At 33.8% G+C, this 72,089-nt stretch overlaps 3 protein-coding genes, 1 long non-coding RNA gene and 1 pseudogene across 8 annotated transcripts; 4 read left to right on the forward strand and 1 right to left on the reverse strand.

The window, feature by feature from the left end:
* Window positions 1–11,814: 11,814 nt before the first annotated feature.
* LOC110645041 (uncharacterized) lies at window positions 11,815–23,677 on the forward strand (annotated as a pseudogene).
* A 1,101-nt stretch (window positions 23,678–24,778) lies between these two features.
* Window positions 24,779–26,619, forward strand: LOC110645032 (probable carbohydrate esterase At4g34215). Its single transcript, XM_021798031.2, has 2 exons — window positions 24,779–25,409; window positions 26,176–26,619. Exons 1-2 carry the CDS (start codon window positions 24,867–24,869, stop codon window positions 26,374–26,376), a joined length of 744 nt encoding a protein of 247 aa, XP_021653723.2. The 5' UTR covers window positions 24,779–24,866; the 3' UTR covers window positions 26,377–26,619.
* Window positions 26,620–37,437: 10,818 nt separating this feature from the next.
* Window positions 37,438–40,239, forward strand: LOC110650319 (D-3-phosphoglycerate dehydrogenase 1, chloroplastic-like). The gene is made up of 4 exons (XM_058134560.1): window positions 37,438–38,025; window positions 38,554–39,041; window positions 39,124–39,219; window positions 39,342–40,239. Exons 1-4 carry the CDS (start codon window positions 37,491–37,493, stop codon window positions 40,011–40,013), a joined length of 1,791 nt encoding a protein of 596 aa, XP_057990543.1. The 5' UTR covers window positions 37,438–37,490; the 3' UTR covers window positions 40,014–40,239.
* A 223-nt stretch (window positions 40,240–40,462) lies between these two features.
* LOC110650318 (uncharacterized) lies at window positions 40,463–42,929 on the reverse strand. Its single transcript, XR_009143248.1, has 3 exons — window positions 42,284–42,929; window positions 41,873–42,213; window positions 40,463–41,176 (listed from the first exon to the last, which is right to left on the reverse strand). It is a non-coding gene; the product is annotated as an uncharacterized LOC110650318 (long non-coding RNA).
* A 2,502-nt stretch (window positions 42,930–45,431) lies between these two features.
* Window positions 45,432–50,932, forward strand: LOC110650320 (ADP-ribosylation factor 2). 5 transcript variants are annotated; one of them, XM_058135185.1, is made up of 9 exons: window positions 45,432–45,718; window positions 45,819–45,996; window positions 46,087–46,194; window positions 47,162–47,444; window positions 47,719–48,864; window positions 49,301–49,371; window positions 49,545–49,664; window positions 49,910–50,028; window positions 50,501–50,932. In XM_058135185.1, the coding sequence occupies exons 5-9, from the start codon at window positions 48,717–48,719 to the stop codon at window positions 50,589–50,591; spliced, it is 549 nt and encodes a 182-aa protein (XP_057991168.1). In that variant the 5' UTR covers window positions 45,432–45,718; window positions 45,819–45,996; window positions 46,087–46,194; window positions 47,162–47,444; window positions 47,719–48,716; the 3' UTR covers window positions 50,592–50,932. The 5 variants fall into 5 exon arrangements, with proteins under 5 accessions (XP_057991168.1, XP_057991166.1, XP_057991167.1 ...); XM_058135183.1 differs by having other exon boundaries at window positions 45,833–45,996; XM_058135184.1 differs by having other exon boundaries at window positions 45,432–45,996; window positions 46,103–46,194.
* The last annotated feature ends 21,157 nt before the right edge of the window (window positions 50,933–72,089 follow it).

Here is a 72,089-nt window from a genome sequence, read left to right on the forward strand (position 1 = left end):
TCCCTGCATCCCCACATACGGAGGGTTAGAGCAAAGGGGCAAGCTTACACAAACTCAGTGAGTAAATTAACCAAACATGCCAAAATTATCTTTCTCATTTCATATATATACATTGCATCATCTAAATGAATTTTCACATCATAAACATTTCACATATGATGAACTTGTTACCAGTGGTCTCCTAGGTCCAATGTGCTCAGCTCATACAGAGGCTCCTCAGGACTTCTGCTTAAATAAGTAATCTATCCAATGCGCTTGGCTCATACAGAGGCTCCTCAGGACTTTCGCTTAAACATAGTGCACCCGGGGCTTATTAGGCCTCACCTGGTCTAACCACCACATATTATGCATGATCATATCATAAACATAATATATACATAACATGGGGAAGGTCAGTGGGTCATCCAAGGTCCATTGAGCATCAATAACAATTATGCAGAAAATCCAACACATTCGTGATTTAGATACATACACCCTAATAAATAATAAAATGATGCATGTGAATGATTATGAGCTCAATTTATATAAATTAAATTTATTAATATTAGAATTACTTACCTTTAACTCAAATAGAAGTTATCCTCGAATCCTTAATTTCGAGTCCCTCAAGCTTGATCCTAAACATTGGACCTTAAAAAAGTTATACAAGGTTCTAAAACTCTATGCACATATTAAATATCTTATTCTAGGCTCTTAGAAACTATAAAATTATGTTTTGGAACCTTAAAAGCTAAGGGAGAATAGGCCTTAGAACCCACTTCAGCTGCCAAAGTCTCAGGCTTTGGCTGGCCTTTTAGTCCAGTGGCTAGTACAATTATGGAAGTCTAGACTTTGGCTACCGAACGTGGAAATTTTTCAGATTTTCTTGAGAAATTGCATGCTTTGGCTATCGAAATAATGGTTTTTGATAGCTGAACCTGAGAATTTCTAGAATTTCTAAGTTGAAAACCTACAAAATCTCACTCCCAAAAGCACCAAACTCAACCTCAAGGTTTCAAAATATGATCCAACCATAAAACACCTTTCTAACACACATTAGAACTTGAAAACAAGTCCTAGAGGTTAAATACATCATCAAGAATTGTGAATCAAGCTTCTTTCTAACGTAATTTCAGAAAAACATTTGAGATCACTGACCAATCTTAACTTAACTAGCATAAAATACAAGATCCATCAAAGAAACTACTAGATCGGGCCTATAAACACCTAAAACTTTGAAAAAACATAACAAGACATACATTTATAATAATATTCATCAAAACCTAACTCTCCCAAATTCTCAAACTATTCATGAACTTAGAATTACACAACCTAACTCTTACAATCATGCTTATAACCCTTTAAAAGAAGGAAAAGAAGGAAAGAATTACCTCTTTTCCCTTTGAACTTGAATGTGAGAGAAAACATAAATAAAACTTCAATTCCACTCTTACTCTTGAAATCACACAAAGGAAATCCAAGCTTTAAAATAACAACCCTCAGCAAGAACCCTTTCTCACCCTTGCATGGACAAAAATTTAGAGAGAAAGAGAGAGATTAACTTGGTTTATGTGAAAAAAAAAAACAAAGTGAGCTATATATATACCCTCATGGTTGAAGGGACTTTTGGCTATCAAAAGTCATACTTTCGGCTGCCGAAAGCCATTCTGTAACGAAAGGAGAATATAAGTTCTCACACTTACCCAAACTGTAACACCCTAGGCAAATCCCACATCGACAAAACACGGGAGAGATGCTGGGTTCATAAGTTGATAGTTCGTAACCCCTATTGACGCGTTTTAAAACCGTGAGGGCTTTGGCCCAGAGCGGACAATATCACTAGTGGTAGGGCCATTACATTTGTGGTATCGAAGCGACTCGCGTGCAACCTTGAAAGATGGTGGGGCAAACCTCGGCGAGGCCGAGTCCCATAAGAGGTGGATTGTAACACCTAGGCAAATCCACATCGACAAAACACGGAGATATCTTTGGATTTATAAGATGGAGGTTCTAACCATAGTGGCGTTTTAAAACCGTGAGGGCTTGGCCCGAGCGGACAATATCACTAGTGGGCGGGCCATTACATTTGAATCAAATGTAATGGCCCTACCTAGTGATATTGTCCGCCTGGCCAGCCCTCACGTTTTAAAACGTCAATAGGGTTACGAACTATCAACATATGAACCCGGCATCTCTCCCGTGTTTTGTCGATGTGGAATTTACTAGGTGTTACAATCCACCCCTTATGGGACTCGGCGTCCTCGAGGTTTGGCCCACCATCGTTCAAGGTTGCACGCAGCGCATCGATACCACAAATGTAATGGCCCTACCACTAGTGATATTGTCCTCGGGCTGATCAAGCCTCACGTCACTGCAACGCCACTAGTTAGGAACCTCCAACTTATAAATCCAGCATCTCTCCCGTGTTTTGTCGATGTGGGATTTGCCTAGGGTGTTACACAAACACGTAAACTTGGACTCCTAAACTTCACATGCATACCCTCACATACATATATGTATTTATAAATCTCTCTCTATATATATAATATATGTATACATCACACCACCATTCCTTTGTCTATGAAATTTTTAGATTTCACAAGAATATTCCATCAATGATAGAAATTCCGACATTGAAAAATGGTGGGTTTTAGGTGTTACATTTGTTATGAGATTACAAAAGTTTCTAGCATGTCTGGAAACTAAATTTAAAGAATGTGGTAAAATGAAAGAAAAATAAAGTTGGTCAAAAGTTACATAGGATGTAGCATGGGTCATGTTGCATGGGGCATGCTGCACCAAGGCAAAAGTTGCATAGGGCATGTTGCTACCCAATGTTAGTCAACATGGGGCATATGCCAAATCAAGGAAAAAGTTGCATGGGCCATATTGCTACCAAATGTCATGCAGCATAGGGCATGTGCCAAATCAAGGCAAAAGTTGCATGGGGCGTGTTGCTACCAACTGTCGTTCAGCATGACACATGCAAAACTAAGACAAAAGTTGCATGGGGCTTGTTATTAAAAGAAAGGTGTGAGTGGATTTTTATTGTCTCTTGACATGTGATGACATGCAATGACATGAAGTGATGTAAGTAGGAGACAAAGAATGAACTTGTATGACAAGTGTCACCTTTGTCTCTTGTAACACCCCTAATTGTATAGCCTGGTATATTTCACTGTTCCGGTAACCGGTGTCGGTCCGGACAATTAAGGGGATTAGAACCATACTTAAGACAACTAGAGAATCCATAAACACAAATAATTAGTAATGTTCAATTAGTTAACTATAAATAAGAAAAATAGAACATAAGAGGTTAAACGAGCCGAGAGTCACAGCGATGGGTGACCTCCTCAGGAACAACTGCGAAGTCATTTTAAACTCAAATTTCGAACAGTAAAATGTGACGCTGCAGTCTTTAGGACCATTATAAACACAGTGGAAAAGAGATAATCATGAAAAAGAACTGTTAAGCCAGTCAAATAATTAGGTCAGGGAGCCAGAAGAAATATTGGATTATTTACAAACCGGGATGAACCGGCGAGGGGCAATTTGGTCAATTGACTCCGAGAGCTGACTCCTGACCTAACTGTCAAATAAAATCGGAGAAAAGAAAATTTCGGAATCGAGAATTAAATTAAAGAACTAATAGAAAAAAAAAAAAGAGAAAAAGAAAAAGGTGTAGGGAGATGACATCATGCATGACATCATGCATGATGCCATAAGTATTTTAATTAAAATTTTATTTAATTGGAATTTATGGTCTTCCATAAGCTTAAATAGATAAAAGAAAAGAAAAGAAAAAAAAATCTAGAGTCATCTTCCTACTCCCATTGCCGCCTCACTCTCTCCCTAATTCCTACATGAAATTTCTCCATTTAAGCTTACACTTAAGCTTAATTTTCTTTACTCAACCTTAATAACTATCATAAAAACCTCACTAGAGCTTATTATCTCAACTCAAGAAGAAGATTGAAAGAAAAAAGAAGAACAAAAGATAGAGATTTGGAGTCCTAAGAAAGGTTAGTATGCTAATTTTTAATTTTCTGCTTTAAGTGCATGTTTAGTTACTTAAATGAATTTAGAAACTAATGTAATGAAATAAAAATATGTGGGGAGGACCAAACTGAAATTTCGGTCAGCTTGAAGGGGAGTATGATTTACATGGTTTGATGGATTTGAATGAGCTTATGGACCTCCAATAGTTGAATGATTATGGTTGAGAGCTTTGAAATTAGCTAAATGCAATTAATTAGTGTGGTTAGGGTTTGAGACCTAGGGTTTTGAGGCAAAAAATTGGAGAAATGAGTAAATGATATGTTTGACCTATTGTGAAGTGAAAAATGGTCATTTGTGACCAAATGAGTTGTGTTGGAATGGTTGGAATTAAAGCTAAATTCGGAGGGAGTGTGGTCATGCTGCTGGCAGCATGACCAAGTCAACTTTGAAGGACCAAAAATGAAATTTTACAAGTCCAATTGATATGGGACCAATTGGGGATGAAAATAGACACTAAATGACACAATTTTCATTTAGGAACCATGCCTAAAAAGTGACCAAAACCTAGTGAACAAATTGACTCAATTCGGAAAATCTCAGTCTGTCCCTGTACAACTGACCAAATAAATAGTGTTTGTTCATTTGGCCATAACTTGAGTTAGGCAGGTCCAAATGACCTGAAATTTTACCAGTGGTTAGATGAGATATAGACCTAAAACTTTCATGAAGAACACAAACCTAAATTCTGCCAGCAACCAAGTCATTTGGCCACCCCAAGTTGGTGACCCAAAACTGCCAGCACCAAAATTGCCCAGAAAATCTGGGTTGTGTCCAATCCGGCAGCCATGGTTCAAATGGCCATAACTTGAGCTACAAAACTCCAATTGGGGTGATCCAAAAATGAGAATAAACTTAAGATAATAAGGAACATTTTTTATGAAGAAAGTTTTGCCAAATTCCAACAGTAGAATGACCAATGGAACAGTGCAATTAGGGACACCAAAACTGAAAATTTGACAATTTTGCCTAAAGGACTTAGGCTTTGAGAAAATGACCAAAACCAACAAATTTAATGACCAAAATGTGGTATGTGGGTGAAGTTGGAGTTCCCATACCTATTAAGCCTTAAAAAGTCAATAATTTGACTTGAATAGTGTAGTGAATAGTAAACCGAAACACAAAAACTTCGAGAACGTCGAATTTAGCACAATAGAGCTAGTTAAAAGTGAAGTTAAATTTATTTTTGGTTTTATGCTAAGTTATGGTACTGAAACACTATGAAACTGTGTGTTTCAGCTGAAAAAGACTTGGAAGCTCTGAGAGACTGAGTCAAGGCCTAGAGGCGACTCACGTAAGGTCTGTGCACTGTAATTTTTGTTTAAATATATGATTCTTGAAAATTTGATTTTTTTTTGAGTTAATTATGAATTGTGTTGCCATTTATGATTGTAAATATGACTTTGAAAAATTACCAGATTTTCAATAAATTATTTGAATAAATTGTTTTGAATTGACTTGGTGTTCACACTTAGCCTGACAGTATCACATTATTCCTCCTCCATTTATGGGGTTGAGATCGTTTATTTTCCTCCCTCTCTGGCTTGCCAGTTGAGGTTGAGATCGGATGAGTACTCATTAGCTAGCTAGCCACCTCCCTCATTGATTTCGATTAATGGGGTTGTAGATTGCTTTATCGTGGTGTACAACACGGCATTGATCGGAAATTTTGTGTCATGGCTTAAGCTGTGTATGATTTTGGCAACACTGTGTTTATGAAATTATTTGACTAAATTGTGTTATTATGAGCTTTGATAATTTGAGAAATATTTAAATTGTGTTTCATCAATAAATGATTTATGTATTGCATTTCAAATTTTTATTGTGCACCACTGAGTATTTTTATACTCAGCGATAGCTTATTTTGCTGTCGCAGATAAAAGCAAGGAGAAAATAGCAGAGTGAGCTGCCATTGAATTGAGGCCTCCACTGATCTTTTTGTACGGGTATTATTTTATACCCTTGTAGTTAATTTTGATGTAAATATAGAAATGTTGTATGTATCAATATAAAGTTGAGCAGTTACACAATAAATTGTAATAATATTATTTTTGGATTTCCTTCTGTAAATTAATATTTATACTTGTGAATTTCATACTTTATGCCTTGTGAATGGAGTTATTAAATATTTTGAGATGATAAATTTTGATTTGGATTGTGGAATTATTTTGAAGTGAAATGAATTGAGTTGATTTGTGATTTATTGGAGGTTGGGAGTTGAGAAAATTATTGGAAGTGTATTTTTTCAGGTATTTGAAGAACTGTTTTCACCAAATACAAACGGAACTCTGTCAAAATTTTTATAAAATTTGAGGCAAAATTATGGACAAAAATTTTTACTAGTATTTAAACTTTGAATAAATGGTTTTTAATTCCTACCAAAATGCTCACCACTTCTAAAATGTAAGAAAATTGTTTTAAAATCCCTTGTAGGGTACTTAATGAGTTATTGGTAGGTGAAGTTCGGTAGTTCATTAAGTATTCTACGGGATCATGTTATGCCTTACAGAGGGGTAATGTGTGACATCTCCAAAGTGGAGAATATTCTCCACCCACTTATTCACTTTAAGGATTAAAAATCCCTAAATGTTGAGGATTTCTCCCCACTTTGGTGATTCCCATATCCTTAAAGTATAAAATCCCAAAACCGACATGCAAAGGAAGGATTATTAGAGATTTCATCTTCTTTTTCCTAGACTTTCTCTTAAAGACACCATTATTGAACCTTGAGCTTTCTTTCTAACTCCATTCAAGAGACATTAGAAGTGGTAACTCTTGAATTTGAAATTGAAGGAATTGTTTCTTCAATTACTTGGCAATACAAAAAGAACCAAAAACCCTTTTGGTGCCATTCGATCGACACAAGAGGAGGGCATTCCTAGTTGTGATTCAAGTGTTGAGTTATCTTGATCACCTAGTTCATGTGGAAGGACAAGAAGGCTAACATTTGGCAACCTAGCTTCCTGAATATGTGATTTTGCACTTACCTGATAAAGTCCTAAATTACAAAATGGGCTTGATGACTTGTTGTGGTTACAACAGTTGTAACCTTAGTTGTTTTTATAATAGCTTGCATGAAATGGGTTTGGCATAAAATGCATGAAACTTAGGCTAAATCAAATTTTCATTTTTCCACTATGCAAGTCATGCCTTCAAATGTTGACATAAGTAAGGTTTGAAGATCTTTTTGTTAGTAGTATGCCCTAGAGTATATTATTTAGTATGTATCTTGTACATGTTTTTATTAATAAAAGGCATTTTCACTTTTTCGTTTGCATAATATATTTATGTGTAATAGAAAAGGTCCATTGATATTTTATTAGAAATTCTATTCTTAAGTTGTTAAGAATATGAGTAACAGTATTTCTAGCACAAAGTATCATAAATAGGTTCACAATCGAGGATACTTCACAATAAGGACATGACTTATCCAGAAAAATTGTAATCATGTTTGTTCCCAAGATATTTATATGAGATGTAAATAAGATGGAATGGTGAGTCTCATGCCATATAACAAACATGATAGGCACTTATACATGATAAGTAGGCTGAACCAGTGACATTTATGACAAGCACATGGAGTTTACTCTTGTCAATGTATTGTCATAAATCATATCAGTGCATATAATCTTTAAACCTGAGATAGGACAATTATCTTGTATATAAGTGGTTTGAGTTTGACACTTCTTTCATACTTGTACTGTGTATGGGTATATGGGCATGTGTTGGCTCCTACTAGTTATATATGGAGGTAGGTGTTGATCAAGATGAAATCTGTTACCCTAAGTAAATAGGGATAAAATCCTATGTTCATTTAATTGTTCTTGATGTTTCAAGTTCCTGGCCAAGACAGATAGATTTAATCATAAAAGAGTTTCTGATAAGAAAATCTTTTTAATCAAGAACTGAAATTAAAAGAGAACATAATATTCATAGCAAATGGGGTTTGACATAAACCATGACTCCAGCTCGAATTGGGATTTCATAACAGAGAGATTCTAGTGCATGGTAACATATGATAATAGGTTCATTTAAGGTAAACCTTATTACTAATTGGGTGGCCATGGCATGCTATACTAGGTGTTAACCATGGTCTATGAGGTGCATAAAATGATTTAGAGAAATCATTTATGGTAAGAAAGAGTTCTGATGATATTAAGAGTTGATATCATGTCTCATTGCCAATTAGTGATGAGCCTAGTAAGTCACACACATACACAAGTAATCATCAAATTAAATATGATTTAATTAATTAATTAAAGAGTTTAATTGATTATTTAAATAGGTTTGGTTTGCAATTAGATTGCAAAGTCCCTTGCATGGCTTGAAACCAAATCTAGGTTATTGGATGTATAGTATAAGTTAAATTTATATTTAAAGTGTTTAAATATGAATTTAATTATGAGAAATTAATTAATAGAGATTAATTAATTAATTTATATTTGATATAAATTGATTAGAAGAAGAGAAATAATTATTTTGGGTTGAGAACTCAAAATTAAGATACAGGTGTATTTTGGTCATTTCACAGGGTGACATGTGGCACCATGAGATGGTGACACATGGCACTACACATAAGCTTGCCATATGTCTTTTAATCATGTAAGAAGATCAAAGTTAAGATTAAATATAGGTTTGACACTTAGCACAATGTGATTGGGTCAATTAAACCTAGAGCCAATCAGAAGGTGACATGTGGCAAGGGTTTTAAGTGGTGACCTAGCTATATAAGTGTAAGGATAAAAGAACAAAAAATATAAGCTGCTGTATTCTCTTGGTGCTGCCACCCTTGGAGTGTTCTTCTTCTCATCTTCTTCATCTCTCATCAATTCAAAGAGATTTGCCAATAATCTCTTGAATTAAAAATACTAGAAATTGTTTCTAGTGTTCTATTTACATCTGTAATCTCTCAAAAGGCAAACTTGATTTTCTAATTGATTGGACAAGCTTTAGAAGCTGTTCAAGGGGCTGCCAATGGTGATCTTGGTGTAGACAAGCTAGAAGGACAACATCTGGTGTCCTAGGCGCATCCCAAAGGTGCCAAACACATTGCAGTGCATCAAAAAGGTTAGTGCACTTGTTCTTGATCTAATATTGATCTAATATAGGGTTCTATTGAATTAATCTATTAATTCTAAAATCTTAAATGGCAAATGTAGATCCAAAAACATATTAAAAGAGTTTTAATATGCTATTTATCATTGAAATCAAATAGATAAAAATGAATCTTGCATGATGCATGTGATCCTAGATGAAAAAATTTTGAATTTAATGATCTAAAGTTATGTTTTTCATGCTTCCGCTCCTTCACTTTTAATTTATTTTTAGAATATAGAGGCAAAAGTATTAATAATGTTAAGAGGGAGCAAAGAACAATATATAAGTTTCTCTCTAGCTTCTAAAGAGAGAGCTTTCTTTGTTTCTTTCTTTCCGAGGGTCCTCGCACTAATGCTACCTTCTAGAGGTCTTCCCCTGTCCCATCTAGGCAGGTGAAAGTCCCTCCTTTCTCGAAGAAGTGGTTCTACCACCCCATCTTATAAGTAAGTTGTACATTATGTGTTTTGGTTGTGGTTTTTGTGAGTCTAGTGAGATTTCGTAAGGTGTATTTGTGGAAGACTTGTCATAGCTTAAAGAGAGGGTTTCTGAATTCGTTGGGATGATGGTACCTCCAGGGTCTTTAACTGATTTCGCTCGTAGATGGCCGAAGCCCAAGGCACGAGCGAGATGTCATTGAACTTTGCCATCATCACCCTCTTTCTTACTATGTTTCTTTGGCTTCCATGGCCTTTACTTCTTTTTAACTTTGGATTGGTTCTTTAGTTTCTTTGGCTTTCATGGCCTCTACCTCTTCTAGTCTTGAAATAAGTTCTGGTTGGTCGATCCTGGTGGGTTGTGATTGCAAATGCCTTGGCTTAGCTGCCACGTGGTTGTGTCCACCTTGTATGGCTACCAATTGGGAAAGGGCCCCTACTGTGTGATGCAAGTTATGTGGCGCTGCTTCTTGGTGCTGTTAGATCTCTTGGACAAGTTGAAGACCCGGTTTAGCCTAGGGTTTCTACTGGATTTGGAGCTTTGGGCGTGTCCTTATTTTGAACTAGATGCAAAGTCTATTAGATAGTAACCCCTTATATTTCGGCCATGGACCTTGTATTTATGCTTATATGAATGGACTTTTACCTTTCACAAATAATAATAATAATAATAATAATAATAATAATAATAATAATAATAATAATAATAATAATAATAAGGGTTAACTACAATTTAGTTCCTAAGTCCTTATAGTTTTAAGACCAAATAATTTAGTCCTTAACATTTTAACAAACTTATAAGTTAATCCATACTGTTAGAATTTTAATTAAGTTACCATTAATTCTAGCAAAAATGACCAAAATGCCATTAACTCTAATTTCAATTTGAAAATAATTTAGTACTTGAAGTTTTATTTTATAAATAATTTAGTCTATAAAATTTGATGAAATCTACAACTTAATCCTATAGTTTTAATGGCAAGCAATTTAGTTCTTGACATTTTAATAAACTTTAGAATCACTATTAATTTCACGTTAAATTTAACAAAAATGACTAAAATATCTTTAACTCTATTTTCAATATGAAAATAATTTAGCCCTTATTTTTATTAAAATGATAATGATAAATAGAATTTTATAAAATTATAAGGGCTTATTTATAAATAATTATAATATTTAAGAATTAAATTTTAAAATATGTGGATGATTTTATAATTAAACAAAATGTTCAATAACCTTAAAATAATTAATCCATAATTTTAATAATTATAATCTAAATATAAAATTTTTTTGATTTAATAATATCAATATTTTAAAATATAGGGATTAAATTGTTAATAAAACAAATTTCACGAATTAAATTGTCTATAAATTAAAACTTTAAGGACTAAGTTATTTTCAAATTGAAAATAGAGTTAAAGTATTTTGGTCATTTTTGTTAAAATTAATAGTAATTTAATGAAAAATTCTAATGAAAGAAGTTAACTTGTAAGTTTATTAAAATTTTAGAACTAAATTGTTTGATTTTAAAACTATATGACTAAGTTTTAGATTTAAGTAAACTTTAGGGATAAAAATGTCATTTAGTCTAACAATGATAATGTTAAAGCCAATGGATTAGTTAGGAGTATAGCTGATGTTGCTTGGAAGGATAATTGTCAGTTTGCTTCAATTGCAGTAGTGGTTAGAAATTTCAAAGGTAAGATCATTGATGGTGTAGCAAAGAAACTTATTCGGGCTAACCCTTTAGCAGGAGAAGCGATTTTGTTGGCTAAGAACATTGGTGCTACCTCAGTTATCTTTGAATTAGATTCAGCATTGCTTATTTCAGCTCTATCTGATTCTCTGTTCTCAGATTGGCATATTCAAGCTTCGGTTACAGCAATTAAAAGTATCGTCACTTTATTCCAGAGAAGTGCAGTTCTCTTTGATTAAAAGGCAAGCTAACAAAGCAGCGGATTTTGTTGTAGAACTTTTGTTTAAGGATTCATTGCCTTGCAATTGGATTTGTAATTTGCCACCAGAACTTGGCTCTATTTTGTCTGTTGATGCCCTTGTGGCTTGTTAATGCAAAGGTTTTTCTTTTAAAAAAAATATACCTATAGGAATTTAGCCTAAAATATTATTTGAAGCAAGAGGTGGTTGTAGGTCAACGTAGATCGCTATGTTGTGAAGAAAGAAAGAAAAATCTTGACAAATTGTTCCCAAAACATGTAGAATTGAATCGAAAATCAAATGGTCCAAGATCCACAGGTACAAAATGGTGGTTTGGTTGGTGTTTCTGCTTCTTCGTTCCGACCTTCTCTGTAATTCAATTGCTTCCACTTCCCATTCCTCTTCAACTGACACCACCATGCATGCAACCAACTGGGCTGTCTTGGCTTGCACCTCTCGCTTTTGGTAATTGAATCATACCCATTTGTTGCAATTGTATTAATTTTAGTTCGGTTCTTTAATTTGCTAGGATTTTCTCTTGTCAAGCTCTTTGGCTTTTCTGGGTGGATTTTACTGGCTTTGTAAAGTTGTTAATTGAAGTGGATTCTTGTGCCTTTCTCTTTACTCAGGTTTAATTATCGATACATGGCTAATACTTTATCCTTGTGTAGGTAATCATTTGAGTTTTCTCTCGAATTCATTTCTTTGAGAAATTTTCACTTTTCTTTTCTTTTGTGCATATAAGTTTTTCGTTTTCTGTGGTTTTGCAGGACTATTTAGCGACTAGGAATACCTGATGAGTGGATAATAGTAATGTTGGCAGATGATATGGCTTGCAATGCTAGGAACAAGTAACCTGCTTAAGTCTTCAACAATGAAAATCATAGACTTGTGTGGAGATAATGTTGAGGTTAGTTTTGGGTCTCCATGATGCTTTTCTGCCCTTTTTAAGTTGCACTGTTATCCATATTGAAGTGTATGAAAATGTAACATTTTAATGTTTAGAATCTTTGAAAAATTCACTTGTTTGAAGAATTTGCATATTTTAGAAGGTCTAGCTTGCATTAACTAATAAAACTCGCATACGATGTGCTTACTGCTCAATTGTACTTTCTTAGCATTCCTTTATCACTAACTTGTCGATCAAGAGTGGATTGACATACCAAAGAAGTTCTTTTATTTAGTATCTTTTCTTGTGAATGAATATTAGGTGCCATGCAAGGCTTTCTGTTGCTTTCATTATCTTCTTTTTGTTCTCATTGCATTGTAGAGGTAAGAGTTAGTGGCATTATCACTAATTTGATTTTTTTTTCTCAATATATTCATATAATGTGCAATGATTGGATGAGAATACATCTCATCTTATTTAAAAAAATCTTTCTTAATAGAATATTTATTTTATTATTTTTTTTCTATCAATTGTGAGTCTATTGGAGAAAGAATATGTAATATCCTCATTTTTGTAATCCGTACGTCATATTGTTCCGACGACTAATGCCTACCCCGAAAAGTCGAAATGTCTGGAACTACACTTAATTGACAGTGAGGAAGCATAAAATAATGAAATATATGATGAGAAAAATTAAGAAAAAATAAAAGAGATAAAATGTGACTAAGTTAAACGAGCCGAACCCTTGCGATGGGTGATCGCACCGGGAAGTTACGGCGAGGACCGCTGACTAGTCCTGGACCGCAGGAAACTCGGAGAAATATTTTCGGGACATAATTAAAGGTCTACTGAAGTGTAATTGACATTAGAAGTATCAAAGAAACATTAATAAGTTAGTATAAATGACAAACGAAAATTAAAGAAATCGGCAGTATAAGGAGTAAATCGGTAGTACCGAAAAATAAAAAATACAACCCGAAGAGGGGCATTTTGGTTAATTAACACCTAGAGTTGACTTTTGACCTCAATATCCATTAAAAATAAGTGATATTACACTTTGAAAATGTCATGAAAAATAAAAATGTGGTACATTATATAAATAGTGGAAGAAATGAGGCAAATATGCAAATTATGGAACTTTAAGTAATTAAATCATTAATTTATGGTTAGTGCTCCACTAACTCAAATTTTGGGACACATATATAAGCCAATTTGGGACAGAAATGTTCATCTTCAACCTTGGAAACAAACCAGCCGAGAGAAACACCATGGAAATCCTCCATGGCCGAACCTTACTCCATCACCATACAACCATGTTCAAGCCCTCATTTCACCATAGTTTCTTCATTAAAGCTTGCACACACACCTTGAACAGTATATTGGAAGCAAAAAGAATAGGATTTGATGAAGTTTTGGTCAAGCTCAAAAAAGGTTAGTGCTAGTTTTTATTCCCTTGCTTAACTAAAGTTTGTGTTGAGGTTGTGGGAAGTATTTTGGTTGAAAAATTTTAAGAATTACTTGAGTAATTGTTGGGTGTAACTTGTGGCAGCCATGGAAAGGAAAGGTGAGGAACTTATTCTCACTTGTAATTGATGTTAATTGATGGGAAATTAGTGTGGATTGAAGTAAATGGTAAGGTTAGTAATTTAATTTCATGAGTAAGTTGGGAATTAAGCTTTAGAGTTAGATTTGAAGAAATATTGAGGGCCTTGGTAAATTGTAAATTTCGGCAGCCTTAAATTCCATGGAAGAGTGTTAATTTCATGAATATGACAATTAATTTAGTATGTTGTTACAGTAGTGCAAGTACATGGTAAAAATTACTAGGTATTAGTTAGTTATTTCATGTGTATATATTAGGTTGGTTTTAACTTATTGACTTAAGGCTGTATAATGTACTTTGAACACTTGTATAAACTGCCCAAATTGACAAAATTGAGATGTGATGAATGATATAGAAGTGCCATGAATTCAGAATTGTAGTTTTGGGAGGAGGAGGAATGAGAATTGGAAGTGTTATTTCATGTGCAGGTTGTGTTGTGTTGAAAATAGAAGATAAATTGAGTCATAAATAAAAATGTGTGACCCCAATTGGTATGAGGCCAATTGGAGGTAAAATTAGACTTGTAATGGACCAATTTTCATGTAGAAGTTATGCCAAAATTCTGCCTAGAAATGACCTACAAAAATGACCAAATCCGGATTGCCATTAGTGAATCCAGAATTTTTGACCATATGAACAGTAGCCATTCAATTGGCCATAACTCACTCAAAATAGGTCCAAATGATCTGAAATTTATACCATTGAAAAGTTTAGACATAGAGCTACAACTTTGGTGAAGATCACAGAACCCAAAAATGTCATTTACTAAGTCAAATTGTTTGCACAAGTTGAGGTAATAAAACTGTCCAGAACCATTGCAACCCAGAATTTGACCATATGTACAGTAGTCACTCATTTGACCATAACTCACTCAAAACAGGTCCAAATGACCTGCAATTTATATCAATGGAAAGACTATACATAGAGCTACAACTCTTATGAAGACACCAAAGCACAGAAATGACCAGAACCAAGTCAAATTGCTTGCCCAAGTTAGGGTACCAAATCTGCCAGAATTGAACTTTACTTAAAAATGACCTAAAGTTGCATTGAAAATGCAATCTCTCCAGCTTTAGTAAATTGACCATATCTTGGTCTATACAACTCAGAATGACCTGAAATCTGTGCCAAAGTTCAATGAAACATAGAGCTACAAATTTTCTTCTTTGACCAGAAGCTAAAAACCAATGGAAACAGGACATTTAGCTAGATCAATCTAGCACACTAAAACTGAAAATTTGACAATAATATGCAATGAAGCCTAGAAATAATTTGGCAATAAATGCCAACTTGTGAGAATTGTAAATTGCACTATACTGGCAGCATATTAAAATGCGAATTGTGACAAGTTGATACTAGAATCAACTTATCCATGATGTATAAAAAGGTCAACATTTTCATTGACCAGTGAATTGTATAATGACCAGTAAACCCTAAAAATAAAGAAATAAATATTTAATCTTGTAATATGCCCTAATTTGCCTAGTTGACTGGTTTGGATAGGTTGGCATGCCAATAGGATTCTGACAACTGTTCTGTAAATGGCTTCACGCCGTACTGTGTTTTCTGGCTTATTATGCCATACTATGATTTTAATAGCCTATGGCTATACAGATTGTGTTATTATACTCGGCTTAATGCCTGATTGATTATATGACTTTTTAGCCATACCATTTGCACACCGGGAGATGCTTTGTGACCGATGGTGTGACGGCCTGAGGTACTAGGTACCCAGTGCTAGTATATCCGTTTATCCAGTCTAGTCAGTGTATAGGCTACACAGGCAGTTAATTAAAACATTATTCAATTCAGGCAGTTAAGTTAAGTTAAGTATAATGAAATTTCTGTACAATAAAATTTAGTATTGAATGAAATGAGTAAAAGAGATTAGCAATAGAAACATAATAAAAATATAATTTGTAGAACTGTAGAGACTTAAAATACAATCCAATTAGAATAATTTATATACTAGGTAGTATTACTGAAAGGTTATAAATTTAGTACTTCCAAAGAGGAACAAACTAATATATAAGATGGTTAATATTAGACACATTCTAGTAAATCAAATTGATTATTCAATATTTAAATTATGCTCTATCCTTTCTTTATTTGTATATATTATTTCTTGTTATATTATTGCACATCTAAGCAGAAATGCTTAGCGCGATGAAATTACTTCCTCGCGCAGGTACTGAAGGTAAAACCAGTAGACTGTCGACTGAGATTTTTGGAGTCCAGATCTATAGAAGTGTCAGAAGTGTACAAGATTGTCACATCCTCAGCAATGCATGTAGATAGGGCTCATAATTACACATGTTATGTATTTTGTTCATTCTAAGTATATTGTAAATTATGTGTATATCCTGTACTTGACAAACTTATGTAATTTAGTTGACAAATTATATAAGTTAATGAAATATAAGAATTCTGATATTTGAGTTGATTATCTAATCATAATGATTCTGAATGGGATTGAGTTTGAGAAATTTTGATACTGAATCTGAGTTATGAATTTGAGTGTATATTGAATTTGTTTTTGGCAGGTTCAGAAGAACTGTTAGTCCAAATTACAGCCGGCGCTCTGCCGGATTGTCATTCAAATTTTTGAAATTTCCAAATTAGTCGGATTTTGATAAACAGTAAAAATAGCCTAAACCTTATATAAAGTTTTTGAACAAGTAAATCAAGAACTGTAATGAAATCAGATAAAATCAGGTGCTTCGGCACTCCATGTGACACACCTTGCTCGGCTACACTATAGACGGGTGAGGGGTATTACATTTAGTGGTATCAGAGCACGGTTTAGGCTTTCCTAGGCACAGATAAGTAGAAAGAACTAGTGTGCATACATGCATTGCATTCATAAGAGTCGAGGTAATACTAATGCAGATCTATTTACTTTTAATTATTCAAGGTTAAGATATGGACTCAGAGTCGTAGAGGGCATTAGAAAAAGAAGTAGAAAACCTAGTTCATGAGGTTATAACGTAGTGACTATGTAATATTCTCGATGTTTGCATTGTAAGCTGTAAATTATAGTACTGACATGGAATTATTGTGTGGAGCTGCGTGCTTCCTCGTGATACAATAAACTAAGAATATTTGTAAGTAATCTATAATTTGATACAACTATGCCCGAATAGAGTACTATTACGAGAAATAAATGTGAAAATTTTAGTCAGAAATTTAAAACTTTAGAACTAGCCTATCGAAAGACTACACTTCTAAGGTAGCTAAAATCAGTGACTCGGTTACACTAATGTGGACTACCATTACCACAAAAATTGCTATAAGCTTAGAGAACTCAGTATGGCTATAAATTAGAAAGAACATCTTGAGGATGAAGATATTTGGACATCGATATGAAGTCTTATCAGTATTTTAATATTTTTGACAGAAAGGAATGATGTAGGTATTTGAGAATACATTTAGAAATTGTATTGATGCTCTCTCTGAAAGCAAGAATAGATAACTTCCACTGATGGAGTTTGTGTGTAGTGATAGTTATTTAATAAGCATGATGATAACAAGATATACGATTTTGTATGAAACAAATGCAGAATACCTAGACAATGGCAAGTTAACAGAATTGGAATTGGTAAAAGAGACTGAAGGACTGGTAAAGAATCCTAGTATGAAAGATCAAAAAACTAATGAATAATAGAATTTCATGAGTAGGAATACTAAAGGCAAAGGAAAACAATGATGGGAAAGTGAATAAAATTATGAGATAATGATAAGCTCAGTTGTTTGAATCCGATGAATTTCGAGGACGAAATTCCTTTTTAGAAGGGAAGAGTTGTAACATCCTCATTTTCGTAGTTCGTACGTCCTACTGTTCCGATGGCTAATGCTTACCCCGGAAAGTCGGAATATCTGGAACTACACTTAATTGACACTGAGGAAGCATAAAATAATGAAATATGTGATAAAAAAAATTGAGGAAAAATAAAAGAGATAAAATGTGACTAAGTTAAACGAGCCGAACCCGTAGCGATGGGTGACCGCACCGGGAAGTTACGGCGAGGACCGTTGACTAGCCTTGGATCGCGGGAAACTCGGAGAAATATTTTCGGGACATAATTAAAGGTCTACTGAAGTGTAATTGACATTGGAAGTGTCAAAAGAAAAATTAATAAGTTAGTATAAATGAAAAATGAAAATTAAAGAAATCGGCAGTATAAGGAGTAAATCGGTAGTACCGAAAAATAAAAAATACAACCCGAAGAGGGGCATTTTGGTCAATTAACACCTAGAGTTGACTTTTAACCTCAATGTCCATTAAAAATAAGTGATATTACACTTTGAAAATGTCATGAAAAATAAAAATGTGATACATTATATAAATAGTGGAAGAAATGAGGCAAATGTGCAAATTATGGAACTTTAAGTAATTAAATCATTAATTTATAGTTAGTGCTCCACTAACTCAGATTTTGAGACACATATATAAGCCAATTTAGGATAGAAATGTTCATCTTCAACCTTGGAAACAAACCAGCCGAGAGAAATACCATGGAAATCCTCCATGGCCGAACCTCACTCCATCACCATGCAACCATGTTCAAGCCCTCATTTCACCATAGTTTCTTCATTAAAGCTTGCACACACACCTTGGGTAGTATATTGGAAGCAAAAAGAAGAGGATTTGATGAAGTTTTGGTCAAGCTCAAAAAAGGTTAGTGCTAGTTTTTATTCCCTTGCTTAACTAAAGTTTGTGTTGAGGTTGTGGGAAGTATTTTGATTAAAAAATTTTAAGAATTACTTGAGTAATTGTTGGATGTAACTTGCTACAGCCATGGAAAGGAAAGGTAAGGAACTTATTCTCACTTGTAATTAATGTTAATTGATGGGAAATTAGTGTGGATTGAAGTAAATGGTAAGGTTAGTAATTTAATTTCATGAGTAAGTTGGGAATTAAGCTTTAGAATTAGATTTGAAGAAATATTGAGGGCCTTGGTAAATTGTAAATTTTGACAGCCTTGAATTCCATGGAAGAGTGTTAATTTCATGAATATGACAATTAATTTAGTATGTTGTTACATTAGTGGAAGTACATGGTAAAAATTACTAGGTATTAGTTAGTTATTTCATGTATATATATTAGGTTGGTTTTGACTTATTGACTTGAGGCTGTATAATGTACTTTGAGCACTTGTATAAACTGCCCAAATTGACAAAATTGAGATGTGATGAATGATATAGAAGTGCCATGAATTCAGAATTGCAGTTTTGGGAGGAGGAGGAATGACAATTGGAAGTGTTATTTCATGTGCAGGTTGTGTTGTGTTGAAAATAGTAGATAAATTGAGTCATAAATAAAAATGTGTGATCCCAATTGGTATGAGGCCAATTGGAAGTAAAATTAGACTTGTAATGGACCAATTTTCATGTAGAAGTTATGCCAAAATTCTGCCTAGAAATGACCTAAAGAGATGACCAAATCAGGATTGCCATTAGTGAACCCAGAATTTTTGACTATATGAACAGTAGTCATTCAATTGGCCATAACTCACTCAAAACAGGTCCAAATGAGTTGAAATTTATACCGTTGGAAAGCTTAAACATAGAGCTATAACTTTGGTGAAGATCATAGAACCTAGAAATGTCATTTACTAAGTCAAATTGCTTGCACAAGTTGAGGTAACAAAACTGTCCAGAACCATTGCAACCCAGAATTTGACCATATGTACAGTAGTCACTCATTTGACCATAACTCACTCAAAACACGTCCAAATGACCTGAAATTTATATCAATGGAAAGATTAGACATAAGCTACAACTCTTATGAAGACACCAAAGCTCAGAAATGACCAGAACCAAGTCAAATTGTTTGCCCAAGTTAGGGTACCAAATCTGCCAGAATTGAACTTTACCTAAAAATGACCTAAAGTTGCATTGAAAATGAAATCTCTCCAGCTTTAGTAAATTGATCATATCTTGGTCTATACAACTCAGAATGACCTGAAATCTGTGCCAAAAGTTCAATGAGACATAGAGGTACAAATTTGCTTCTTTGACCAAAAGCTAAAAACCAATGGAAACAAGACATTTAGCTAGATCAATCTAGCACACTAAAACTGAAAAATTGACAATAATATGCAATGAAGCCTAGAAATAATTTGGAAATAAATGCCAACTTGTGAGAATTGTAAATTGCACTATACTGGCAACATATTAAAATGTGAATTGTGACATGTTGATACTAGAATCAACTTATCCATGATGTATAAAAAGGTCCACATTTTCATTGACCAGTGAATTGTATAATGACCAGTAAACCCTAAAAATAAAGAAATAAATATTTAATCTTGTAATATGCCCTAGTTTGCCTAGTTGACTAGTTTGGATAGGTTGGCATACCAATAGGATTCTGACAGCTGTTCTATAAATGGCTTCATGTCGTACTATGTTTTCTGGCTTATTATGCCATACTATAATTTTAATAGCCCGTGGCTATACAGATTGTGTTATTATACTCGGCTTAATGCCTGATTGATTATATGACTTTTTAGCCATACCATTTGCACACCGGGAGATACTTTGTGATCGATGGTGTGACGGCCCGAGGTACTAGGTACCCAGTGCTAGTATATCCGTTTATCCAGTTTGGTCAGTGTATAGGCTACACGGGCAGTCAATTAAAACATTATTCAATTCAGGCAGTTAAGTTAAGTTAAGTATAATGAAATTTCTGTACAATAAAATTTAGTATTGAATGAAATGTAAAAGAGATTAGCAATAGAAACATAACAAAAATATAAATTGTAGAACTGTAGAGACTTAAAATACAATACAATTAGAATAATTTATATACTGGGTAGTATTACTGAAAGGTTATAAATTTAGCACTTCCAAAGAGGAACAAACTAATATATAAGATGGTTAATATTAGACACATTCCAGTAAATCAAATTGATTATTCAATATTTAAATTATGCTCTATCCTTTCTTTATTTGTATATATTATTTCTTGTTATATTATTGCACATCTAAGCAGAAATGCTTAGCGCGATGAAATTACTTTCTCGCGCAGGTACTGAAGGTAAAACCAGTAGACTGTCGACTGAGATTTTTGGAGTCTAGATCTGCAGAAGTGTCAGAAGTGTACAAAGTTGTCACCTACTCAGCAATGCATGTAGATAGGGCTCATAATTACACATGTTATGTATTTTATTCATTCTAAGCATATTGTAAATTATTTGTATATCATGTACTTGACAAACTTATGTAATTTAGTTGACAAATTATATAAATTAATGAAATATAAGAATTCTGATATTTGAGTTGATTATCTAATCATAATGATTCTGAATGAGATTGAGTTTGAGAAATTTTGATACTGAATCTGAGTTATGAATTTGAGTATATATTGAATTTGTTTTTAACAGGTTCAGAAGAACTGTTAGTCTAAATTACAGCCGGCACTCTGCCGGATTGTCGTTCAAATTTTTGAAATTTCCAAATTAGTCAGATTTTGATAAACAGTAAAAGTAGCCTAAACCTTATATAAAGTTTTTGAACAAATAAATCAAGAACTGTAATGAAATCAGATAAAATCAGGTGCTCCGGCACTCCATGTGACACACCTTGCTCGGCTACACTGTAGACGGGTGAGGGGTGTTATAGAATATTTCTTCTTTTCAATTAAATGGTAGTTGCAAGGTTTTTGAAAATTTTATTTTCCCTAGGAGATCTTGATTTTGTTGTTGTAATCACATAGGTAGATTATTGAAGTTATGAAGTGATAGTTGAAAATTTTTTGCAAGTTATGACTGGGCATCATGATGCTGCTATTCCAAGATCAAAGTGTCTTTTAAGTGATGAAATCACACTCTTCTTTATATGATGGGACATGGAGGAGATGAATTATTAAAATTTCAGACTCTGAAGAGCTCCAAATTTATGATTTAGCTGATCTGTGAGGCAAATGAAGGAAAAACAAAGGTGAGGTAACTTTATAACTTTGTGTTCTTTAACTCTGACCTTGAAAGAATCCTTTATAGGCTTGTTATGAAAGATAAATGAAACAGTTTGTGGATGGCATAATTATTTCTGGTTCTGCCATTTTGCCTGAATTTGGTATGGCTGCATTCCCCTGCTTGGAGATAAAATTGGCATCTGTCTTATAAAATTTGATAAACATTTTTCTGTGTGAAAAATAGGAAATTATTTTTCATTAATGTTGATATTTGTGATTGCTATAGGACCATAAGCTCACAATTGTGGTTAATGTGACAAATCTAGGTTCAAGCAATTGCTGATAGTGGTGGATTTTTGCCAAGTTGCCACTTTATTCAATAAGGATTTACCATGCTTCCAGATAAGATGTTGTTTTTGTAAATATTATTTCAAGTCTTAACTTTTTTTTTCTTTTACTATTTTTTAAGATAATTTTATGCATACATCTTAGCTATAAGCTCAATTAACTTAATTCATTTTAGACTAACATGGTTTGATGTAGTCTTTTCTATGGAAAATTGAAAATAAAATAAATTAGGAAAATATGTTTTCTGATTAAGTACTATCTCTCTTGGATGAAGATAAATATATATATTCCATAAGGAAGAACATCTTCGTTTTAATGCAAGGACATGCTGCTTTTCAGCTTTTTCAACTGGTGTTTTGGCCATTGGAAGTAGCATGAAAGGAGAGAACTCATACTCACGTCACCTGGACTTTGATATCGATGTGGATTGACCACATTTACCATTTTGTGTTCTCTTTAGTTGGGTATTTAACCTTGGATGCTATGCATTTCATGTCATTCCTTTCCATTTTTCTTCACTTCCAAGTTTTCAGGTTTGATTTTCTAACATGTTCTCTTGTTTTATTATGCAGGTTGTTGTTTCTATTGTGGATCGTTTTACATTCTTTACCCTTGCATTCTTTAAGAGGCTAAACACGTATGACAATACCTCATTGAGTAGGTATATATAAATGACTTAATATGACTAATAGTTTATGGCATGTTTATAAATGCTTTATGGTGTGATAATGGCCTTTATATTTATATTAGATTTAGGATATACGCCTTTTTTTATCCATACCTTTTGAAAAGAATGTTATGACTGGTTCTGGTTGAGTTGAATGACCTATTCTGAGTCTTGCATTCTTGTTCACTCATGGCTTAATTTACTTCTCACTTTAGAAAATTCTGTAATTTTTTTCCCTTGTCCAAGCATAGCGAGAACTAGTGTAAAATACTACATGCAATCAGAAAATGAATGTTTTAATCCAGTTATACAATTTAAAGAGCCTATTCAAGATTGCTGATTTGATCTGGCAATTCTTCTTCCATGATGTGTATCTAGAGAGAGATTTATGAACATCTAGTAGTCATTTTGTTTGGTGGGGAATAAACGAATTCAGTTAGAAGTTTATGTTTCATAAAAATGGTATTCTTTACTTTGTAAATTTTCAGGGGCTATTCACTAAGCATAGTTACATTAATGATGAGGCATTTGTTTTGCAGTCTTTTTGCTTTATATGATCCAAATATACTGATGTCAACTGCATATTACCGAACAAATCTATACCAACGACGTTTGGAGCAGGTATTGAAGTGCCAAAACCAGAACTGTTGTATAGTCATTTTTAATATTGCCTGCTTTGTTTTCACAATTTCACTTTCAATGCAAGTTTAGTAATCCTACATTGTCATTTTTTGCGATTGCATTATGAGTATTCGGTAATTATTACATACAACCACTCAACTTTATGAGTGTTTTCATAAAAATCACTAAATTTTAATTTCTTTCATAAAACTCATTGAACTTTAATTTGATTTCATAAAAGTCATTATGACCGAAATTTTTATTTGATTTGATACTAAAATTTATTTGATTTGGGAATGAGATTGATTAATTTTCAAAATCTTGTTGTTGTGAATTGATTTTCACATTTTAGATTTCTTATGATCCATGTGTGATGAGTTGACATATCTATTTGTATATCTCCTAGGATATTGTTGTATTGGGTTGATTTTTCATTTTTCATTTTTTTTGTTACATTATTTTTTTTTCAAATTTAATTAATATCATCCCTGTCCTTTTTTTTTTTCGTCCATTTTTTCCTTTTTTCTTTTTCCAATGCCTCTTTGTTCCTATATCTTTTGTGGGTGCTTTTGCGTTTTTCTCCTTTTTTTGATGTTATCATTGTTTTTGCTTAATTTTTATTGAAGAAAATGATGCTCATTAAGCTTATACGCTTATATGAATTGATTTATATTGTTTATTTGAATATAAGCAATTTGCAATTAAGTTAAAAGAAAGGGTTAGATTCAATAAATGCAACAAGGCTAAGTGGATCTTGATGCTGAGTATTTTCTTATAACTTTTTATTAAGAATTATTGTTTTTTTAGTATGTGGTTAATAGAAATTAAAAAATTAATAATTAAATATTATTCTTATAAGTTTATAAGAGATAATTATTAATCAAGTCCATTTAAGATTTCTTTATGGCTATTGCACAGACGAATTGAAACACTTTTGACCGTAAGTGCTTTTTTGATATTAAGCCTAAAAAGTTTAAATTATTTTTCTAAATAAAAATTTTATTTTTAATGTTATTAAAAAAATTAATTTAAAAAATTATTTTATTATTTTAATATTTTTATTATTAAAATTTATTAAATTTAATTTTAAATTATTTTTTAATACTTTTTAATTAATATATTTAAAAATATAATTTTCTTAATAGTAATGTCCTTTTTTTTTTTCTTAAAACCTCTCCATATTTTATTAACAAAATTGATAAAATATGTAGGCAATTAAATACATCACTATATACCTAACATTTCTTTCATCTTCAAGCCAATAGTTCCCTGCCTCCTCCTTATGACCCAACAACCCATCTAACTGTCTCCAGAAAATGGAACAAATTTCCCCAAAACCCAACCAAATTTTCATCTTATCTGGGCAGAGCAACATGGCTGGTCGCGGCGGCGTAATTAGACATCCCCATGAGCACCACCAGCACTGGGACCATGTCGTCCCGCCGGAATGCCACCCCCACCCAGACATCTTCCGATTAAGTGCCAATCTTCACTGGGTTGAAGCCCATGAACCTCTCCATGCCGACATCGACGCTAAAAAAGTTTGCGGAGTGGGGCCCGGGATGTCATTCGCCAACGCCGTCAGAGAGTGCGGCGTCGGGGTGATGGGTCTGGTGCCGTGCGCCGTAGGTGGGACAGCGATTAAGGAATGGGCTCGTGGGGAGGAGCTGTATGAGACAATGGTGAAACGGGCGAAGGAGAGCGTGAAGGAAGGTGGAGAGATCAAGTGTTTGTTGTGGTACCAAGGAGAGAGCGACACGTCTACTGAGCATGATGCTGAGGCGTACCAGGGGAACATGGAGAAGCTAATTGAGAATGTGAGAGAGGATCTGGCTTTGCCTTCTCTTCCAATCGTTCAGGTTAGCTTATGAAAATTCAAGTAATAAAATGTTTTTTTTTTTTCAATTTTTATTTGTATAGAAGAGAAATAAATATTTCAAAATTTTAAAATATTTATTTTTATATAGTAAATATAAATTATTTTGCATTTAATTATTTAATATTAAAAATTAATAAAAAAATTAGGAAGAAGTAGCAATTTCAGTTAAATTAAACTGAAATGTAATGTTATTTAGTGATGGTTTATGGAATACTGATTTAGGTTTTAATATGAGAATAAAATGTAGAATTTTTAAATATCATGACAATAAACAAAAGGGGTTGAATAATTTTGATTATTGCTTAGAACATTGATCATTTTATTTAAATTTTAAGGGGAAATGTTAATCATTTGTCACAGGGAAATTTATAATTTTGATTTCTGAGTTTTGTCTTATATTACACTTGAGTCTTCAAATTTTTAGAAATTAATTATTTAATCTCTAAATTTTATACTATATCACAATTTTAGTCCTTTTTTCTGTCAATGGGATGAAATTGTTATAAACACTAAAATTACAGGGATTAAATTGTTTTATATATTAAAATTAAATGGAGTAAATAATTTATTTTTTAAAATGCAGAAATGAAGGTGTAATATAGTACAAAATCTAAGGATTAAATAATTAATTTTTTAAAATTTAATGATTGAAATGTAATATAAAGAAAATTTTAGGGATTAAATTGTAAATTTCCCTTTGTTATGGTAAGTAAATAAATAAAGTTGGAAAATGCAATGAAATGCAGGTAGCAATTGCATCAGGAGATGCGAAGTACCTGGAGAAAGTGAGAGAGGCACAATTAAGGATTAATATACCAAATGTGGTATGTGTAGATGCCAAGGGATTGCAACTCAAACAAGATAATCTCCACCTAACAACTGAATCTCAAGTTAAGTTGGGCCAAATGCTGGCTGAAGTCTACCTCAAGCATTTTGCATCATCATAATCTTTTCTTCACTTCAAAGCAAGTATGAATCTATTTTCTCCCCTTTCTGGTGTGTTTTTGTGTTGTTTGCTCATTCTTGGTCTTTGATTTCTCTTTTTATATGTATCTTTTTCTTCTTTCTCCATTCTCTCCTCATTTATGTTATGCTTTTGTTGCCTCCCTTGCTTGTTCAACCCTACAGGTATCTGCTTTTCATTATGGGTTGTAATATGATTATGATGGTTATGGGTTTTGTATTTGTGTTATGAAGGTTTTTTTTTTTTTTTTTAATTGAACACACGTGCATACAAATCGATAAAAATGGACCGCTGTTAAAATCATGGCAAATATATACTTACACTCATATTATTTGAAATTAATCTATTGAACACCTAATTAAAATTAATAACTATTAAATACAAATTCGCATTGCTAGCAGTGACTTGTTAAAAAAAGTCGCAAATGGTTTCACTTGTAGTTGAATGTGCTCTAAATGTTTTGAAAATGACTAAACTAGGCTATTCCTCTTCTCTCTCCTTATTCTCTTCTCTCTTCTACTGTCTTCAAGTTATGCCACAGAGAGACTTTATAAAATGATTCGAGTACATTTTGATGTGTATTACGTATTGAGTTTTTTTTTTTTTTTTTTTTAAATTTACAGTATCTCTTCGAGAAATATGCACAAATATAGAAAGACAATTATTGTTGAGGGTTTAATTTTATAAATTAAAATTGTTATGAATAATTTATTTCACATTAATAAAATTAAATAAATTATATTTTCATTTAATAATTAGCTAATTATTATTATTGTGATAATATTATATTATATGAGAAATTAATATAAAATTGTAAATAAAGAAGCAGGTGTAATTATGAGTATATATATATATATACAAATATTTCTAAATTCTCCATTAACTTTTGTTGTGAGTCGTCATTAATTTCACAATGTAATTTGTGTATTATTAATGTAATTATTTATTGAGCGTATATTGAAGACAATATATTAATCAATGCAGTGATTATTGTGTTTATTTTGTTTTACTTATCTAAATTTATACATTTTATATAATAGAATAGCTCTCTTATTGTGTAATTTTTATCACATAAAACTAAATTTACATAATAAAGAAAATTCTTTTGTATATATTTTTTGTCATCTGTATCATATAACATGGGATAATCTCATGCAAGGATTTTATTGTCGTGCAATTATATTATTTTATCTTATTTCTATTTAAATTATTATTTTGATTATTATTGAGATATATTGTTTAATATTTTATTTTTGATAATTTCATTAATGTATATATTAAATTAAGTGATAAATTTAATGGTATGTATGTAAGATGTGATAATTAGTTAAAAATAAATTATTATGTTGAATAATTAGTTAAAAGTAAATTACAATTGATATATATTTTACTTTTTTGTGATAATTTAGTGATATATTATATCAATTTTTTTTTAAAAAATTAAATGTAGGAGTATTGAAACAACCTTTTTATTTATATTTTTATTATGAGTGTAATTTTTTTTATTGTGCTTTAAACTTATTTATAATATTATAACTTTTATTTTATAAAATATGACAATTTTATCTTAATGAGGAATTATTACTCCATTTTAAATTAATGGAGAATTTTTCACATAATGTAAATTTATATGCGACAATTTAATAAACATAATGCATACATTCTAATTAGAATTTTGTATTTATAATTTTATGTATCAATAATTAAAATTTTGTATGTCCTAATTTTTATGTATTTACAACTGGCTTTTAAAGCCAGCAAGCCATAGGCACTATTTGCATTAGGGCATGCATGAGTAGAGAGAATAAATTCTCAACATCTCCTACAGTCTGTCTTTTACATTGTTACAATAGTATTACTCTTGAAATCACTAACTTAGATGGTGTTTTTAGTATACATAAACTGAGTTGGTCAATTAATATGACAAGTCATTAACGTTGCTCTTGAAATCACCAATTAAGATAATGTTTTTAGCATATTTAATCTAAACTTGATACTTGACGTGTCAGGCATAAAATTGCTATTTTAATTGGTAATTTTTATCACACATTATTATTTTAGTAAATAGTTTAAATTTTATAATATAATAGTGTCACGACCCAACCTATGGGCCAGACCGGTACTAGGACCTGGGCCAGCCTAAAGCCCCCGATGCCCGTAGTAAGCCTAACTGTTCATTTACCCAATTCTAAGGCCCATTTGGGCCCAATTTCAAGAAAACAAACGGACAGAGTCCGGCCATAAAAATGGACTTTCCAACGGGGAGTTTTTGACTCACCCAACCTGTAAACACAATATATAGTCATTTGGGGAGCTCAGCTCACCCTCCACATACTCATCAACATAAAAATAAATGGGAGCTCAGCTCCCTCATCCAATCCATCAAACATGCATAGCATATTAAGTTTACAGGTCCCAAAATAATAATTTAGTTTACAGACCCAAATCAAATAAACATTTCTAACACATGCGGAAATTCTAAGATTTAACAAGTTTATACAAACAGTAATAATTGACCTGCGAGGGAGAAAGCAGGTTAATCTCAAAAAAAATATCCTCCTGTGGCCTGTAAAAATTTTTGAACAGGAGTGAGCGTTCGACTCAGAGAGTAAAATATCAATTTTAACCATAATCTCTATAACTATCTAAAACTAATACACCATGTAGAGTGAAATGCAACATCAACAACATTTTCACATCATAACATCAAAAAGGTAATTTGGAGCACTCACACACCCTGTAGTATCAATCATAACATATGGGAGCTGATCCCCTATACAGCTCTCTTAAATCCAACCTGGTGCCAGCGAATTACTCAAGCTCGGACTTCCACTTAATAACCAAATCGAGGGTCCCAGCGAATTACTCAAGCGTGACTACCCCTCGAAGGATCGGTCCCGAATTACTCAAGCCGTGACTACCCGTCCTATCCATAGTCCACACCACATCACACGCACGCCAACGCGCACGCTGCTGCTCCAAATTACCACAACAACATCCATGGCACATCAACAGTTATGAATGCAACATTAATCGTGCCTAGAGTTTAACTACATAAATATATGCATATAAGTGATGCATGGGCATGCTTGAACATATAATAATATCGAAATTACAATTAAAATTAATATTCTACTCACAGACTTGACGACAATCACTGTGGCGGCTGGGCGGAGGAAGAAGGCTGTCCCGGCTCACCTGACAATTTTATTACAATCATTTAATAAATTTGACTCAATACAAACAAAGAAAAAGACCAATACGTCCTAAGTCGTGCCGAAAATCCGGTAGAGTCTCCCCTATACCTAGGACCTACCCAACCTGCAAAAGGGCTCAAAACACACTTCTATATTCACAATCCATATGTCCACAACTCAATCACATCACACAGCCCCTCCTAGGCCCACCAAATCAATCATCCATCACAATATGTAAAATTTCAATTTAGTCCTTATAATTGATCATTTTTGCAAAAACTGCTCAAATAAGCTCTAAAAATTATAAAACTCTGCCCCTCGGTCCTTAGAAATATTACTAAGCTATTGCAAAAAGAATCGTAATTTTCTAAGCTACCACGATTATTTTATGGATTTTTAATCCTATTTAAGCACTAGAAAATTACGAAAAAGCAAGATTCGGGTTTACCTTTGCCGATTCCGACTTCGGGGACGCACTCGGGACGTCTGACAATGGGGGGTAAGCCAAGACCTCGGTCCAATTCGGAGACTTTTCCGGTAACGGGTCTGTCTGGCCGAAAATTCACAGACCCGGTCAACTGTCGAATTTCCGCGAATTGAGGATACCTACACGAAGCCCATAACACGGGGGTTAGTACATAAATTTTTCAGAATTTTCTAAGCTCATTTAATGCTCGGAAAAACACTGCGAAGTTCCGTGGGACCCACCGAAAAACGGTGTCGGAAAAATTCAAAATTTATATCGTTGCGAAGCTCTCGACGAGTGGAGCGTGCTGGTAGCCTCGGTTTTCTCGTGGGATTCACGGTTTTCGAGAAATCTAGCCCAAAAATCGAAATGGGCTAAAAACTTCCCGAGCAAAAATTGAACAAACCGCTCGATGGATTTCGGCGTTCTTAGTGTCTATGGAAAGCTCTCGCCGAGTAGATGATTTTAGACACAAGACCAGGTCCAATTGGTGGCCGGATCGGCCGGATTTTGGCCGGAGAAGCCGAAACGCCGCGTGCGCAGGGGAGGGGCGTTCGCCCGCGTTTCCGGCCGTTTGGGGCGGCGGCGCCGGCGAGGTGGGGACGCAGGGGAGGCGGCTGGCCGGCGGCAGGGGAGGGGAGGAGAGAGAAAAGAGAGAGAAAAGGGAGAGGGAACGTCGCGCGCGGGAGGAAGAAAAAGGGAAGAAGACCGGTCCGATTCGATCGGTCCGATCCGGTTCGGTTCGATTCGGCCGGTTCGATTCGAAATTCAGAATTTTGAATTTTTTTACTCTGCCTCGGGACCGAAAACGATGTCCAAAAATTCCAAAAAAATTTCAGAAAACTCAGAAAAATACGTAGACTCCAAATATATTTTTAGTTTTGCCACGTGGTTTTTAAATAAATTTTTAAAATTCATCAAAGTTTATATTTTCGGAAAATCGAACCCGATTTTTAAAATCCGAAAAATCTTAAAAAAATTCCTAAAATTTAAATAAGATTAAAATATAAAAAATGCTCATAAAAATTAAAATTTTGGGGTGTTACAAATAGTAAATAATTTTAACTTATATTATTTAAATAATTAATTCATGTATTTTATTAGAATAAAATTAAAAAATAAAATAATAAATTTAATTATAAAATACATAAGATTTATAGTGTAATTTTAAAATTACGTAGGTTTAATTCAAAACTAATAGTTTTGAATTAAAACAATACATAATAGTTAATTTTATATGAATTATGGTATTATTGTAATTTATGTTATTTTAAAATTAATTATAATATGTTACAAATTATTTTTTCTTATTATTTTCTATTATTAATGATTATGGAAGAAAATAATTCAGTTAGAACAAGTATAATAAAAGTTCGGCTTTCAAACTCAAGTTTAAGCTCATTGAGCTCGTGTTTAGTTCGTTCCAATAAGTTTATTGAATTTAACACAAGTCGAATTCAAGCTTAACTTGTTAATATAATACACAAACTTAAAATGAATCAAATTAAAATTTAATATATTTTAAATGAGTTAAACTTAAGATTTAATGTTAAAACTCAATTTGAGTTTGAGTTTGAATCAATACTAATGAGCTAAGTCTAAATAAATTAAAATTTGGCTTAACTCAATTTATTTACACTCTTACTTAAAAAAGTAATTCTATTTGAATCCAAACTAAATTCATAACTCTAATATTTAAATTTGTTTCAAATCCGATTAAAATTCATCCTAATTAAATTATTTGTATACATCTTAACTATCAAGAACCAAATGCTACTTGAATATTTTTAATTTTATATATTTTAATTATCAATTTATTTAAAAAATTATAAATAATTAATATTTAAAAAAATTAATAATTTACTTAATTATTTAAATATAATAATTTAAAATTTATAAATATTATTATAAAAATCTATTTATATTTATTTATTTATTTAAACGAGTTTAAGTAGTAAATATTTAAAATTTAAATTTAATAAAATATTATTTTTTAAATTTAAATATATTTTAAATATGATTTAATTTTATTTTTAATAAGACATGGTATTCGATGCGCTACTATTCCTAGATAGTGCGCTCCCACTTTCTTCGTGCGGCAGTGAGCCATCATTTTATTTTGTTTTTACATGGCACCCTGATTTGCAGATTCTCTCACTGTTGTTGTAGATAAATGAAAGGGTAAAATTTAAATTATTTATATATTTATTATATATTTTTAATTAATTTATATAATTTTTAATATAAATATTTAATTTAAATATTATTAATTTCACTTTATATGAAACCAAAAGACAATTTTTTAATTATTTAATTTTATGTAAAATATAATTATTTTATTATAAAAAATAAAATAATTTTACATAAATTTATTACTCACTTTATTAATTTTTTTTAAATGAATTTTTTTATAAGTGAGTTAATTACAAAAATTTTATTAATTTAATAAAAAATAAAGTTTCTTTAAATTAAAAAAGTATATATAATATTTTTTAAAGAAATTTAAGAGATAAGTTATGTTTGATAAAAAAAAATTATAAGAACAAGTTTAAGAATATTATATGTGTTTTTTAAATGAAGACATTTTTTCATTAAATTAATAAAATTTTCATAATTATTTATTTTATACAAAAATATTTTATAAAAATTTTATAAAATAAATTATAAATTTATATAAAATTATTTTATTTTTTAAAATAAAATAATTATATTTTATATGAACGAATCGAAATCGAATTTACATTCTATGCATTATAAAAGAAGAGCGAATCAAATAGGTCACCTACTCGCCAGATACCTTTTCCACTGGCCCAAGAGAAAACCAAGCAAAATTTGTCTTACAAAAGTCAAACTCACCTACCAAATCACAGTCTTGTCGGTCCCACTGCAATTCACTCCCACTTGCTTATTAAATTATAGTAATATTTAGAATCTTCCTCTGGATTTTGAAAATCCATGATCTCAAACCTCCACGCGATTTTGAGAGCGTGGATCATCAATGCTATATTACTATTCAATTTAATTTTAAACCTCATATTTTAAAAATAATTTAAATGATGATAAATCAAAACTTACTTTAAAAAAATTAAAAATAATGTCCAGTAAAATTAATAAAAATATTTAAATAATTTAAAAAAAATAAATTTCGATGTAACCTCTATGTAATAAAAATTATATTTTTCATCTAAAAATATATATTTTAAATATGAGAATTAAAAATTAATTTTATTAAAATAGAATGATTAAATAATAATTTTTTTTTTAAATATAAGAACTAAAAAATTACTTTCAGTAAAATAAAAAGACTAAATAAAACATCTAAGAGGTTAAATGAGATAGCAAAGATTCAATTCGAATCCTGGTACAGAGTGTCTTTAAAACTTTGAAAGGAATGCTTTAGCTCCTTTTGTGGGCTGCCTGGTATGAATCTGAATTAATCGAGTTAATAAGCTTCGGATACCAGGTGATTTCATAAAAAAGAAAAAAGAATGACTAAATAGTAATTTGATTTGTATTAAAATTTATTGACTAAGAATAAATTAATTGAGAGACTAGATAATTTAATAAAAACTAAATATAATAATTAAATAATATATTTTTTAAATTAAAATAAAAAATTAAATAATAATTTAAAAAAATAAATTACGATATATCAAAACTTATTAGGGCCGTTTTCAAAATTATGAAAGTTCAAATTGTCAAGCTAATTATACAAAAGACATAAAAACCCATTTACTAAATCTCTTATTTTTTTTAAATAAATACTTTAATTCTTGTAATTTTAAAATTAATTTTTTAAACCTATAAGATTTTAGTAATTTAAAGTTTTATTCATAATTATAATTGATTTTTACTGTATTTAATTTAACCCTTGCATTTAATTATTGATGTTATAGTTTAAATTTTATATTATTAATAAATGATTTTTGAAAATTTATTTCAACTGTAATATTTCATTAATTAATATATGACACTTCAAATAATTTGCAAAATAAAAACTAATTTTAACCCACTTGAATTGGCATTTGGTTATTTTAATGATGAAATATAATACAAGTGGAATATAATTATCTATTATTAATTATGAAGAAAGCCCTAATTTTATCATATCGTGCTTTGATTGAAAGTCAATAACAATAGCTTAATTCTCATGGTTTTTGACTTTTAATTTGATTGATGGAATGAAAATATAAGTATAATTAGATAAATTCTTATTAGTTTCAGATTTTTATATTAAAAATTAATCATACAAATAATTTTTAGCGTAAATCACTATTTGTTTTTTAATTAAGCTAAAATAAATAATTAGGTGTTTGTATTTTAAAAAATATATTATTTAATCTCTCATATTTAATTTCGTTAATTATTTAATTTATTTATCAATTTTTGATCAATTTAACCATTAGACAAGACACTAAAAGATGCTTAATGAGAGATAAAAATATTAATAATAGTAAAAATTCAGATGCAATAATATTTATAATGATAAAAAAATAAAAAATGAAAATATTTATTATTAGTAGCAAAAGTTTAAAAAAAAAATAAATCAAAGTAATGAAAATGTATAGCAAAATCAAAATATAGGGGTCAATTAATATTTTTTAAAAATATAAAAATTAAGTCATTAATTTTATTATAATACAGATGATTTTTTTTTAATTTTTAAAAGATTAATATAATTAATTAATTATATAATATATAGAATTGTACTTATGTAACTCATTTGAATCTGAAACGAATTGGTTAAATTAATTTTTGTTTTAATCTAGTTCTGAGTTTGGCGGTTTTACCAGTAGAGATGCTTTTTTAAAGTTAGTGAGTTTCTTTATTATCTTTAAAAGGTTATGTAAGCGTTAACAAGACTTTGACAGAAGAAACTCTCCCTCTAGTCTCTAACGATTCGTTTTAGAGAATCTCGTTATCGATGATGCTACATAAGGGTGAGGTTTCTTATTTCAAGTCCCTAAATTTTCAGGGTTAGGGTTTGACTGAATTGGGTTCTAAGCTATAGGTTGATGCATTATGGGTTGAGCTTTCTTTGTAATTAGACCTTAGACTTTTTGTCTGCTACACTTTAGACTTTACTGCAATAGACTTGCAATTAAAAAAAAAAAAAAAAATTATATATTGCCTAGTGCATGACTGATCCTCACGTGCTATTTGACACGTGTGCTACAACTTTGTAAAGATTAAAGACCTAAAAGAGTGAAGAAGCGCTTCCATAAATTAAAGAATATCCCATTTGTTTATCCACATATTCCTTTATCCACATAATGGCTTTAGTTTTTGCATTCACATATATGTGAAGCAATTTATAAATCAATGTGATTTTTATATTTTTATAAATAAATGAATATTTTTTTAAAGCTAATTAATAATTTTTAATTTGAATTGATATAATAATTTATTTCACTTCTATTGTTCAAAATTTTAAAAATAAAATAATATTTTTTTTATCTTGATTTATTAAAAAAAATTATTTCATCTTAAGTAGAGATGTCTTGAATTTTAATAATCTTTTTATTAAATAAATTAAAATTTTTATAAAAATATTTCACTTTTTATATAATTTTTATAATTTTAAAATTATTATATTTTTAATTAATTTGATTTCAATTGAGATTTAAATTTAATATCTCAAAAATCCTAAAAACTTCTTTAGTACCACTAAATTAGAAGCCATTGATAAGATTATTATACCTTAAGTTAAAGAAATTTAATTTTTTTCTTTGCTTTCTCACTATAAATCCTTCCTCAATCCTTTCATTTTTCTCAAATTTTCTCCTACTTGTTCTCCTTTTGATTTTATATTTGGATGGCCACCGATTAGGGCTTTCACTTGTGGCAATATCTTCCCTTCATTTTCTGATTTTTCATTTCTAATAACTCTTTGATTTATGTCTATTTGGAGCAGATTCTAGACATATCTCTCTATAACTCATTGTTAATAGGACTTTAGTGAATAAATCTTTAAATTTGTCATTGTTGATAAATCTCGTGTATATACTACTCTTTTAGTAGGGCTCTATTGTATCTCTCATTTAACGGAATTATTCCTTTTTGTTGATAAGGTTTTTTTTTTCTTTATTGTTGATTTTTTTTAGAGAAAAATGTTTTACAATGATCTCTGACTGGTTCATAAAAAAATTATAGAGTCGAAGAATGAAGCATACAACTTTTATTAGTGTCAACCTATATACTTTGTCAATACTATCAGATTTATTAAATCCTTTATATTATTTTTATATAAATATTTAATTTTATTTATATAATAATATAATATATTGATTTGTATTTTAATTTTGTATTTTATTTTTAATTAATAAAATTTTTTAAAAAATTTAATTTTAACAAATATAATTTTAAAGGTGAAAATTTATCAAATAAAAATTCAATTAATTCTTACAATTTTTTACTTCTCCAATATAGCTCTGAATTTGGTGTTCAGTCACTTTAAACTCTAATACAAACTTAGAATATAATTTATAAATAATAAGCAATAACACAAGGTAATGTGTCATTACTAATGATTGGGATTGAGTATTTAGATTTTGGATTTTTTTTTTTTACCATTTTCCATACAAAACTTTTTTTTTAAAATTAACTTCCTTTTTTTTGGTATATTGATTTTTCATTTTTTCTTTATTTTCATTTTCAAAACACAACACAACATAGAAATTTAATTTTTAATGATTAAATGATATAAATAATCTAATTTGAAGTTCATTACTTAATATATTTTTAATTCCATTTGAAAATAAATTATTTCACAAAATTTTAAAAAACATAAAAGATTATAATTTCATTTGAAACTAAAGGATTAATTAAAAGCAATGTTTAGACTTTATATTCTTTTTCCTAATAGGAGATTGGAGAGTGAGATTCGAATTTTAGTTTGCTAAATAAAAAAGTTAGCTATGTCATATTTTTATTAATATTTAATCTGATTAAATTCTAATAAAATGAATTTGATAATATATGGTCATATTTAAAATGAGTTTAGATTTGAGAAATAATTCTCATAGTAAGTTTAATTTAAATTTAAATTTTATATATTAAATATTTGTTATCTAAATTTATTTATATAAATATTTAATTAAATATAATATATATTTTTTATAATAATATTTATAAAATTTTATACACTTTATTTTAAATAAAATAAAATAAAATTTAATATTTTTTAAAATTATTAAATTTGAAAATATAAATTATTTATAAGAAATTGTTTTACATATTATTAATTAAAATATATAAAATTAAATAAATTTTATAAATAATAATAATTGAATTAAAAATGAAATGTCCTTACCCAATCGCACATTTCTCACGCGCCCCTAAAACCCTTACCAAACCCCCCGCCAATATAAATCCCGCTCAGATCTCTTCCTCCCTCCATCCTTACCAACCTCTTCTTCCGCCGCCACCACCGATATGGCCACCTCCGCCACCAACCTCCGCACTACATCCCTTAGCCACAAACTGTCCTCCCTCTCTATTTCTTCTAACAACAAACTTTCTGCCTTTTCCCTCACAGTCCGCCAGCCCCGCCTTAAATCCCGCTTCATAGTACTCTCCGCCAACCTCGACGCTAAGCCGACTGTGCTGGTGGCCGAGAAGCTCGGGGAAGCGGGCCTAAAACTCCTAAAAGAATTTGCAAACGTGGACTGCTCTTATAATCTCTCACCTGAGGAGCTCTGCACCAAGATCTCGCTTTGCGATGCTCTAATTGTAAGGAGTGGGACGAAAGTGAATCGCGAGGTGTTTGAATCTTCTGGTGGGAGATTGAAAGTTGTTGGAAGAGCTGGTGTGGGAATTGATAATGTGGATCTGGCTGCTGCGACGGAGCATGGCTGCTTGGTCGTTAATGCGCCCACTGCCAATACCGTTGCGGCTGCGGAGCATGGGATCTCGCTCTTGGCTGCCATGGCGAGGAATGTTGCTCAAGCTGATGCGTCTGTAAAGGCTGGTAAATGATAGTCTTTATGGTTCTTTTGTTGAAATGATGATCTGGTTCCTTTTGGGAATTTTCTTTTGTTGGTATTGAAGCTTTTGCTTAAGAAATGATTTCTGTATCTGATTTGGGTTAAATTGTTTGGTTTGGAGAGAAAATTTCGGAACTCTAATGAGATGTATGAATCATCTTCTATTAATTTTTAAAATTTTGAGAAGTGGGTAAAGTTCTGCAACGAATACGACATAATACAGTGCTCGGTACTTGTCAGATCTGGGAGTCAATAGACGTTTGGGATTCAGAAGGGTTTATAATAGGAGGTGTAGAAGAAAATTCCGACTTCGGATTAGAAATTTATTCTATCATAAGACCGTATGAAGTATATAGTTACGTATGAAGTGTATAGTTATGTTGTGGATGCAATTTTCCTGATTATTTGCTATATGTTTTCCTTTATGGTGTAAGCTTTTTCTATTGGCAAACAGGCTTTAGTTGTTGTCTGGACTGCAGAAGCACTAAATTTGTGTATTTTGAGTGATTTAGGAAAGTGGCAAAGGAACAAATATGTGGGTGTGTCACTTGTTGGGAAAACACTGGCTGTGATGGGTTTTGGAAAGGTTGGATCGGAAGTCGCCCGGCGTGCTAAGGGTCTCGGCATGCATGTGATTGCCCATGATCCGTATGCCCCAGCAGACCGAGCTCGTGCTATTGGTGTAGATCTTGTGAGCTTTGAAGAAGCATTAGCAACTGCAGATTTCATCTCCTTGCACATGCCTCTTACCCCTACTACTTCCAAGATGCTTAATGATGAAACTTTTGCAAAGATGAAGAAAGGAGTTAGAATTGTAAATGTTGCTCGAGGAGGAGTGATTGATGAAGAAGCTTTGGTGAAGGCAATAGATGCTGGAATTGTTGCTCAGGCAGCCCTTGATGTTTTCACGGAGGAGCCCCCTCCAAAAGACGGCAATTTGGTGCAGCATGAGAAGGTGACTGTAACTCCCCATCTTGGTGCTAGTACGGTGGAAGCACAGGTAAGTTTATTGATAAGATTCAGTTTCTCCTGCTCCTTTCTTTCCATTGCTATGATGTGAAAACTTTTGGTTTGATGCACAGGAAGGGGTGGCTATTGAGATAGCTGAAGCTGTTGTTGGAGCCTTAAAAGGCGAACTTGCTGCTACTGCAGTCAATGCACCAATGGTGCCTGCTGAGGTATCATTTCAAACCTCTTTGTCATCTTTTATTTGCTTCAGTGTCAAGTTTTCTGCTTATGGGGATGGGATGATAGTGATGAATGTATCATTTACCTTGTTCTTGTTATTCCTCTGTTGCAGGTTCTAACAGAGCTGAAACCATATGTTATGCTTGCTGAAAAACTTGGGAGGTTGGCTGTCCAGCTAGTAGCGGGAGGAAGTGGTGTGAAAAGTGTGAAAGTGACTTATGGCTCTCCTAGAGCTCCTGATGACCTTGACACAAGGCTGCTTCGGGCTATGATTACCAAGGGTCTCATTGAGCCCATATCCAGTGTTTTTGTGAACTTGGTTAATGCTGACTTCACAGCTAAACAGAGAGGATTAAGGATAACTGAAGAACGCATAACTCTGGATGGTTCACCTGAGAGTCCACTTGACTTTATCCAGGTTCAAATTGCCAATGTTGAATCAAAATTTGCGAGTGCCATATCGGAGACTGGTGAGATTAAGGTTGAAGGACAAGTGAAGGATGGAATTCCCCATTTGACTAAGGTTGGATCTTTTGAGGTGGATGTAAGCTTGGAAGGTAGCCTTATACTTTGCCGACAGGTAGATCAGCCTGGAATGATCGGTAAGGTGGGAAGCGTATTGGGAGAGGAGAATGTGAATATCAGCTTCATGAGTGTTGGAAGGATTGCTCCACGAAAGCAAGCTGTTATGGCAATTGGAGTTGATGAGCAACCCAAAAAAGAAACTTTGAAAAGGATTGGAGAAATCCCAGCAATTGAAGAGTTTGTCTTCCTCAAGTTGTAGTGTGGCATCACCACTTATTATTTTTGTAGTTTTACTTCTTTCGGGGATGGGTATATCATTACTTCATTGTAGTGCCCCATTTTGATTCGAGTGTTGTGGTAGTTTTTGGAAAGGGAAAGAATAATCCATCTTTTAGATAAGTGTGTACTTAGGTACCATATATCTTTAATTCATATTTTCTTTTAGCTTGTTCTTGAATATGAAATTGGCTTTCTTTTGTATGTAACACCTTTACAATTTTCCTTACCTTTACGATTTTTCAAGTTTATGTTAGTTAATCTCAATTATTAATGGGACAAGCAAAATGTGAAAAAAATGCTACACTTGCAGGGAACAATCCAATTTCTGGTATTCAGCAGTACACACTCCTTTCTGGAGAGGAGGAAAAAAAAGAATGTTTCTGAACTTTTATCCTCATCAAAGTTGACAAAATGTTATTGTTTAAGAGCATGTTATCTAATCAATGTTCAATTCAATTTTATATATTTGTCAGCGCTATTTCTACATCACCCAGCATTTCTGCCACTCTCATTTGTTGCTAGATTAGTCTTGTGTGGATGGCTGCATCCTTGCTTGGACGCGGTAAAACATCGAATCCTCAGCACCATAATTTATGAACCCGAAAGGAATGGAACCTCGGCTAGTGTTGTGGGTAGGGAAATGTTGAGGTTATGAATTGCTAAGTAAGCAGCAATACCAGCAGCTTAGCCAATAAAAGCAAAACCACTCTCCTGGAAAGAGAACAACTTCTTTTACTTAAAGATGGCATGTTGATGAAATATCATTTATGGCAGAATATACCTTCCGGAAGTACCAGAAGAAGTCCACCTTCTCCATCCCCATAAATGCTACCCCAGCAGCAGACCCAATAGGCAATAACTAGCATGGAACCACCAGCACCAGCACAGTACGCGACTAACTGCCAAAACTCAGAATCCTGGGGAAAAGATGTGAGATCATATATTCCCATTGTTGCTGCAACTAGTGGAACATTGTCTATAATCGCTGATCCAACCCCTACTGCACTTGCAATGAGTTCGACATGTGGAATATGGCATCAAGGTAATTTGCCAATTACGAAGAAGCCTCGCTGCCTCCAGGCTAGGAAAGAGACAAATAATTTGAATTTGCTAAAGAGAATTAAAGACCAACAACTTCATTTCCTGACAATAGTACAGTTTATTATTATTATTATCTCATAATAAATTGATAAATGAAGATGGAAGGAACAGTAGAATGCTACATTAGCTTGACAGATGATGCAAGTAGTAGTCCCTCCTACCTTATTTATATGTACACATCAACAGCTTACGTACTCAAACTAAAGCATAAAAAAAAGCTGCCTACCATATATTGAAAGAGAAAGAAAAAGAGAGAGAAATGAGGTTGAAAACAGAACTTAGTGGCAGCAGTCATGGGGATAGGGAGTTATTTCAAGTTATTCCAATAATCAAACTGGGCCAAAGAGTTTGACAGTGACCAAGCCATGATCCTTAAAAGTTGCAGAGAGATGGGACATTGGGATGCCATGATCTATACATAAAAAGGCCAACAAATGACCTCAGCTCAACATACAAGGTTTTCCATGCAGCTTATTTTCCATACCGACCAGCATTTGATCAAGAAGGAAAAATCAGTTCATATGCACAAACATACAACCCAGAGTTAACCATTGGCAAAAGTAAGGTGGAGGATCAATGCCTTGAGGATTGATAGTCTAGGGACTCCACCGATGCAGGGCATGGAATAAATGTTGATGCTGAGAAAACCTAGAAACCTTAATCAAAACTCAAAGACCCATACATAGACTCCTTTGCCGCAAAATTCTGAATAACTTCACGTAGTATTTATGTCTATACCTGCTAACTGACAAAAGGATTCCAAGGAAAAAAAGGGCTCCTTGAGTGTCAATCCCATATAAAGCCTGTGGTACTTCTAAGTTTTAACCTTTGCCTTTCTGATTCACCAAGAGGAATAGCATCTGTAACAATCCAAAGAACTCCAAGCCCAAGAAGCATGCCCATATATGGAGGCAATCCAGTTAGGGCCTTGAACACTGGAACAAAAATCAAAGCACCAATGGCCACAGAAAAGACAAGATGTCCACGAGGAGCCATCCGTTCAGATGCCAAAACATTATGGGATTCCTGTTCCTTTCCAACTTCACCGCATGAGAGAAGATAAGCACCTAAGACCTCATCTGTGAATTTAAACTAAAACTTTTCAATGCTTTCATCCCTTATTTCAATTTGGAAATGCAAGAAGAGTACCTAGTGAGGGACATAAGAGCCAGTGGAACGGCTAGAGAAACAGCCGAAGGTACTAGCAAACCCTGCAAGCGAAAAAGAACGTGGAATTGAGAACTTCCTCATCTGGTACGAGGGAGGAGTCAAATTTCCACAGATACAATAAATTTTTACAACTAAAGAATTTGCCTTTCAAATTTTCAAGCTTTAAACTGATAAAGCATAAATTGATTCTGTAAGCAATTATCTAAAATTCAAATGCTTCTCCACCCCTGAAATATATTAGCAATAAACTGCTCTCATTAGTTAAGGACATGATTTATAATTCCTTGTTGAGGAATCAACATTGCCACAGAAGAGTTCAAAACCAAAATCTGAGTGCCATACCTCTCTGTATGAAGTTCAATTAACTAAACCATTTAGTATCAGAACATGGCCAATAAAAAACTACAAAGTCTTCAATGCAAGGCATGTTGACACATACATTCCGGGGTAGACAATCGGAAAATAGCAATCCTTATCTACTTATTTTGATTGCATCTCCCAAGGATTCCTATCTCGTTGTGAAGTAAATTTAATGTGAATTCTTGGTGTGATGCACTTCAAACCTATCTCCACTTGGTTCAACTGCACACTATAAAATAAGATACTATTTGGTTAGTTTGCAAAGTTGTTAATTCACTATTTAAAATGATAAAAAAAAGCAATTTTGTTTGATAAAAAAAAGTTTGCAAAAAGCACAAAAAAAAGTTCTTATCAAAACTAAAAATATTTGCCTTATGCTTTTATCATGCGAAGTGAAATTTATATATTAACCAAGTATACTTCTCATTATTGCATTTGCTTTATAGCCAAATGAAAATTCTTCAGAAAGCACTTGCAGAGAGCAGAATCAAAAACCAATTCATTTATGTTTAAACTGAAAAGTACCTAAGTAAATACAAATCATGCATTTTACGAAGAAGAGGTAAACATGCTGTTTCTTGGAAGATGGGGAGCAGAGTCCCACATCGGGTGGGAATGAGACCAAAAATGGGCTTAAATTGAGGCCAACAAAAGTAGGAGCACCGCCCAATATTCAAATCAAGTTAAATACAAAACGCCAGTATGCTTTTTTCAGAATGATGAAAAATACCTTCATTGTTGGCAACATGGATCGCTGACCATGAGTCCATGCACCACCTGCCATCTGCAATCACAACAACATGTCCTAGAATTTGGAGAATTTGTACTTGTTTCTTCTTAGTTCTTGTTGGGAAACAAAGGATTATATATATATAAAGGAAGTTCCTTTCATAATTGCAACTGTGACTCTGATAAGATCAGCACTAACTTCAACAACCAGAAATATCAAGGAAACACAAAATGTTTCATTGCCTCAAATACTTTGCATACAAACTACCAATTAATTTAATGGTTAATTCTACAATTTCTTTCTACAGTAGCCTACTCCTAACAAAAATAATTATTCATCCATTAGCTCATGTAATTTGAGTAGTAAAGAAATTTAAAAGCTTAAGGCAAGGTTAAGAAAATTAGCGGAGGGAAGATTAAAGAAACCTAAATATCCAAAGGAATTTTGAAGGATCATTGGAAGCATGGATCCCTTGTCAACTAACATCAACCCAAAATTCCTAACATTTTTTGATAAATTTTCATGTAAATATAATCCTAACCATTTCAAAAAGAAATTCAAATTTTCTGAAGATTGTAAAAATCATGAAAACAATTAGCAAACTACCCAATTCATGCAATGCACAGTAATGTTTCAACAGGCGATGCTTGTTACATGAGCTTGGGAATTTAAGACGAGTGAAAAACATCATGCAATGTTTGAGAGTCTTGGGAGAAAATTTTGTACAGTTTTGTAGTGCATATTTGCAGTATTCTGATGGAGGTACTAGTTTCCTTTACAAAGAAACCATGACAATGGTAGATGTCAAGGATTGCACTAAGGAAAAATTTCACAGACCCAACCTGCAACATCCCAAAATCACTGGTCAAATACCATTGATAAAGAAAATGCAAGAACAACAAGGATGACACAGTAGTCCTAAAAACATCAAAGAGAAGTCAAATAGAACACTAAACTTCTCGGGTGAAACAAGGACAAACAAAATGACAAGAGTAATACACATACATGCATGCATGCATGCTTGCATTGTGATTGAGCAGGAAAAGTGAAACATATATCTGTACAGTTTTGTAATTTTGTGATCTAATTTTTGTCAAAAGGGAACATGATTCCCATATATAGGAGGGACAGGAATGCTTTGTCATTCTTTTCAACATTACATTGAATGGAACAAACAAGAGAATAAAAGGAAAAAGAAATGGACCATAGCAAATAATTTCTCACAAGAAATCTTTTTAAAGGATATATGGATAACCTCATCAACAATCCTCTCTTATAAAAAAATTCAGTCCTTAAATAAAGGTTCATTTTAGGAGTTTACCCTACAATCAATTGAATCTTTTGGGAGTTGTATTCAGTCGTTCAAACTGTCTTCCCTATTGGAATTTTCCATAACCTCACTTGTTACCAACCAAATAATATCAGCACAAATGATCAAAATTTTGGGCCACAAGCCATCAATACAACACAACACACTTATATGATATTCTATAATAAGTTTAATATATGCCAAACATCTGATAGAAATCATAAATATTTATTCTTTATTTTTATAAAATATCATAAATATTTATATAATTTTTTAAAATTAATAAAAGATAATTAAATAAATTATTAGTAGTTTTTTTATGAAAATAAAATTATTTAATTAATTTTTTAATTAACATAAAAATTTTAAATGTGACTATTATTATCTATAGATGAAGGAAGTAATAAACTTTGAGGCATTAAGGTTAATTTCCTCTAATAATGGTGTTAATTCTGATAGAAAAAATTTAAAGTAAAAAATAATAAAAATTTAAGAGATTAATATTAAAAGAATGAAAAGTTTAATAACTCAATTTGACCAGATAAAAAAATTAGGAATTCAGTTAATAAAAATGTGAAAATTAAAGAACAAAAAAAATTATTTTGTTTATTAATAATTCTTTTTTTTGTTTTTATTTTTTTCTTAATTTTACAGAATAAAAATAATAAAGTATTATTTAGTGCATACAATTTGATAAAATTAATTATTTAATTTTTGAATGTTTAAAATTAGTTGGGAATTTTATCTAGAAGTTGCAAAGACCAAGACCGGTAGGGAAGAATCGTCCAAGAGGTGCTAGGTCAATCGGCGGTGAGAGGTCTTTGTGGTATTGAAATCGGTCGGGTTAAGCGAGTCGGATTCGCAAGAAAGCTTTCGGATCTCTCTTGTTTTGCCCTTGTTACGGGCACTGTTTAACTAATTTAGGAACGAGGAAGAGTTGGTAGTGAGTCTCAGACTAGGACGGGTGAAGGCGGCGTTTGGGACATTGATTACTTCATTACCAAAGATGATCTAAGTATATTTGCTGCGCTTATAATGTTTAATTTGAACTAAGACACATATATTTTTCTGCTTATTAAAAATGTTTAAATTATATTAAAAAAATGAAAGGATAGTTTTCCTATCTCAGAGATGTCTGGCCGTCTTCAAATGTTACTGAGGAGAGATAAACATAACAGAAAATTAATTCCGTTCAAGAAAGAGCAGTGCCACAAAAATTTCTCTAGCCTTCAACCATACCACAGAACATGGCAGCAGCTCAACTCTGAGCTTCGCTTTCCCTCTCCATCCGCGGTACTCTGTCTCTCTCTTTCTCCTTCTCTCTGTCTTGTACAGGTTTTGTGATTTCATGGATTTTATTTCAAGCTTTAAATCATGTTTTAGATGTTTGTGCTATTAGCTCTACAACAAGAAGCCATGCCATTTCTCTATTACCCACTTCAGGTTTTGTTCTTAAAAGTGGGACCACCTTTGCCACAGGCTCTCCTCTTTGTAAGATACTTCATCATCTATTCTTTGCATCTTCTTTATCATTGATTACATGAAGAACTATCATTCTTCAATTATGCAGTGCTTTTAAATTGTTGTTACTGCTTCTTAGATGCAATGCTTCATGTTAATTAATGCGTGGGTGGTTGAAGTTGATTAGATTAAATGATTACAGTATAATGCAAAAAGAAATTCACATTTTTTAGCTTCCATTTTTGTGTCCTATCGCAACATATATAAAAATGGGTTTAATTGTCAAGAGCAAGAGGGTAAAAATGAACTTTTCTTTTTTTCTCTTTTAGTAGCACACTTGGTGTTAAAAGTTGAGCATAACCACCTTAGCGGCAATTAGAATTTAGAACCTAGGTGGTTTTTACTTGTGTTTGTCATCTTATATAGGTTTTAATACTGCTTTGTTAACGTAACTAATTCTTGATTCTGCTTCCAAAGCAATTGTTCATTCTGGATTATTGTTTTCTGTTTTAGGATTAATTGCAACTTGGTTGAATCTAATCATTTTATAATCTCTTCTTTTTGTGTATGAGTCATTGGTTAGTTAATTCAATTATGATAACTGGGGTTTGGGAAGAAGAACTGTTGTGGTGGGGGGGGGGGGGGGGGGGGTGTTGTTGGGGAGGGGGAGAGGGAGAGATTGTGGGGGGTTGGGGGGCTGCGGGGAACGGGAGAGTGGAGCTGAAAATTTACTTAAATGAACCTAGTAGTCTTCATGTCTATCACTATCATATCCAACCTTTGCTCTTTGAACATTTACTTAAATAGAGCTTGGTAAGTAGTTCTTCATTTATCGGGTCAATTCAAAATTTAGCATCTGAATGTAAGTCATAACAGTAAGATATCATCTGAATGTAAGTTGATTTTCTTCTCGCTTCCCTGGTGTATTGATTGTCAAGAAGTTTTGCCAGAAAATTATTTTTTTTAAATCAATTGCAATTGTACTTCTGAATTGCAGCAGTGATGTTCCAAATCTTTTCCTCTGTATTATTGCCAACTAAAGGAATGTCAGACGCGATTCATTGATTTTACATACGAAAACTAATATTAGTTTTCACTTGGAGTAATATCAAAGAACTCTTCAGAGGAAGCCTGCAAGCAGAACAACATTAGTTTCTATAAGATGTGAGCAAAGTACCCAGGGTGGCAACAGTTTGGATGTATGGCTAGGATGGCTAGCTATGGTTGGCTTTGCAGTGGCTATCAGCGTTGAAATAGCAACAGGCAAGAGTCTTCTGGAGGTATGGTTTTAAGAATTACCGTTGTTTTCTCTATGATTTTCAATGTCTGAGCTAACAATTTACTGACTTTGAATTCCAATTGTGACATTTCTTTTCTTTTTTTTTTTCTTTTAAAAAATAGTTGTTTACTGTGTCATTGATTTTCACTGCAACTTACTATAGTATTCTCTTTCTTCCCTTACACATTCACATCACATACATTATGCATTTACACATAATATTTTTTCTTTATGAGCAATATCTTATCAAATCCATGGTCATTTTGTCTTTGCAGAATTTTGGGCTTTCAACATGCTACCTACTGTAGCATTGGCGGTAACAGGATTGGTCGGTGTTTTGACAGCTATTTTCATCTTCCAGTCATACTCTGAGAAATAATCCTATACTTGAGGTTGTGGTTCAGTGTTTGTGAAGTTGTGATTCAAAAGATCTTTAAGGTTGCATTTTTGTTCACCACTAATTGTAATTTGTCTTTAAGCCAAGATTGGAGCAACACTTGAGAATGTAAAGTGACAGAAAATATAATATATGTGACATCTTTCCTTCTGTGGTGCTTTTTTCACTGTGATGTGTAGTTCAATACATGCTTCTATAGGTCATATCATGATTCTGGGAATGGTTTAATATCTGTTTAGGCAGGATTTGAAAAAGACATTTGATTAGCTTTGAGAATCAACTGCTGCTTTAATTTTGATTATTTTGGAATCTCATTAGATCAAGTTACTAGACAAAGTTATCTGAGATAGGACCTGTTATGAGGACAATAATCTTTTAATGAACAACTTTGCTGGAAAAGAAAGCATTATTGTCAGTGCTGAATAAAGGTTCTCTCTGTTTTTATAAAGCAAAGTATATATTGATCAATTCCAGGCAACAATTGAACATAATCTCAAGTATCTATCTATCACTAACATGATATAGATGTTTACTTTGAAATGACAGTAACTGCTAAGAAATAAGAACAATACAAAGAAAAATCAACAAAACAAAGAAAAATCATTCTTTACTTCTTGAGAATTTATTCTCTTAGCTTTTTCCATGTGAAAGTGCATTACCTGATATTCACTTTAAGCACAAGAAGATCTCCTTTGCCATACTCTTTTTCAATTGCACTTTTCATATTGATCGAATTCTTTTCATATTGATCGAATTCTTTCTTCCAGGTTTCTATAAACATGAACATATATTCCTCAGTTGCAGATAGATTGCTTTCTCTTTTTGCATTTTCTTCCATGATTAGTGCTTTTTTTCTGGAGTTTAACTAATTGTATTATGGGCAAAATCATATCCCGGCTTGTGAAACGGTTTCTTTCAGAGAGTAAAGTAAGGATTTTGATGGTGGGACTAGATGCATCTGGGAAGACAACCATTTTATACAAGCTGAAGCTAGGAGAAATGGTTTCAACCATTCCCACAATTGGTATCCACCCTCAATAAACTGTCAAATGCCTTCTTGATACTATAAATGGCTTCAGAGTTATTTCTCAATGGGTCTTAAGTCTCCGTTCTCTGTGTCTCTTATCATGAGCTAGCTCTCATAATTCTCCATTGCTGCATATTCCCAAGTATAAACCTTGTCGTATTGCCGCAAATTCATCAATTGAGAACTTGTTGGCAATCCAATAGGAAAATGAAAATAGTTAATATAAGTATAACAATCCAATATGCACTATCTTATTTCTTTTTTATTTATTCAGTTCTATAAAACTTCAAAGAGTTCTTAGTTGATCATGCTCAATTTCATTTTTCTCATTCCTCTATTTAGTTTTCTCTGCATATCTGGCCTTTTCTTTGACACAATGATTCATATCACTGGATTCATGATGTACTGTGAATTTTGTTTAATTATGGAACAGGTTTCAACGTGGAGACTGTGGACTACAAAAACATAAGCTTCAGCGTTTGGGATGCGGGAGGACAAGAAAAGGTACTAAACATTATATAAATTTCTTGTTCATGTGTCTGTACTTGCATTTGTTGGGAAAATTGAATTGATTTAAAGGAAATATGGAAACCTGCCAGCCTAACAGGTTTGAGAATACAAAGCAAGATCCGTTATATGCAATTAAGATGTACTTTTTTCCATCTGATGCAAAACAGATTAGGCCTTTATGGAAACATTACTTTAAGAACGTTGAGGGACTAATCTTCGTTGTGGATAGCAGCGATAAAGAAAGAATCTCAGAAGCACGCAATGAGCTGCATCGGATTTTAGGTGATGTTAGTAATCTCTACATTTGTTCTTGTCTTGATATTGAATAATGCCTTACACTACAAGGCAAAGAAAATAATAAAGCAAAACAATGTTTGAAAATTGAAGACCCTTACAACTAGATCACCGTTTTCTCTGAGATTCTTCAAAAATGTTTTGTAATTTCAGTAAATCTAGTCAGGCATGCGCTTCTGTTGCTTTTGATTCAATTACTAATGTATTAAGAATTGCTTGTTCATCTCTATTTTTACAGAGTGAGCTAAGGGATGCAACACTACTTGTATTTGCCAACAAGCAGGATGTTCTAGGTGCTATGCGTGTTGATGAGGTTGCTGATAAACTTGGGCTCCATGCTCTTCGCCAACGATGCTGGTAAATAACAGCCTTTCTCTATGTTTTATCTGTTCGACTCCTGAGCCAACCGCATCAAGTTTCTGTTCTCTTGTGCTAATGGTATCAAACGTCTTCTTGAAATAAAATAAAACAAAATAACAACTTGGGCTTTGTGCTTACTTGAACTTGAAAATTTTTGCAGAAGCTCCTTTTAATTTTTTTATTAGTGCCATGGGCTGGTAGTTGTGCCTGCCATGTGATGCAAGAGGTTAAGCGTTCAATGCCTCTCTTTTAAAAGTTTTTGATGCATAAAATAACAACATCAAAGCCTTAATCCGAAACTAGTTGGGGTGAGCTATATAAATCCTTGTGCCATTTAGTTAGCTTTGTTTGAGACCAGTTTTGCATCAAAAGGTTTTTGATGTACCATAAAAGCAAAAAAAAGTTGACAGGTAGTTTTTGTGAACAAAAAAAAGTTGACAGGTAGTTTTTGTGAACAAACTTTGTGCAGGTACATCCAGAGTTCTTCTAGCAAGTTTGGACAAGGACTTTATGAGGGTCTAGATTGGCTATCCAACAATGTCTCTAACAAGGCAACATGATGTGGGTTTCTTATGAGGCCATGAACCATTTTAGGTAAAGAAATTAGAATAGCATGACTCTTTGTAAGGGAATCATTCTGTGGCATGATTCCCACTAATAGATATGATGTCTGATGATTTCATAGGAATTGTAAATTTGCAAGTGTCCTACCATTGGAGGGTTTGTGAGTAAGGAGACTTAAGCAGAGGGAAGGAAGTTTTGTTCATTTGTTGATGTATCGAGTATATGCTGCTTTGTTGATGTATCGTGCATCTTATTGAACATGCCTACAAGATCATATTTTATGCTTCATGTGTTTATTATGCTCTTCTATTCAATTCTAAGAAAAATAGTTCACTTACTCATGTAATCATACAGTCTTACCGACAAGTACATTCACATTTTAACATATATTTGATATGCATGCCCATACTAACCTTTCATACATGCATACATATATCCACTAGACTATCTCATACTTCGATATTACATAACTACAATACATAACATATTTGTAGTTATGAGACTTAGACATATATAGACATATGCTTGTATAGATTTACACAATTATGACAACATAATACAAAATTGAGAACATCTATGAACCTACAATTATTATATTAGTGATCTTTTTAGCATGCCAAAGTCCTCCTAGGTTCTTGTGCATCTACTACTTGCAAAACCTGTGTTGGTTTAGAGGGGTGAGCTGGGAGGCTCAGTACGCATAAATTACTCAAAACATTTTTACTATTCCTTTTATCACATACACAGGAGTGTGTCATTCACATGAATGCAACAATGATTAAATATTTGCAAAAATGGCATTTATGTCACCGATGACTCCCCTATAATCCAATGTGTCCGGCTTATATACCCCTTTCTATATCCAATGTGCCTAGCTCATAAAGAAGTTCCTTCGGACTTCCTCTTTAAACATGACCTGTATCATGTGCTAGGGGCCTCGTAGGGTCCTCACCTGCTCTTTTGGATCTGAAACATACATATCATTTCATACCATAATCTCGTATACCTTTTGGGAGTCAGTGGATCATTCATGATGTACCTCACATCATAAACAATTCTCAATGCAACAGAACACATGTTTCTAATGCATTGCATCCTGATATAAATGTATTTCATGATGCATGGCTATGCTGAAGCAACACTTAAATAATTGAGTAAATAAAAACATTTATAAGATTTAATTTAAGCAGTTTACACTTATGTCTTGTAGAACTTATCAATTATTCTTACCCCATTGATCTGGCAATTAAACTTTAACTTTAGTGCATGTTTCCTAGGGTGCTCTGACACCAAACTAACCTAGGGGCCGACTTATTTGGACTTCGATCACCAACTTTCTACAATTGGTGAATCAACAGAACACATAAATTCTATGTAAAAGACTCTCTAAAAACATTCAAGAACCTTTAACCTTTAATCCCAGGTCAAAATAGTATATAAAAATAAGATTTGGAGCCTTCAAAATAGAAAAGAAAAGTTGCTGGCAGAAATAATTTCGACTACTGAAGTGAGGAACTTTAGTTGTTGAAGTTTGTAACTTAAAATGTCTCTGAGAAATACTGGCTACTTCGGCTGCCGAAATGAGGCACTTTGGCTGCCAAAGTCCAAAGCATAAAATGTCCTCGAGGGACAATAACAACTTCGGCTGTCGAAATGAAGACTTTAGGCAGTCGAACCTAGGAATTTCCAAAATTCCCAAGCTCAATTATGCGGCATACCATCTCAAACTAAATAATCAAACTCACTTCCTATAGCCCCTAAACACAATTCAACATCATAGACTTAAAAATAGTAAATTTACTTTCAACCAATACATGCATCAACAATCTCTTGAACTCTTCCCCCAAAAGCTTTTATTCACAAGAAAACCATCTAATCACTTTCACTGTTGCACATGCAATTTAAGATCCAAGAAAAATGACATTTTTCCCATAAAATCTTTAAATATACTAACCCTAACCCAAACTTATAACTAAGACTTCAAACAACCACATGCAAGATCACAAGGAAACAAGTTATAAGTTTTACATGAAATTCTCCCATTTTCATGCAAACATTCAAATTTCAAGTTATTGACGAAGGAAGTACTCAGGGGAAAAGAAAATCTACCTCTTAGTTGATCAAGCCAAAGCAAGGAAGTTAATGTTAATCCCTTTTCCTTAGCTTGGATCAAAATCTCTTTAAACTTGCTTCTTTGCACCTGTAAAATAGATTAAGGATGCATGCAAGACTACTACATTTAAAACAAGAATTAGAAATCTAAAGAGTTAGGGTTTGAGAGAAAAAAGAGGAAAGGCTAAAAAAGAGAGAAAATTACGTTCTTCTCTTTCCAAAAACGGCCAAGAAGACCTTAACTACCCCTTGTTGAGAAAAAGACTTTTGGCTGCCAAAGTGGAGGACTTTCAGCTATCAAAGTTCTATTTTCAACAACTTGAAATTCACCCCTCCCTTTTTTAAACATTTTTAAACTATCCATGGCACTTCCAACATTCAAAACACACTTAAAATACTATAGAAACATTAATATTCATGACCAAAGGGGTTTTTCTTAACCCGTATTCCTTTTGGAATCCCACTAGGATGTCCAGACTTAATCATAACATCCATTATGGGTTAGTTCCCCATACTGGAGTTTGAGAGACGTTACACAAAATACCACCTTTAAATAAAAGATAAGAATATTTAAAGAATATTTCATCTTTATTCCATCACATCATTACTTTCACACTTACAAAAATCACTTTTGGTCTTCCTAAAGCCATGTTTTCCATAAAACTCAACACCATAAAACTCTCTCCATAAAATTTCTACTTCATTTTCTCATTCTCTTAAATCTCTACTCATTTTTTCTTTTCTTCTTCTGCTGCTTCTTCTTATGTAATTTTCATCTTTCCCTTTTTTTTAGGTCTACTTCTCTACCTTTGGTGTGCCACTCCTTCAATCGAAACCATCGCCGTCGATCGATTTGAAGACCCAAAGACCTCCTTTGCTCATCGCCTAGCCTTCCACACGAGTTTTCGCACTTTCTTGGTCTTGCTCGATGTCATTTTAGGTACTTTCTCTACTCTTTTTCTTGATTCATGCTTTCTTAAATCATTTCTCGGCTCTAATAGCCATTTCTTGGTTAAATAGATTTTGATCTTGTTTGGGCATTGCTAATTTGAAGGAAATTTGACGAAGTTTACAAAAATTTTCAGGTACCTTGAATTTTGCTATTTTAAGAATGAATTTGGTACCTTTATGTGGTTTGACCTTTATTTGTGCACTTGGGATGTAACAAGTACTCTGTTGATGTTGTATATGTCATTAGATTTTGCAGCGTGAAAATGTCGTTTATCGCACCTGCCATAACACCTCACACATGTCACGACCCAACCTATGGGCCGGACCGACACTAGGATCTGGGCCAGCCTAAAGGCCCCGAGGCCAGTAGTAAGCCTAATTATTCCTCAACTCAACCCTAAGGCCCATTTTGGCCCAATTTCAAGAATTCAACAGGACAGAGTCGGGCCATAAAATGGATCATTTAACGGGGAGTTTTTGACTCGCCTAACCTGTAAACACAATATATAATCATCTGGGGAGCTCAGCTCACCCTCTACATAATCATGATGCCATAAATATAAATGGGAGCTCGGCTCCCTCATCCAATCCAACATATATGTTTTTAATAAGTTTACAGGTCAAACATGACAATTTTATTACAGACCCAAGTCAAATAAATATTTCTAACACATACGGAATTCTAGTAGTTAACATAATTATACAAACACTACAGATATTAATAGATGACCTGCGAGGGAGAGAGGCAGGTTAAAACTCAACAAGAAATCTCCTGTAGCCTTGAAAAATAGATGAACAGGAGTGAGCGTTCGACTTAGAGAGTAAAATATCAATTTTAACCATAATCTCTATAGCTATCTAAAGCTAATGCACCATGTGGAGTGAAATGCAATATCATCATAAATTTCATACAAATCACATCAAAAAGGCAATTTGGAGCACTCACATAGCCGATAATGTCAAACAATACATATACGGGAGCTGATCCCCTATACAACCCTCTTAATCCAACCTCTGCCAGCGAAGATCTCAAGCCGGGCTTTCGCTTAATAAACCAAATACGGGGTCCCAGCGAAGATCTCAAGTCGTGTCTACCCCGAAGGATCAGGTCCCAGCGAAGATCTCAAGCCGTGTCTACCTATTCTGTTCATATCCAACACCATACCACACGCACGCCAACGCACGTATACTGCTCCAAATTACCACAAACAATACTCATGACAATTCATCAATTAAGAATGCAATATAAAACGTGCTTATGTTTAACTATATAGATATATACATATGAGTGATGCATGAGCATGCCTGAACATATAATAATATTGAAATTATAATTAAAATTAATATTTTACTTACAGACTTAACCGCAGTCACTGTGGTGGCTGGGCAGAGGAGGAAGGCTGTCCCGGCTCACCTGACAAATTTATTACAATTATTTAATATATTTTACTCAATACAAACTGAGAAAAGACCAAAGATATCCTAAGTCGTGCCGAAAATCCGGTAGAGTCTCCCCTATATCTAGGACCTACCCAACCTGCAAAATGGCTTAAAACACACTTCCATATCCACAAACCATACACCCATAACTCAATTACATCAAACAGCCCTTCCTGGGCCCATCTAAATAGTCAACAATCATAATATGAAAAATTACAGTTTAGTCCTTATAATTAATCCTTTTGCAAAAACTACCCAAATGAGCTCTAAAAATTCTAAAACTTTGCCTCGTGGTCCTTAACAATATTACTAAACTAATGCAAAAGGAATTATAATTTTCTAAGCTACTACGAATATTTTATGGATTTTTAATCTCGTTCAAGCACTAGATAATTAAGAAAAAGTAAGGTTCGGGTTTACCTATGCTGATTTCCATTCCGGAAATGCTCTCGGGACATCTGACAATGGTGGGATAGCCAAAATCTCGATTCAATTTCAAGACTTTTTCGGTAGCTTGTCTGTCTGGCTCGATATTTACAGACTTAGGCAACCGTTGAATTTCTGTGAATTGAAGGTACCTACACAAAGCCCACAATACGGGGGTTAGTATATAATTTTTACGGAATTTTCTAAGCTCATTTAGTGCTCAGAAAAATACTACGAAGTTTCGTGGGACCTATCGAAAAACGGTGTCACAAAATTTTGAAATTTATATTGCCGCGTAGCTCTTGATGAATGGAGTGCTCTGGTACTCTCAGTTTTCTCGTAGGGTTCACGGTTTGTGAGAAATCTAGCCCAAAAGTCGAAATGGGCTAAAACTTTCTAGACTAAAATTGGGCAAATCGTTCTATAGATTTTAGTGTTCTTGGTGTTTATCGAAAGCTCTCGAGGTGTAGATGTGTTTTGGCACAAGACCCGGCCCAAATGGTGGCCGGATCTGCCTGATTTTGGTAGGGAAGTTGAAATGGCGGGCTGCATGCTGGGTGATTTTCGCGTGCCTTTTCCGGCGTTTTAGGTGGTGGCAGGCGAGGGGGAGTTGAGGTGGTGAGCCGGCGAGAGGAGGAGGGCTGGGTGGCAGCTGGCCGGTGTGGGAAGGAGGGAGGAGAGAGAAAACGGGAGAGAGAGAAAAAGGGACAGGAATGTGTGGGGAGAAAGGAAAAAGAAGAAGAAGGCCGGTCCAATTCGACCGGTCCAATCTGGTCCGGTTTGATTCTGTCGGTCTGATTTAGGATACAAAATTTTGAATTTTTAATCTGCCTTGGGACCGAAAACGAGGCCCAAAAATTCCAAAAAAATTGCAGAAAACTCAGAAAAATTCGTAGAGTCCAAATATATTTTTAGTTTTGCCACGTGATCTTTAAATTAATTTTTTAAAAATCATTAAAGTCTTATATTTTAGAAAAATCGAACTCGATTTCTAAAATCCAAAAAATTTCAAATAATTTCCTAAAATTTAAATAAAATAAAATATTAATATTTACTCATAAAATAATAAATTTAAAATTAGGAGCGTTATATTTTCCCCCCCTTACAGAAAATTCGTTCTCGAATTTTACATAAGGCAGAATAAAGTACAGAATTACACATTGAATAGATAAGGGTACTTGCTACGCATGTCCCGCTCTGACTCCCAGGTGCACTCTTCCACTGACTAGCTCCTCTACAAAACCTTAACCATAGGGATCTATTTTGATCTTAGCTGCATCACTTGGTAGTCCACTATGGCTATAGGTTGCTCCTCAAACGTTAAGTCTTCCTTCAGCTCTACTATATCCGGCTGTAGCACATGAGAAGTATCGGGAATGTATTTCCTGAGCATGGAGATGTGAAATACAGGATGAACGTGAGAAGGGTTGGGTGGTAACTCTAATCGGTAGGCAACTGCTCTAACTCTATTAGTAACCACAAAAGGTCCAATATACTGAGGTGCCAACTTGCCCTTCTTTCCAAATCTCATGACTCCCTTCATCGGAGAAATCTTCAAGAATACGTAATTGCCTACTGCAAACTCTACATCCCTCCGTCTAGGGTCTGCATAACTCTTCTGCCTACTGAAAGCTGTTTTCAATCGTTCCCTGATTAAAGGAACTATCTCTGAAGTGTACTGCACTAGGTCTATATCATGCACCTTCGTTTCTCCCATTTCCATCCAACACTGAGGAGACCTACACTTTCTGCCATATAGTGCCTCATAGGGTGCCATTCCTATGCTGGAATGATAACTGTTGTTGTAGGCAAACTCCACCAAGGGTAGCTGATCATCCCATTGACCTTCAAAATCCAAAACACACATGCGAAGCATGTCTTCCAGTGTTTGGATTGTCCTTTCGGATTGCCCGTCTGTCTAAGGGTGGAAAGTGGTACTAAAGTTCAACTGTGTGCCAAGTGCCTCCTGCAACTTCCTCTAAAATCGAGAAGTGAACTGGGGCCCTCTATCAGATATTATGGAAGTAGGAACTCCATGCAATCTGACTATTTCTCAAATATAAAGTTGGGCGTACTGTGCAATAGAATATGTGGTCTTCACAGGCAAGAAATGAGCTGATTTAGTTAGACGGTCTACAATTACCCATATCGAATCATATCCTCGCGTGGTAAGAGGCAATCCAATCACAAAATCTGTAGTAATTATTTTCCACTTCCATTCTGGGATAGGGAGCTCTTGTAGCTTCCCTGACGGCCTCTGATGTTTAAATTTCACCTTCTGACAAGTCAAGCACTTGGACACAAAGTCTGCTATATCTCTCTTCATGCCATTCCACCAATAGCTATCTTTCACATCATGGTACATCTTGGTGGAGCCTGGGTGGATATTGTACAGTGTATAGTGTGCCTCTCGCATGATTTCATTTCTGAGATTGTCCACATCGAGCACACATATCCTAGAACCTTGCATAAGGGCGCCATCATTGGCAAATCCAAACTCACCACCTTCACCCTACTGTACTCTTTCTATGATTTTCATCAATTGTTGGTCTTTGTACTGGGAAACTCTAACTCTATCTCACAGGTCTAGTCTCACTGAAAAATGGGCCAACAATACCCCCTCATCTGAAAGATCTAAGATCAGACCATGATCTATCAACTCATGTAATTCTTGAATCAACGGTCTCTTCTCCGCTGATATGTGTGCCAAGCTGCCAGAAGATTTTCTGCTCAAAGCATCTGCTACTACATTGGCCTTCCCAGGGTGGTACTGGATGGTACAATCATAGTCCTTCAGAAGCTCCATCCATCTCCTCTGTCTTAAATTTAAATTCCTCTGATGGAAGATGTACTTCAAACTCTTGTGGTCGGTGTATATCTCGCACACTTCACCATACAGGTAATGTCTCCAAATCTTTAGTGCAAAGACTACAGCCGCCATTTCCAAATCATTGGTGGGGTAGTTCTGTTTATGTCTCTTTAGCTGCCTTGAAGCATAAGCCACTACTTTTCCATTATGCATTAAAACACATCCTACGCCAACTCTGGAGGCATCACAGTACACGATATATCCTTCACCACTCATCGGTAATGTCAACACAGGAGCGGTAGTTAGCCACTCCTTAATCTTCTGGAAACTCTCTTCACAATTATCTGTCCAAATGAATGGAATATTCTTCCGAGTTAACTTAGTTAGGGGAGCTGTTATCTTGGAAAAATCCTACACAAAAAGCCTATAGTAACCAGCTAGGCTCAGAAAACTTTGCACCTCAGTGACTGTTGTAGGCCTAAGCCAATCAGTTACAGCCTCAATTTTCTTGGGATCCACTTGAATGCCTTCACTAAAAACCATGTGTCCCAAGAATGAGATGCTTTCTAGCTAAAATTCACATTTTAAAAATTTGGCATATAGCTAGTGCTCCCTCAAAGCCTGCAACACCATCCTCAAATGCCGCACATGTTCTTCCTCTGTCCGAGAGTATACCAAAATGTCATCTATGAATACGATGACAAAACGGTCCAGGAATGGCCTGAACACCCTATTCATCAAGTCCATGAACGTTGTTGGTGCATTAGTGAGTTCAAAAGACATCACTAAGAACTCATAATGACCATATCTTGTCCAGAATGTTGTTTTGGACACATCCTCATTCCTGATTCTCAACTGATGGTAGCCTGATCGTAGGTCTATCTTGGAAAAGAATCTAGCCCCTTGGAGCTGATCAAATAGATCATCGATCCGAGGAAGTGGATACTTGTTCTTCATAGTCACCTTGTTCAGCTGTCTATAATCAATACACAACCTCAAGGACCCATCTTTCTTTCTCACAAATAGAACAGGAGTGCCCCAGGGTGAAGTGCTCAGACATATGAAACCCTTGTCCAAAAGCTCCAGTAGTTGCTCCTTTAACTCTTTCAATTCTGCTGGTGCCATCCTGTAAGGTGGCATTGATATGGGGTTTGTACCCGGCACAACATCAATGCAGAACTCTATTTCCCTTCTTAGTGGCAACCCTGGAAGCTTTTCAGGGAAGACATCCATGAATTCTCTGACAACAGGAACATTTTCCATGTTGACACCTTCTACAGATGTATCTCTCACCAATGCCAAATACCCTTGACATCCATGCCTCAACATTTTTCTAGCACTAATTGCTGACACCAAATTATATGGAGTCACACTCCTATCACCATCAAAGCTAAACTCTTCCACACCAAGTATGTGGAAATACACCTTTTTGTTCCTGCAGTCTAAAGTGGCATAATGAATTGCCAACCAATCCATTCCCAAAATTACATCGAAATCCATTACTAGTAGGGAACCAAGTCTGCTGGGAGGATCTTTCCATCCACTACTACTGGGCTACCCATAAAAACCATATCCACATCTATGTTATTACTAAGTGGGGTAGCTATAGACAAAGGGCATTCTGAAGTTATAGGGTTTCCACCCAATCTCATGGCAAACACTGGGGAGACAAATAAGTGCGTAGCACCTGGATCTATCAAAACACGAGCCTAATAGGAACAGACTAGAAGAATACCTGCGACAACTGCATTGGAAGCTTGAGCATCCTAGTGGGTCAGGGTGAAAACTCGAGCTTGACCCCTACCCTGCGTTGTAGAACCCTGATATTGACTTCTACCTCCTGATCTGCCTCCAAATCCACGTCCTCCTTGTCCTCGGCCCTGTTGGCCACTAAACTGATTGCCTGCCATGCTGGAAGCACCAGGATACAACTGACGAGGAACATTTGTAACAGAACCCTGTGACCCCATATGTGGCTCGTTGAACATGGGGCATTCCCTAGCAAAGTGACATTGTTGGCCACACTTGAAACATACTCCTGAACCCATCATACAAGGTCCTGAATGTCCTCTTCCACATTGTGCGCAAGGTGCAAAGGAGGATCCTGAACCAGGCCCAGAACTGCTGTATCCTGAACTGTGACCACTGCTGGATCCGTACATTGGTCTGATTCCTCAAGATTTGTGTCTAAAACCACTCTTCTTGTTCCTATTTCTTCCTCTGTAATGATTTTGGCCTCCGCTATCCGTAATACCCATGTGGGGAATACCTGAAGAACCCTCTGCTCTATTTTTCTTTGCCCTTCCGCTGTCATCTCCTATATAGCTAATCTCAATCTGTCGGGCTCGATCAACTACCATATCAAAAGACTGATCAAACATCATAGCCAGGTTCGCATACCTCCTGTCCAGCCCCTTTAGGAATCTTTTTACCTTCATACTTTCTGTAGCCACTGCTGTAGGGTCATATCTGCTCAGTTTCAGAAATTCTGTAGCATATTCATCTACAGACCTGCCATTCTGCCTTAAGGCCTCAAAGGCCCACTGCTTCTGATCTCTGAAGCTTTCTAGCACAAATCTGTTGATAAACAATTCCACAAACTGGGTCCATGACAAACCTTCCATCCGAGGTAATATGTAGTCATTCATCCACTGTCTTGGCAGTGGCCCCAATACATGTTGCACACACTCTATAAGCCTCCTCTCAGTCAACTGCAACTCCATCCCTGTCGGTTTGCAGGAATCTAAAAATCGATAAGCATCATCTGACACATCATAAGTACCCGACATCAACTTCTTGAAATTAATTATTTGTTTGTAAGGTTCCCCTCTTGGTGAGGTGGACTGCTGCTGTTGGGGAGGGTGGACCATATACTGTGCCATCATATCGTTGGTTCTCTACAAACTAGCTAGAGTAGCTGCCATTGGGTCCATGGGACAGGGGGCCACAAAAGATTGTTCCTGAACTGGTGGTGGTTGCTCCTCTACTTGAGCAGCTCTAGGCCTCCTACCCCGCCTTCTCGGGACAAGCGCCTCATCCTGTGCCGACACCTCGTCAGGCACATCTGGTTCTGGTGTAGTGATAGCTCTCCTGCTTCTACGCATTTTTCTGAAATTCAGCAGCATCAGCCCACGAAATTTCAAAACGGCATGTTACACAACTCTATAGATTCATATTTACACACAATTATATAAAGTAGAAACTAGAAGTAAGATGACAATGTAAGATGAATGTGGACCCTATTTTCCGCATGTGACTCCTAGTAGACTCTTCCCAACACTTTAGACAATTTTTCCCTATGAATCTGGAGCCTAAGCTCTGATACCACATTTGTCACGACCCAACCTATGGGCCAGACCGGCACTAGGACTTGGGCCAGCCTAAAGGCCCCGAGGCTTGTAGTAAGCCTAACTATTTCTCAACCCAATTCTTAGGCCCATTTGGGCCCAATTTCAAGAATTCAACCGGACAGAGTCTGGCCATAAAATGGATCATTTAACGGGGAGTTTTTGGCTCGCCCGACCTATAAACACAATTTATAATCATCTGGGGAGCTCAGCTCACCCTCCACATAATCATGATGCCATAAATATAAATGGGAGCTTGGCTCCCTCATCCAATCCAACATACATGCTTTTAATAAGTTTATAGGTCAAACATGACAATTATATTATAGACCCAAATCAAATAAATATTTCTAACACATGTGGAATTCTAGGAGTTAACATAATTATACAAACACTACAGACATCAATAGACTACCTGCGAGGGAGAGAGGTATGTTAGAACTCAACAAGAAATCTCCTGTAGCTTGAAAAAGTAGATGAACAGGAGTGAGCGTTTGACTCAGAGAGTAAAATATCAATTTTAACCATAATCTCTATAGCTATCTAAAGCTAATGCACCCTGTGGAGTGAAATGCAACATCGTCATAAATTTCATACAAATCACATCAAAAAGGCAATTTGGAGTACTCAAACACCCGATAATGTCAAACAATACATATACGGGAGCTGATCCCCTATACAGCCCTCTTAATCCAACCTCTGCCAGCGAAGATCTCAAGTCGGACTTTCGCTTAATAAACTAAATACAGGGTCCCAGCGAAGATCTTAAGCTGTGTCTACCCCGAAGGACCCAGCGAAGATCTCAAGCCGTGTCTACCCGTCTTGTCCATATCCAACACCATACCACACGCACGCCAACGCACGCACACTGCTCCAAATTACCACAAACAACACCCATGACAATTCATCAATTAAGAATGCAATATAAAACGTGCTTATGTTTAACTATATAGATATATACATATGAGTGATGCATGAGCATGCCTGAACATATAATAATATTGAAATTATAATTAAAATTAATATTTTACTCACAACTTAACCGCAGTCACTGTGGCGGCTGGGCAGAGGAGGAAGGCTGTCCCGGCTCACCTGATAAATTTATTATAATTATTTAATATATTTTACTCAATGCAAACTGAAAAAAGACCAAAGATGTCGTAAGTGTCGAAAATCTAGCTGAGTCTCTCCTATACCTAGGACCTACCCAACCTGCAAAAGGGCTTAAAACGAACTTCTATATATACAAACCATACACCCACAACTCAATCACATCACACAGCCCCTCATGGGCCCATCCAAACAGTCAACAATCATAATATGAAAAATTACAGTTTAGTCCTTATAATTAACCCTTTTACAAAAACTACCCAAATGAGCTCTAAAAATTCTAAAACTTTGCCCCGCGGTCCTTAGTAATATTACTAAACTAATGCAAAAGGAATTATAATTTTCTAAGCTACCACGAATATTTTATGGATTTATCCCCACTGGATTCTAGTGTAAAAATTCAAAGGCGAAGGACTGAAGGCCTAGGATCCCCACTGGATTCTAGTGTAAAATTACCATTGGCCCCACTGGTCAATGTGAAAAATTATCACCACAGTGAAGTCCTCTTTGCTTCACTTGGTGCCAATAGGTCCTTAGCACATTTCCAAACCCGTTGTCTTTCGAAAAGTAAGGTTCGGGTTTACCTATGCCAATTTCGACCCCGGGAATGCCCTCGGGACGTCTAACAAAGGTGGGGTAGCCAAAATCTCGATCCAATTCTAAGACTTTTTCGGTAGCTTATCTGTCTGGCCCGATATTTACAGACCTGGGCAACCATTGAATTTTCGCAAATCGAAGGTACCTACAAGAAGCCCACAACATGGGGGTTAGTATATAATTTTTACGAAATTTTCTAAGCTCATTTAGTACTTGAAAAAATACTACGAAGTTTTGTGGGACCCACTGAAAAATAGTTTCAAAAAATTTTGAAATTTATATTGCTGCGAAGCTCTTGACGAGTGGAGCGCTCTGGTACTCTCGGTTTTCTCGTGGGGTTCATGGTTTGCGAGAAATCTAGCCTAAAAGTCGAAATGGGCTAAAACTTTCCGGACAAAAATTGGGCAAATCGCTCCATGGATTTTAGTATTCTTGGTGTCTATGGAAAGCTCTCGAGGTGTAGATGTGTTTTGGCACAAGACCAGGCCCAAACGGTGGCCGGATCGACTGGATTTCGGCTGAGAAGCCGAAATGGCGCGCTGTGCATTGGGTGGTTTTTGCGCACCTTTTCCGGCGTTTCAGGCGGTGGTCGGTGAGGGGGAGGAGCTGCGGTGGTGCACCGGCGAGGGGAGGAGGGCTGGGTGGCAGCTGGCCGGCGTGGGGAGGAGGGAGGAGAGAGAAAATGCGAGAGAGAGAAAGAGGGACGAGAATTTGCGGGGAGAAAGGAAAAAGAAGAAGAAAGCTGGTCCGATTCGACCAGTCCGATCCGATCCAGTTTGATTCGGCCGGTCCGATTCAAGATACAAAATTTTGAATTTTTTACTCTGCCTTGAGACAAAAAATGAGGCCCAAAAATTCTAGAAAACTTAGAAAAATTTGTAGAGTCCAAATATATTTTTAGTTTTGCCACGTGGTCTTTAAATTAATTTTTTAAAAATCATCAAAGTCTTATATTTTTGAAAAATTGAACCCAATTTTTAAAATCCGAAAAATTTCAAATAATTTCCTAAAATTTAAATAAAATAAAATATTAATATTTACTTACAAAATAATAAATTTAAAATTAGGGGTGTTACAACACAACACTTGCTACCTCCTTTAATACTGCACTAGGCATCGCATGTCACAGCACCTGCTGCAAGCACTAGTGTGGCACCTCTTCTAGTGATATCTTCCCTGAGTACCTCTGTTTCAAGACTTAGCAATTCTTCTACCCTGAAAGTTTTCTCACCTCCTAGCTTCCTAATGTCTAGCATTAACTCTTTTTTGATAGTAGCTAGAGATAACTTTCTTCAATGCACCTGCATTGGACTTGCACTGCACCTAAGTTACATTATGCCATTTTGTTGTATATTGTACCTCTGTATTTCTTGCAGGTTGTGTATTTGTTATTTTTTAGAAGATTAGTCTTAAAACTTGACTGGCCAATTTTTTCTATCCTCCCGTGGAGGGGAGATTTTGTCAAAATTTTTTGTTAACTAGGCATTGAATATTTACATGGAGAATATGAGCACTTCCTTATCCGGTGCTAGTACTATCTTTCTCCTTCAAAAATATTGGGGAGTTGTCTATCCAGCCTTATTCTAAAGTTATCAATTGACTCTGAGCTTCATCCAAGGATTTTCTACATATTGTGGTCATGTATTTTAATGTAATAAGTGTAGCACACATGTAAATACTTAGATATTTGTTGAACAATAAGCCATGTTTTGACTTTTTATTTATGAATGACAGTGGCCATAAGGCCTACTTGTTACACTAACCTTCTGTCTACCTAATTACATGTGAATAAATGTTATAATATGTTAGCCATTATGTCGGATTTGTCTTTACCCTAATCGCAGGTGAGCCTAAGAAAAAACATGGGATAACTATTTAAAGCTGTGGGTCGACCGAGGAGAGGCTATGGATCGGCCTTAGCTATTTTATGTTTGGGTTATTCCATCGGCTTCCTATAAGGTGCAATCAATTTGGACTTAGAGAATCATGCTATTATAACTGCTACTTGAAGAACTGGAATAGTAGAAATTGTTATTTGAGGAACATGGCCCGTAAGACCACTGATTCCTCTGATATTTTAATTATCCCTTGAGCATGAAGTCACCTCAGGAACTTGAGTCTCCTGGGAAGCTATTGGTACCATTGGAACTAGATCTACAAGTACCACCATCTGAGGGACTGGTGCGACCATTTGAGAAACTTGCACTGCATATATGTTAATTCCTGTAATTGTTGCCCCTTAAGCCAAATGTCATATAAGGTGTTTCCACCTGCTAAGGCACTGGTGCAGCTTGAGAACTTGTAATTGCCTCTACATCATAAATATCAGGTGAGTCATCAAGTTAGTGTTACTCAAAATCTTGGTAGGAACACTGGTTCTGCAATTGGGGTGGCTAATTTGCACTAATGCTCTGAATTGGTTAACCACCTATCATCTCTTTTGTGAGGTGGCTGGTACCTTTCTTCATTCTGGACTCAGCCTCCATTAGTACCACTTTGGGGAGTTTATGACTGCCTTCAAAGTTTCTTGGCGCTCATGGATGCCGAATCATATTCCTCTAGCTTAGGATCTTGGTCATCAGGAATTAGTATAGAATATGGAATGTTATACTTTTTAGAAATAAGTTGTGCATCTAATTAATGAGATTTATCCACCCACGAATTAATGCCTTTTGTTAAAGCATTCGTGATGGTTGATGTTAGTTTTTCCATATCCCTACGAAGCATTTTGTGACACTCATCAAGAATGTGAAATGGTAATGAAACATGAGAATCGTTCCACGTGCCAAAAATTATTTGTGATTTTTGGTGTAGACACTACAAAAGATCATCCCACTAGGCATGCCAAAAATTGTTTCCTTAGAAAACAATTTGGCTAGCTAATAACTTAAGAAATATAGGCGTGTCAGATACTGAGTGTATCAGTTGTGTGCTTTCTGACTTAAATCAAACATTATGAGAACTTGATTACACTGAACGCAGTTTTATTAAAATCTCACACAAATTGAATAGTAAACGAGAATTTTATTGATTATTGGAAAGTTGAGTATAAAGTTTGGAAATTAAATGCAAGGCTTGGAAAAATAAAAGACATATAAAATAAAGATAAATATACTGCTGGAGTCTGTTCTTGTTATTGTTGAATTGGTTGGGTGTTTTCTCATTGCATAGCAGAAAGTATTTCTAATTGCACTTGGAATATTTTGGAACCTGCACCACTTTACGTCTTACATATACAGTAGTTTTTATCTACAATAAGTAACTGCATATAACTTCTTCTACAACAGGTAACGTCCACTAACTGCTCATCTCCATAACTCTCCACTAGCAATTAACTTTCATTAGTTATTAACTTCCAATAAGTAACCACAAAAAAATTAATAATTTCACCAAAAAATTAATTTAATTAATCAAGAGCCTGAATGCAAAAAATAATGTTTTTGGTGTAAAAAATGCTCCACACATGGATTGGCCTATCAGGCCATTCCATGTGAAATTTTAATTTTTCAGATTTTTTCTTAAACTCCCCTGCACATACTGAACTCTCCTGGATACTAGTTCCCCTGCCTCATATGCCAAGGTCTACATCTTCAACTATAAGATGTAAATAAAATTATGAATTAAGCATATATATAAAATTAAGAATTTTAAGATAAAAATTATAAGATAATTTAATATATTTATAACTAAAATTATTAAGAAAAGGCAGAGAAATGAAATATAATATTAAGTTTTATTAGTTTATATTTATTCATACATATATAAATATATATATATATATATATATATATATATATATATATATATATATATATATATATATATATATTGAAAGTATATAAGAAATTAAAAAAAAAATTATAGAAAAACTTACGAATAAATTCAGTTCTATTCTATTGTTCAATTCTTAATGAAGAATTAGAACCAAACCAAAATATCAAAATAAGTTTGGCTCTATATTGTTCTTATCAATTAGGATTCTATACGGTTCTTATCAGTTTGGTACAGAATTGCAGAGAATTGTGAACAACCCTAATTGAAATTATTTATTATTTATAATTAAAATAAAAAATTCATCATAGTGTTTTTGTCTATGAAATCTTCTCCTTCCTCTCACTATCGTATCTGGCATGAAAATTGACAAGATCCACTGCCAATTACTCTAGCTTCCTCTAGCGAACATAAGGATGCCAGGATTGTCGTCGGTGAACGTCGATAGGAGTCGATCCAATCAGGTCAATCGCAAACCTATGAAGAACACTAGCATGTTTTAAGCTTTTCCGGAGCTGTTTTGCAACCAAACCACGGTGAACCTGCTCATCTTAACCAGAGGAAGAACTTTCAACCATCAAGGACACCGAATGTTGTCAAAATCTAGAGAATCGAAGTGAGAAAAAAATGGATTTAAATTTTTTCAATTTATATTTTGATTAAAAATAGTAAATAATTTTTAACATTTACAAATTAAAGAGAATAATATTTTATTATTAAAAAATAATATTTTATTATGCAGGACTTATTTGGATTTAAATGCAAAATTCTTATTTATTTGCCAAAAGATCAAATTGAGCTTAGTTGAACTTTGATGAAAAGTTGGAGGGCTTATTTAGATTTTTTTTTCCATTTTTTTTCAGGTAGCTTCTCACTGTTATGGGGACGACTACAATACCTTTGAATTAAAGTTCATTGGTCATATATTTTGCTATTTTGTAATGTAACTTATTTTTGTTTTTTTGGTACTTAGTCAATTTCAATTGTTATAAAATAATATTATTCCTCAATTGAAAGAATGTTTGTTAGCTGTTGAGATTTCTCTAAAATACTCAAAATGCATTGAGTTTTTTTTGGTTTTATATTAAGTTTATGTCTATCAACAAATAAGCTTGTTACTTGTGAAAGTCAGATGTGGTAGATAAAAGTTGGTTTTGTTCAATCATGCTTCATACTTATCAAAGCTTGTATAAATATATAAGTTATCAAAGAGAATGCCAATTATCTTCTCAATAATTGTGATTTTGTGCTCCTTTCTTGCTTTTGCGCTCTTCAACTTTATTCATATCATGGTATCAGAGTCCATCAATCTTTAAAGGGTTATGAGTGTTTAAGAGAGAAAACTAGCAGGCTTACTCTCTTTTAAAGACCTCCAATACATAAGATTTCTTAGAATGGCTTTCAGTAGCAACTCAAACTTCACTTGCCTTTAATAGATACAACTACCCTATCTATAAAGTTAAGACAAAGGCATACTTAGAGCATTTGATTTACGGGAGGTTATTGAAACATGTTAAGATCCACCAGCTCTACTTGAGAATCCATCTCTTGCACAGATCAAGATGCATAATGAAAATTATGTAAAGAAAAGGCTCTATCAATTGTCCATGCATCAATTACAAATGTAATATTCATAAATAGTATGACTTATGAGACTTCAAATAGGCTTGGGATAAGCTTAAGGAGGAATGTCAAGGTATTAACAGACTACGGTTCATTCAAATATTAAATATGTGGAGGGAGTTTGAAGCTCTGAAGATAAAGGACGTTGAGAAGACTGCTAAAAAATACACTGACATGCTCATGAAAGTTATTAATTGTAAATGTATTTATATAGTTGGTAGTTCAACAATTAGTTAAAGATTTTTTTAGTTTGTTAAAAAGATTAGTTAGCTAGAGCGAGCTCAGCAAGGGTAATTACTTCATTTCTTTTGTGTATAAACTTTTTCCTTCCAGATCAATAAAGAATGATTCATTTCCTCATTTTTTTTTGCCCAAATACTTTCTTCACTCTGCTTTATATTCTCTATTCATGGTATCAGAGGCTAAGGGCTTTGAAGTTGAGTCTTTTTTTTTTTTTTCATTTTTCTTGATCAGTTGTACTATGAATTCTTAGTTAATTAAAGTATGAGTTTGATGGAGGAAGCTTTTGATAACATAGTTGTCGATTGGGGAAATGAAATCCGAGGCATAGCTAATTGAAAGTCAAGTAACGATCCTATGAATTTGCTTAATTCTGATCATCCTAGCCAGAATCTGCTGAGTGTTCCTTTAATTGGTGGAAATTACCTTACATGGAGTCGTTTAATATAGCTCTCAAGGAAAAAGACAAAGTAGGGTTATAAATGGCAAATGTAAAATGCCTTATGTTGATTATCCCTTTTTTGAGAAATGGCAAAGAATGATAGTACGATAGTGTTTTGGATTTTAAATTCGATATCAAAAGAACTTATTGAATCTCTCTTATGTACTAATTGTGCTCGTGAATTATGGGAAGAACTATAATAACATTTTGGTGAAAGTAATGGACCATTATTCTGTCAGATTAAAAGAGACATATTTAGATTTTGCCAAGGGAATTTATCTATAATAGTTTATTTTACTAGATTGAAGAAATTATGGAATGAGTTATCTTGTTTGCAGCAGTACCTGCTTGTACCTATGAAGCAACTAAGATAATAGCTAATATGGAAAATGAAGATAAGCTTGTTTAGTTTTCTATGGGATTAAACGAGAGCTATAAGCATGTTAAAAACAAGATCTTGATAATAAATCCCTTTCCTAGTGTTAAAAGGGCATATTCAATGTTGCTTAGTGTTGAAAAGCAAAGAGAAATACAAAATTTTGTTATTAAGTCTAGTGAAACTATTATTGTGATGTTGATTAATTCTCAGAATTATAAGAATAACAATCATGCGTACAATGATGGGAGTAGTTACAAAAGATTTTCCTCTAATAAGAAAGATAAGAAAAAAGACGAATTTTGTGAATTCTATAAAAATGGAGGTCATGTCAAAGAAAATTGTTTCAAGCTTCATGCTTATCCTAAGTGGTATAAGGAATATAAGCAGAAAATGGGCAAGCAAGAGGCTCATGTGACTATTTAACTTACCAATACACCATCGGATGTTGAAGCTAGTGTAAATCAAATCAAATCTAATGATTGAAATGATAACTTGGCTATCATGGTTAAGCAAGAAGTTATGAAGATTCCAAAAGGGAAGAATATTGCCACCAATGATGCTTCTTTTGCTAATCTTGCTAGTTTTGTAGATAAGTTATCAGACTAATGTAATTTTAGCATGCATTTAAAGGATAAAGGTCTCTGGATCATAGATATAGGAGCTATAAGGCATATGACTTCCAATATTGAATTTTTTGATGAATCCACCTTATTTTCCAATCCAAAACCTGTTCACTTACCTAATGGAACCATTAAGACTGTTAGACACATAGGAAATATTACTTTACACCCTAAAATTTCATTAAAAAAAATGCTTTATACATATGTAGCTTCAAATGTATTCTATTATCTATTAGTACCTAGCCAGAACATGCCATATTTCAGTCACTTTCTTCACTGACAAGTGTATTTTGCAAGATATGCAGAATGATTAGGTCATTGCCATTTGGAGATGCAGAATGATTAGGTCATTGCCATTTGGAGAGCTCAAGATGGATTGTATTTCCTAGACAGTATCTCATTTGATGTTTCTAAACAAGATTGCAATGTTTCTACTATTAGCAATAAGCTTTGTAAGCATTCAACCATTCTTTGGCATATGCAACTTGGTCATGCACCTTATTCTAAATTGAGTCACGTTCCTATACTACAAAAGGATATTATGAAAAATTTTGTTTGTCCTATTTGTCCTTTATCCAAACAACAAGGAATTCCTTTTCCTGTCAGTTCTATATCTAGTTTGGAGCCATTTGATTTGATTCACATTGGTTTGTGGGGTCTTTATAAGTTGCCTTCATTAACAAGAGCTCTCTTTATAGTGACTATAATGGATGATCATAGTCGATGTTGTCCAAAATCTAGCATGTGCATAGATTGTAACAAGTAATAAGTGATGAGTGAGTTTTTTTTTTCCACAAGGATCGTGTTTGAATACCAAACTACACAGAAACTACACAGAAATTTTAATTATCTAAACTATCAAATTCAAAGGGAATGTTTAAACTAAAACTAATTATCGCTAAAAGGCAAATATGAACTAATTAACTAGACTAAATAGCAATGAATTAAAACATTCATGAGTTAGAGATTCACAATTCAATTAATTATAGACTCAATTTAATCTAATTATTAAATTGAAAATTATTACTTTAAAGGAAATTAATCCTATATTATTTTAATTCCTCTCTTAAAACATGCAAGTTGTATCTTTATCAACTTAATTCCTTACTTTCGTGGCAATTAAATTAATTAAGACCCATTAAGTTTTTTGACTAATTATTAGTTCCGCATGGAATTCCAGTCCATCTCTAGGTCAAGAACTCTAAATTCAAAATCTTGTTTTTCCAATATTAATTTTTACTTTTCAGTCATTCAATTAATATCTAAAAGAAAATACTAAATGAGTACCAACACATAGCATGCATTAAGAACATAAAAAATTGAATAAAAAAAATGAAATCCCAATTTATTAAAATAGAATCAATTAAAATTCATAACTGAATTAAAAGTTCTATATCCCTAACTGTAGAATAAGAAAACTATTCATGCTGGTGAGTCTTACAATCAATTTTGTGTGAAAATAAAGGAAAGATACGAGAAGAAATAAGAATAAAAGAATCCACAATGAGAATTGCATCTTCGAACTTTTGGAACTTTAGCTGGAAATCTCCTTTAGTCCTTAGCCTTCTCTAAAGGAAAGTGCTAGCATGAATGTAAAAAGTCAATCCCTTTTCAAATCCTGACTTAT

Source organism: Hevea brasiliensis, chromosome 14 (genome assembly GCF_030052815.1).
Source record: "Hevea brasiliensis isolate MT/VB/25A 57/8 chromosome 14, ASM3005281v1, whole genome shotgun sequence".
Taxonomy (NCBI): Eukaryota; Viridiplantae; Streptophyta; class Magnoliopsida; order Malpighiales; family Euphorbiaceae; genus Hevea; species Hevea brasiliensis.

Excerpts from the sequence above, each read along its gene's own strand:
- LOC110645032 (XM_021798031.2), top strand. The coding sequence starts at position 24,867 with ATGGAACAAATTTCCCCAAAACCCAACCAAATTTTCATCTTATCTGGG. Across the intron at positions 25,410-26,175 it reads CTTCTCTTCCAATCGTTCAG|GTAGCAATTGCATCAGGAGA; the intron begins GTTAGCTTATGA and ends AATGAAATGCAG.
- LOC110650319 (XM_058134560.1), top strand. The coding sequence starts at position 37,491 with ATGGCCACCTCCGCCACCAACCTCCGCACTACATCCCTTAGCCACAAA. Across the intron at positions 39,042-39,123 it reads CTAGTACGGTGGAAGCACAG|GAAGGGGTGGCTATTGAGAT; the intron begins GTAAGTTTATTG and ends TTTGATGCACAG. Across the intron at positions 39,220-39,341 it reads CACCAATGGTGCCTGCTGAG|GTTCTAACAGAGCTGAAACC; the intron begins GTATCATTTCAA and ends CCTCTGTTGCAG.
- LOC110650320 (XM_058135184.1), top strand. The coding sequence starts at position 48,717 with ATGGGCAAAATCATATCCCGGCTTGTGAAACGGTTTCTTTCAGAGAGT. Across the intron at positions 48,865-49,300 it reads TTCAACCATTCCCACAATTG|GTTTCAACGTGGAGACTGTG; the intron begins GTATCCACCCTC and ends ATTATGGAACAG. Across the intron at positions 49,665-49,909 it reads TGCATCGGATTTTAGGTGAT|AGTGAGCTAAGGGATGCAAC; the intron begins GTTAGTAATCTC and ends CTATTTTTACAG.